At 36.0% G+C, this 60,948-nt stretch overlaps 4 protein-coding genes across 4 annotated transcripts in view; 1 reads left to right on the forward strand and 3 right to left on the reverse strand.

The window, feature by feature from the left end:
- LOC106078813 (uncharacterized) overlaps positions 1–431 on the reverse strand; it is a 1,032-nt gene extending 601 nt beyond the window's left edge. Inside the window, exon 1 of the mRNA XM_056042637.1 lies at positions 1–431. This exon is cut by the window's left edge and continues 601 nt beyond it. Coding sequence (XP_055898612.1) covers positions 1–431 — 431 coding nt within the window.
- A 28,412-nt stretch (positions 432–28,843) lies between these two features.
- On the reverse strand, positions 28,844–36,265 carry LOC106059962 (uncharacterized). Its single transcript, XM_056042000.1, has 6 exons — positions 36,105–36,265; positions 35,910–35,958; positions 35,470–35,577; positions 32,356–32,481; positions 31,091–31,208; positions 28,844–30,338 (listed from the first exon to the last, which is right to left on the reverse strand). The coding sequence occupies exons 1-6, from the start codon at positions 36,153–36,155 to the stop codon at positions 30,101–30,103; spliced, it is 690 nt and encodes a 229-aa protein (XP_055897975.1). The 5' UTR covers positions 36,156–36,265; the 3' UTR covers positions 28,844–30,100.
- Positions 36,266–46,247: 9,982 nt separating this feature from the next.
- On the reverse strand, positions 46,248–47,336 carry LOC106059960 (growth hormone secretagogue receptor type 1-like). Its single transcript, XM_013217678.2, has one exon. The coding sequence runs from the start codon at positions 47,334–47,336 to the stop codon at positions 46,248–46,250; it is 1,089 nt and encodes a 362-aa protein (XP_013073132.2).
- Positions 47,337–59,307: 11,971 nt separating this feature from the next.
- On the forward strand, positions 59,308–60,384 carry LOC106059959 (uncharacterized). Its single transcript, XM_013217677.2, has one exon. The coding sequence runs from the start codon at positions 59,308–59,310 to the stop codon at positions 60,382–60,384; it is 1,077 nt and encodes a 358-aa protein (XP_013073131.2).
- Positions 60,385–60,948: the final 564 nt, after the last annotated feature.

The following is a 60,948-nucleotide window of genomic DNA, read 5'->3' on the forward strand; positions in this document are numbered from 1 at the left end:
CGTCTTGTGAACATTCGCTTAACTCTGAAAGGGAACACGACGCAGACGCACCTTTCCAGCGAGATCAAAGCTGTTATCCAGCTGGAGATGAGATAGCTGGCGTTGACCGCCCAGGCAAAGGACACATACCCCAGCGCCCACAGGTCAACTGAACTCCACGGGTATAACTGGCTGGCCACGTAGATACAGGTGATGCTCAGCTCTAAAGTTGTCGCAGAAAAATCAGCGAACGCTAAGCTGAAAAGTTCCACGGACATGCTGTCTTTTAGTGTCAGTCTTGTGAAGATGATCATGTTGATGATGTTGCTGACGACACCAATGAGTGACACTAGACCTAAAACAACGATGTTAACAGCAGCAACAGCTAACTTTGTCTCTTCGTCCAAGTGAAACCACTGGTCAATATCCAGCAGCTCAACATCTGTTGACATTGTGTTTTTACGTTAGTTTAGACCCAGTACCACTTCAGCATTTTGGTGAATTATAGACAAAGGATATTAACGTAAATTTTAATAAACTTTTTTTTCATTAAATATTTTTGATAAATTCTTTAAATTTTGTAGCTTCCTATACACGCACTGTACGAAGAATGATTTAGGTTTCATTCCACTAAAACAAATTGGTTCTCGAGATGTTCTGTACAGAAAAAGAAAAGAATTATATATATTCATTAAATATAACAATGTGGTTGAAATTTTTACAAATTACAATTAAAGAGGTTATGTTTTGTATTGAAAGAAAAGGTCCCGTACTAAAAATAGAGCATATTGTAAACATGTAAACATTATTGATATCAGTAATAAAAACAATTCTCCTTGAATATCTGTGTTTTGATTGGGAGCTCAGAACAGTGCAAATGTTATCGCATGTCAGAACACCGAACAAGAGAGAACTGAGAACTAAAAATAAGAAAAGACAGAAGTGAATATAAGAAAGGGTTGACAAGTGAATATAAGAAAAGGTTTGACAAATGAATATAAGAAATGGTTGACAAGTGAATATAAGAAAGGGTTGACAAGTGAATATATAAAAAGGTTTGACAAGTGAATATAAGAAAGGGTTGACAAGTGAATATATAAAAAGGTTTGACAAGTGAATATATAAAAAGGTTTGACAAGTGAATATATAAAAAGGTTTGACAAGTGAATATAAGAAAGGGTTGACAAGTGAATATATAAAAAGGTTTGACAAGTGAATATATAAAAAGGTTTGACAAGTGAATATATAAAAAGGTTTGACAAGTGAATATAAGAAAGGGTTGACAAGTGAATATATAAAAAGGTTTGACAAGTGAATATAAGAAAGGGTTGACAAGTGAATATAAGAAAAGGTTGACAAGTGAATATAAGAAAGGGTTGACAAGTGAATATAAAAAGGTTTGACAAGTGAATATAAGAAAGGGTTGACAAGTGAATATATAAAAAGGTTTGACAAGTGAATATAAGAAAGGGTTGACAAGTGAATATAAGAAAAGGTTGACAAGTGAATATAAGAAAAGGTTTAAAAAGTGAATATAAGAAAAGGTTGACAAGTGAATATAAAAAGGGTTGACAAGTGAATATAAGAAAGGGTTGAAAAGTGAATATAAGAAAGGGTTGAAAAGTGAATATAAGAAAGGGTTGACAAGTGAATATAAAAAGGGTTGACAAGTGAATATAAGAAAGGGTTGACAAGTGAATATAAAAAAGGGTTGAAAAGTGAATATAAGAAAGGGTTGAAAAGTGAATATAAGAAAGGGTTGAAAAGTGAATATAAGAAAGGATTGACAAATGAATATAAGAAAAGCTTGACAAGTGAATATAAGAAAAGCTTGACAAGTGAATATAAGAAAAGCTTGACAAGTGAATATAAGAAAAGGTTGACAAGTGAATATAAGAAAAGGTTTAAAAAGTGAATATAAGAAAAGGTTGACAAGTGAATATAAAAAGGGTTGACAAGTGAATATAAGAAAGGGTTGAAAAGTGAATATAAGAAAGGGTTGAAAAGTGAATATAAGAAAGGGTTGACAAGTGAATATAAAAAGGGTTGACAAGTGAATATAAGAAAGGGTTGACAAGTGAATATAAAAAAGGGTTGACAAGTGAATATAAGAAAGGGTTGAAAAGTGAATATAAGAAAGGGTTGAAAAGTGAATATAAGAAAGGGTTGAAAAGTGAATATAAGAAAGGATTGACAAATGAATATAAGAAAAGCTTGACAAGTGAATATAAGAAAAGCTTGACAAGTGAATATAAGAAAAGCTTGACAAGTGAATATAAGAAAAGCTTGAGAAGTGAATATAAGAAAAGCTTGACAAGTGAATATAAGAAAAGCTTGACAAGTGAATATAAGAAAAGCTTGACAAGTGAATATAAGAAAAGCTTGACAAGTGAATATAAAAGTTGACAAGTGAATATAAGAAAAGCTTGACAAGTGAATATAAGAAAAGCTTGAGAAGTGAATATAAAAGTTGAGAAGTGAATATAAGAAAAGCTTGACAAGTGAATATAAGAAAAGCTTGAGAAGTGAATATAAGAAAAGCTTGACAAGTGAATATAAGAAAAGCTTGACAAGTGAATATAAGAAAAGCTTGACAAGTGAATATAAGAAAAGCTTGACAAGTGAATATAAAAGTTGACAAGTGAATATAAGAAAAGCTTGAGAAGTGAATATAAAAGTTGACAAGTGAATATAAGAAAAGCTTGAGAAGTGAATATAAGAAAAGCTTGAGAAGTGAATATAAGAAAAGCTTGAGAAGTGAATATAAGAAAAGCTTGAGAAGTGAATATAAAAGTTGACAAGTGAATATAAGAAAAGCTTGAGAAGTGAATATAAGAAAAGCTTGAGAAGTGAATATAAGAAAAGCTTGAGAAGTGAATATAAGAAAAGCTTGAGAAGTGAATATAAGAAAAGCTTGAGAAGTGAATATAAGAAAAGCTTGAGAAGTGAATATAAAAGTTGACAAGTGAATATAAGAAAAGCTTGAGAAGTGAATATAAAAGTTGACAAGTGAATATAAGAAAAGCTTGACAAGTGAATATAAAAGTTGACAAGTGAATATAAGAAAAGCTTGAGAAGTGAATATAAAAGTTGACAAGTGAATATAAGAAAAGCTTGAGAAGTGAATATAAAAGTTGACAAGTGAATATAAGAAAGGGTTGACAATTAAATATAAAACAAAATCCAACAGTTAAAGCAAGACTCTAAAATGAATATAAAATGTCCAAAGAATTTAAGAAATTTGAAGAAAATTGCGATCTATAGTACAGATGATATAAAGGTCATCTGAGTCTCTGACCCACGATTAATGAGTGTGTTATGTGGCCAACACATCAATCATCCGCCTTTACTTTTCCCCAACTAATGTTAAGTACTCCTTACAGCAGGGTGGACAACGTTTAAATCAAGAAACTTCTTTAACTATCAAAAGTCCTTGACCAATAATAATAATAATCATCTGCTGTAATAGGATAGGTCTATTTTGACCGACAAATGGTAGATTTGAATGCTGTTCATTGATAAATAAGAAAAAAAACACTACCATTATTGACATCGTCGTACCACTGTCTCATAATTTAAGAAAAACTGAAATGGAAAAACAAAGAAAATATGGGAACCTAGGCTTGGAGATTAATTGTTTATGGAAGTTATCCAAAATAGCAATATTTCTCATTGTTATATCAACCGAGGGGATAATAACAACTGACCTCACAGACACCTTCAAGGCTCTTAATATTCCTAGGAACATCCTCATTGCCTGTCAGAGGGCGGTACTGCTGCAGACCTGCCTCATCACCATTTGTAAGCCTCCGTACACTAAGGCTCCGTACTGGGATCAATCCCTTACAGCACGGTCCAGGTATCTGGCGGTGTTCTGTAGGGTCTGCCTGTCTCCGTACAGAGCGAGACCCCCAGCATGCACCAGTTCTATCTGTTTCAAGACTAGTCGTATCTTCTATTGTGTTTCTGAGCACCCTGCAGTCGTAGAGGATGTGCTCCACGGTCTCCTCTTCTGCGTGACAGTGTCGACATCTGGGATCATGATTCTCCTGGATCCTACCGAAGTAGGCTTTTATCGGACAGTGTCCAGTGCTGAATCGTGCCAAGATTGCTTGCTCCTTTCTGTCTAGTTGCCACCACTCGTCTTTTCTGTTTGGGCGTTTGAGAACTTTCCAGACTTTCCGTCTCGTGCTACAAAGGTCCCAGCTGTTGTACCATTTGGACTTGATCCATTTACAAATCCTTGCTTTTGCACTCTCGTTTGTTCCTAGATTCGCCAAACTGTCGGCCTTCTCGTTTCCTCTGATTCCACAGTGTGATGGAACCCATTGCCACATCACCAGAAAATTCCTCAGTGGAAACTGATAAAGGCACTAAAATGAATTTTGTTTCTCTGGACGAACTTTAACGACCCTGGCTGCGCCAGCGAATAAATACTCGTTCGTTTCTAACAATAATAATAAAGATGTCGTCGCGTCTGTAGATTGAGAAGTAGTGCAGTACTTCACGTTGCTATATAGTCCTAACTGTGACCTACATATTTTATCACATCCAATGCAGCCTGATATCGGATTAGGTTCTCTTTTCCTCGTCTACAACTGTCTTCGGTTGTAGACTCATCACTCAAATAATACAACTAAAAACTATTAGTTTAAATTTGTAAAAGGGATTTTAAATGAAATCCTGGATTGCTATGTTGTTGTTTTTTACAAAGCTTATATTAATTCACTATGTCTGTCTGTCTCTAGGTCTGTCTGTCTGGTAGAAAGTGTGTACACGTTATTTCTTCCACATCCATTCTAGGATCAATTATTCATTGGCGCAGACAAGACATGAATAAATAATACAAAAAAAAATTATTTAATTAATTATTTTGTTTGATAACAACTAGAGAAACTAATCCTTCAGTAATCACAGATATGGCTAAATTTGTTGGGTTTCGTCCACTTAAATAATTTTTAACTCTATTTCTCTCTCACGAATTGTACGATCAAGTTTGTACTTTATACAATTTTTATTGTACCTAATAAAACAAGAATAAAAAAATTTGTCAATTAATTATTGATAATTAATATTTTGTTCGATAACAAATAAGGGAAATAACGTGTACATTATTGATAGATATAGTTTAAGGACAGAGTTCTTCCTCTTTAGATAAGCTTATGTTTAACGACTTCTTATATTTTGTTTGTTTTTAATTTGAAAAAAAATTCTTAAAATTTTCTTAATTCATTTTAACTTGTGATGTTCGAAATTCTATTATAAAAATGACATTACACTAAATTAATTAATCAACCAATAAACCAAATAATTAATCAATCAATATATCTATGTATCTAACTGGCTAACACAGACTAAAAACGCAAATCACCCAGGAGTTATAACAAATTCAAAAGTGTAATGGAATCCCCATATTGATGAAATGATTAGTAAATCAAATAAAGCATTAAGGTTTCTTAAAAGAAATTTCCATAAATCAAATAAGAACATAAAACTAAAATGTTATTTAACCTTGGTTAGGCCAATAATAGAATATGCATCCTCTGTTTGAGACCCCTCAACTCAATAAAACATTAAGAAACTGGAACAGACACAAAATAGAGTAGTGAGATTCATAATAAACGAATATTCACATTTGACTAGAGTAACACCTGTAGTAAAATTACTAAATATAGAAAGCCTTCAAGATAGAAGACTTAAAAGTAAAGTAGCAATTATACATAAAACAATGAACCATAATCTTTAAATAGAAAAACAAAATCTGATAAAATACTCAGAAAGACACAAAGATAAAGGCACATTCCTCGTTCCATATGCTAGGACAAATGTGTACAAATGCTTTTTCTTTCCTAGTGCTATCAGAGCATGGAATGGGGGTTGCCTGAGCTAGCCAGGAAAACCAATTACTTGACAGAATTAGATTGACCTAGGAACAAGCGTGTGAGTGTGTATGAACAAGTTAGATAGATACATTTGCTGCGAATGTTAAGCACTTCACTTTTCCTTACATTAAATACACAGGTAAAAAGAAAAAATATTGTTAACATATAACTGCCCTTTGTTTATTTGTACTATAAATGCCGAAGACTGCTGGAACTTCATGGGAAAAAAATGTAGACAGAGGTTCAATAACGAAATCAAATAAATGTTTTAACTAATGCAATTATAAAAGCTCCAGTCATTGTACACATCTCCGATACAGCTACACCTTACAAAGTTATATATCTGAAGCTGGCAGCTAAGTTTTAGATTACAATAGTTAGGTAAAACATTCGCACTTAATTCTACAATGTCTATTTTTTTTTTAAATATTAATTCTTAAAATTATAGCCATTATGTTTTTAAACTTATCACTTATAGTTATTTTTTAGAACTGTAACATTTTAGTGAAAAAGGTAATGGTCACGGAGACAGGATCCCAATTAGTCCTTCCATCCACAAGGCTTTGGCTGTGAGGCTATCATTATATTCTTCAACCTACACTATTAGACTGCTACTAACGATATTGATGATTATGATAAGCTGTGATAGTGTCCCTGCGTCAGTTATTATGTCACTGTTGGGGTGAAATCATAATGCAACGAAAGATCAAAGATGTAGGTAAAGACTTGTATAGTTCATAACTACTGCTCCGCCTGAGAGTATTTTAATTTATAATTATACTGTTGCTGACTATTTATAATAAACAATTCCTTGAATTCCCAAATTGAAAATATAAGTGTGAAGTGTGCAATAACACGCTTTGACATCTCTGAATATAGATCTAGTAACTGTTAATTATAACACGCGAGCTTCTTTTAATGACAGTAAATATACTTCAGCAAACCTCTGATCTTGGACGATTTTTAGTTTAAATGGTGGATAATAATAATAATAATAAGGCTTTTTTCGAGTCCAAAGATTTATGAGGAGTACAGTATTTCCCTGCGCCACCTTTGAAACACACAGCGTAGACATTATCGTTGTCTGGGGTTGGTTGATTTAGGTCCTCATTTTGCCGTCTACGTCTGCAGACAACAGTGGATTATGTTTTGGTCTCAAATGTGTATCCCGCGGCTGTTTCGATTAAAAGGGAGATTAAAACATGGTCATTAGCTATGGTAGGAATGCAAGGTAGGATCCCGTCGTTGCTTCCCTTAAATGCAGCTATTGGGCCTTCATAGTCATTGAAAATTGAACGGAAAACATGTAGGAATATTATTAACCTTTGGATTACAAGAAAATTCACTTACTTTATATTGTAATACCATTTACAGCAATGAGAATAGAGACAACTCAAACTTTTAAATAACCCTGGGAAATGTTCGCTAAAAATATTTCAATGCTTCTGGATGTAAACGAATTATAAGATACCTCACCACAAGATCTAGTTCCGTTAAACTCTGCTTGTTTTTTATAAGGCAAAACTGAATTAACATTCTTGGATGTACACTATATTAAAACATCACAAGCAATATTCAACACAACTAAATCACATTTAACAGGCAATTAGGCATTAGAGTTGAAGGAAATGCTCCTAACTACAATATCTAGTTCCATTATATTCTGCTTGTTTTTTAAGCCAAAACCGATTTAACTTTCTTTGGATGTAGGGCGTTCTCAAACAGCAGATCAAATCCAATAGGCATCAGAGTTTGGAGAAGTAATCCTCAAGTTGTTTTCTAGCAACTGTCTTGGCCGCACAGTTAACCCTTTAGATGTGTGGAGTGGTTTTAGCCTCCAAACTCTAGCATTGTAAATCCATTTTGTATGCACTTATTGTAAAAAAAGCTAAGCACTTTACTGGTTAAAGTAAACTTTTAGAAACGTCAACCCCTTCGCCATATCTTATCTTATAAAATACAGTAGCGAGCTAGAAACACAGCGAGACAGATTTGTCTGACTCTGCACAGTGATAGCACCGGAAGTCCTAGTTTAAACGGAACCGGAAAGCAAAAGCAAAAGTATAAGAGGACGAAATCCCATGATGCAATGAGCAAACATCCTAATCACCAGCTCTGATACTTCACTGCATTATACGACAATTTGATCAACACAAATTATGAGTATAAGGTTCAGCCAAATGTTTGATAAAATCCTGAAAAAGGCTTAAAAAAAAACAACAATATTTCTATTTGAGTTTTTTCAAGATATACTAAACATTGACAATGACGCTAAATAAAACTTCCTGTTTGTCAACTAAAAAAAAAAGAATTGAACTGTAAGTTAACAAGATCTCAATCTATGGAAGGTTTCAAATCTTCGTTTCAAATCTCACTTATTACAGCTAGTTATTTGGTTTTAAATTAGATTTAATTCATGAATGAGAGTCTATTGCTTTCACCAATATTGAATTTTGTGTGTGCTATAAACAGAGGGAACTAAGAATATTTGATTAAGCAGTGCTAAATAGTGCAAACAAATGGACATCATTCACCAATCGTAATCAAACAACATTGAGTCACGCGCTTCTCTATCTCTTGTATACAAATTACGATCTATTTTTATTTAACAATGGTTATCACGTGACAGTTTTTAAAATTGTTTTATCAATATTATCACGTAACCGTTCATTTTGATGAATAAGGACTATTGTCATACATCCCCCTCCAAAAATAAAATAGATCATATCAACATTACCTTTATATGGTAGACCGTATACACCGAAAGGTAAGAAATTTATCAACACTTTTTAATGTTTACCTGTTTTTGCCACAACCAGGGCAAGCATAACCATTGTCCGCCGTTGGTCGATTAAGATTTTCTTTTCGACGTCTGCGTCTGTCCTTAGCATCGGATTTTCTTTTCGTCTCAAATGTGTATCCCGCGGCCTTTGTGAGTGACCTTCAGATGTCTTGTTCTGAAGCCGCATGCAACCAGCCGCATACACCCCTAACTAGGAAGTAGTGCATTAACATTTTGAGGAAGCGGAAAAAGGAGAGTGTCTAGCGTATGAAGAAAGCAGAACACTTAGTAACATATGTCGAAGGGATATAGTAACCAAGGGAACTAAGCAGGCTATTTTGATTATGTTTTTCTTTAACTTAAACGGAGAGACTAAATGATAGGATTTATTTTATTTGTAGCTTTAGAACTATATTTGGCCTATACGGCAGAAAATGTAAAATTCGTCTTTTTCTATGGCCGACTGTTAACAAGGGGCGTCCTAAATATCTTCGGGCTGGCGCCACCGCATTCATCTAAATTGTTATAGAAGTATTTGAATCAATGTCAATCTTCTATTTTGAGGTGACATTTGTAATGTATAAAATAATAAAAAGAAGTTCAACAGAGGATATCTTTTAAATAGTTGAGTTTACATATGCCTGAATAGTAATTTTTGCTGCGGAGCATTACACCCTATTTACAACCGAAGCCATACGTTTCAATTGGGAATAGGAACTCTTTTTGTTTTGCTAATGCCTTTGAATGTGTAGATGATTTTAAATAAACATTGATAAGAAATTTAGCGTACGAAAAAAAAAGGACTAAATAAAAAAAAAATTAATAAAAATATGGTTTAAATTTTTTGTCATCTTAATACCTGTGAAATAATCACCTTGGATTAATATCTAACATTTTAAATAGTTCCCCTTTCAGATTTCTATTTCGCCATGGACCGATGATGTAAAAGTTATCTGTTTCTTTGGCCAAAGGTAAACTTGCAGGGTGTCATGTGGCCAGCACAACGACCGACCGCCTTTATTTTCCCCAACTAATGTCAGGTACCCATTAGAGCTGGATGGACTCGGATGCCCAAAGATTCCGAAGTTAAGAACCCAGTCTTCACCTTGATTCGAACCCGCGACCCCCGGTACGGAAGCAAAGCATCGCTCAGCCACCGCACCTTTTAAATATCAGCTTTTAATTTCGACAACACTTCGCAACCTCTATTCTTTCTAGATGTATGTAAGATAAACTAATAACTTGTATCGCAATATCGGTTTACTTCTAAACGCATACTATTTAAGATCTATGCTAAACACTATGTAATGACACATCGACTCTGGAAAGTTTCGATCGTCCGCAAATAGACGCCATAGTGTTTCTGGCTCTGGTTAAAAATTTAACCACTTGATGTAGTTTTTATAAGGTTTTGTGAATACCTTTATCTTCATATAAAAAAAAACACCGTATGCGTGTAGAGATATTTGCATTAAGTTAGATAAGTAACTAACATGATGTTACCGTGAGACAAGGTATTGAACATCATCTTGCTGGTACTTCTTCACTGGTATTACATTTCGTTACAAATTATAGGATTAAAGACAAAGATTACGAGTACATGTGGTGTTTGATGTAAACTGATGACTGTTAAAATGTAGTAGATGTTAGATAAGTACATACATTTGGTTAGAGTTATTTACATGAAAGAAAATACTTAGTCAACGTATTCGTTTCTATTTTTGCACCAAAGTTTAACAAAAGAATTCTATATTTAATTCAGTTTTTTTTTAATTTTAATAATCATGTCGTCATATTATATCATAGCCATTATATCCGTTTTATAAGGATCTATCATTTGCAACCAACTTCAAGACAACAGAAGCGGTACATAACTAAATATTGACGTTGAAATACCTGGCCATTATGTCGTTCACGTGGGGAATCAATACTCAGCAAGTAAAAAAAAAAAAAAAAGAATTTTCCTTTTTCCACATGCCAGAACAAAGTCTTACAAGTGCTAATAGTGCATGGAAAATCAATGACTTTGAAGACTGTAGGTCTTTAACATGCAAAACTAGATTCACACAAGGATAAGCATACGACGTTATTATCTTATATTTTGACGGAACGTCTGTAATTCATAATATCAGATAAAGCTAATAAAAGTTAAAATGTTATAGGCGACCTTTCAGTCGAATTCCGCCGAGGAGGTAACCTGAATGGCTCTTTGACTCAAAAGAGTTCATACCTTGTGGAGCGCTGCATAATCATCTCAGATAAAGGTCTAGGATCTTCAAAACCCATAATGAGATAAACAGACACAATAAAAACAAGATTACAAAGAGAGTTTGTGTTACACAAACTCAGAGGCGGCCCCCGTCGAAGTCGGATCCCTGTCGGATCTGCATATTCGCAAATAATATTCAAGAGGTGATTTAATTTTGATGTAAAATGTTTTACACGTTTCGGATGTTCCTTCAGAGTTGAAGATAATTACTTCCTAGTCCAAACCTCCCGCAGGACGACGGGGGATGGGAGCGGGCAGGGTTTGAACCCTGGGCCATCCATAAATCTGAACGACAGTCCAGCGCGCAAACCGCACGACCAGGCAGCCATCCGATGGTCAAAAGTAATAATGTTTCAAAGATTCATTTGCCGTAAATTTAAATTTAAATTTAATAAAAAAATAGTAGATTAGTTTTAGTATATTAAAACATTACAATATTGATCAAAACGTTTGGAAATGAAAATCTACACTTTTTTTTTACACTTTAAGTTTAGAAATTGAAATTCTACATCTTAATCTAGTCTATTTTAGTCTAAACTAGATCTAGAAATTCTAGATCTAGACTCTAAAATAATTTTAATTAGAATATAAATCCAGATCTAGATATACTGTAATAAAAATCTAGATCTAGTTTAAAAAATCTAGATTAGATCTAAATCAAGATATCATTCCTTTTTTAAACGCGAGTCACATAACGAGGCTTAATAAACATTACTATACCGAGTTTTTTCATTTCATTTGAAGAATTAATTCCATATAACGTCAGAGGGAAAAAAAAACACTACGTCACACGGCCTAGCTAGACTAAAAATCGCCTTCATCTATAAGAGCCATTTATCGAGTGTTCATAGACATTGGTGCACCGAGTGCGTTCTTTAAGCATTTCATTTAAAGAATTCATTCCATATGACGTCAAAGGAAAAAAAACACTACGTCACACGGCCTAGCTAGAATAAAAATCGCCTTCATCTATAAGAGCCATTTATCGAGTGTTCATAGACATTGGTGCACCGAGTGCGTTCTTTAAGCATTTCATTTAAAGAATTCATTCCATATGACGTCAAAGGAAAAAAAACACTACGTCACACGGCCTAGCTAGAATAAAAATCGCCTTCATCATTACGAGCCTTTTATCGAGTGTTCATAGACATTGGTGCACCGAGTGCGTTCTTTTAGCATTTCATTTAAAGAATTCATTCCATGTGACGTCAAAGGAAAAAAAAACACTACGTCACACGGCTTAGTTAGACTAAAATATGTTTTCATTAATACAAGCAATTTTTTCGAGGGTTAATTGACATTGGTGCACCGAGTGCGTTCTTTTAACATTACATTTAAAGAGTCCATTCATATGACGTCAAAGAAAAAAAATTCCATTTCCTCACAATAGGCTAGTACCGGTACCATAAAAAAAATGTCTTTATTTACACGAGATATTTAACGAGGGTTCATAGACATTGGTGCACTGAGTTCTAATAGATATTATTTAAAAAGGATCAAAGCCACATTGTTTTTGCGTTTTGTCTGTCAGTCGGTCTGTCCGTTATCTTGATATAAAAAAAACAACTAAAAGTTATTAAAAATTGATTAACCTTTATTTTACGTTTCAAAACATCGCAATAATTTTTAGGTATGAACACAATTGAAAAGTTTATATAATAGATTGTTCCGGATGTTTGTATAAATAGTAAAAGAAAAAGAGAATTTCAGATAAATGTAATACCGTTAATTAAATTTTTTGGATGGTCTCGTATAAAAATTAGATGTACTACAGCCACGTGGAGAGATTTTCATACCTTACTTTGGTGTTTGGATTCTGTTTTCCTTAAAAATCGGTACATAATATTAACGATAATTAGATTTTTTAATGTTTTAGGTAGAAAGTTAAATGTACTGTAAGAGAGTAGTGAGTTAAAATAGTTTTCATAAAAATCCGTAAAAACATTATTTCGTAAATGAGAAGATTATTTGTTTATTAATTAGAAGAGGGAGTTCAAACAATTATTTGGCGTTAGTAGATTTTTAAATAAATTCGGAAATTTCTGGCGACGATTTGTAAGAAACAAAATCCGGAACTTTCTTTATCGATTACAAAACTTCTATGTTATGTTTTACAAGAAAATTAAATGTCTAAAAAGTAATTTTCAGTAATCAATTCTAGTAAATTACTTTTTTTAAAAGCCTTATGCGATTTCAAACAATCATTAGGCATAATTCATGTTTTATAAAACAATATCCGGAACATTTTTACACTTAATGAAATATAAGTCAGTATAGAGATTATGATTTAGCATTAATATGCTATTTACATAAAAAACGGAACAACATATTATTGATAATGTGTTTTTGCAACGTTTAAGCATGGAAATTGAATGTAATATAAGTTAGAAGAGCAAACAAACATTTGTTGGCGTTGATTAGTTTTGCACAAAAAAATCCGGAACAATCAATTTTAGATACTTAAAACTATTGAGATGTTATGGGAGGAACATTAAAGGGTAAATCAGATTTTTAATAGCTTTTAGAGTTCTAGTTTTTTAAATCTAATCGTGACGGACAGACCGACCAACAGACAAAACGCACAAAAATAAGCTTCTTTTATTCGGATGGGGGCACTAAACAAAAAATAAATAAAATCTGATTTTTAAAAAAAGTTTAAGGAATTGGTTTAGCACCTGATCATGTTGCGACGTTACGCTACTGCACGAAAATCGCTGCATAAAAAGTCCATTTAAAAAAATGTGCGTGATATTTACATACAAAGTGCATTATTAGCCTTTATAAACAAACAGAAATGTTTTCTTTTAATTTTAGCAGCTAGTTGACCAGAAAAAACGTCTTTAACTATTATTTGTATTTGTTGTAAACATTTCCTGTACATTTTAAAAATATATTTGACTTAGTGATACTGAAAATACACAAAAAATGTCTATCTTTGTTAGCATATTGTAACATTGCCTCCCTTACATTTACGTAATTGTTTTAGAATTGGTGTATTTTTATGAAAAAATCGCTTGCATAATTAATTTTAAAAATTAAACGGTTTGCTTTTAGAAAACCAAAAGTAGCCGTTGCACCTAAACTTTTCAAGCCGGATTTAATGATGAAATAATATTTTTCATATCTCTTCTAGTTTTCGAGATCTGAGTGTGACAGACGGACAGACGGACAGACGGACAGACGGACATTTTGCACAAACCTAATAGCGGCTTTTTCCCCTTACGGGGGCCGCTAAAAATACTTAAAAAAAAAACAAAAAAAAAAGCTTATTAATTGTATTTATAAATTTGGATCAGTCAGGCAATGATGTTAACAATTGACCTAGACAAATTGTTTTTGTTTAGCTTTTAGCTTTCTCAATGCGCTAGGATTCCTTCAGATGTCTGGCCCAGTAGGAATGGTATAGGGAAGAAGGGAGTATCTTTGTGAATGTTTACATGATAAAAATGATTAACAAAAAGACTAAGACTAAGACTAAGACTAAGACTAAGACTATAACTATGACTAAGACTAAGATTAAGACTAAGACTGAGACTAAGACTAAGACTAAAACTAAGACTAAGACTAAGACTAAGACTAAGACTGAGACTAAGACTAAGACTAAGACTAAAACTAAGACAAAGACTAAGACGGACTAAGACTATGACTATGACTAAGACTAAGATTAAGACTAAGACTGAGACTAAGACTAAAACTGAGACAAAGACTAAGACGGACTAAGACTAAGACTGAGACTAAGACAAAGACTAAGACTAAGACTAAAACTAAGACTAAGACTAAGACTAAGACTAAGACTAAGACTATGACTAAGACTAAGACTAAGACTAAGACTATGACTAAGACTAAGATTAAGACTAAGACTGAGACTAAGACAAAGACTAAGACTAAGACTAAAACTAAGACTAAGACTAAGACTAAGACTAAGACTATGACTAAGACTAAGACTAAGACTAAGACTAAAACTAAGACTAAGACAAAGACTAAGACAAAGACTAAGACTAAGACTAAAACTAAGACTAAGACTAAGACTGACTAAGACTGAGACTAAGACTGAGACTAAGACAGAGACTAAGACTAAGACTGACTAAGACTAAGACTAAGACTGAGACTAAGACTATGACTAAGACTAAGATTGAGACTAAGACGGAGACTAAGACTAAAACTAAGACTAAGACAAAGACTAAGACAAAGACTAAGACTAAGACTAAGACTAAGACTGACTAAGACTGAGACTGAGACTAAGACTGAGACTAAGACAGAGACTAAGACTAAGACTAAGACTGACTAAGACTAAGACTAAGACTGAGACTGAGACTAAGACTAAGACTAAAACTAAGACTAAGACTAAGACTAAGACAGAGACTAAGACTAAGACTAAAACTAAAACTAAGACTAAAACGAAGACTAAGACTATGACTAAGACTAAGATTATGACTAAGACTGAGACTAAGACTAAGACTAAGACTAAGACTAAAACTAAGACTAAGACTAAGACTAAGACTAAGACTAAGCCTGCTTTATTGATCCTTATGGAAATTGGGTTGTGATTACAAGGACTCTTTTCTTATATACAGACAACACAACAAAAACATACACACAAATAGAACCGAAACAGCATTAAGAGTTCATTCAGCGACTACACAAAGGCATCTTGGTCCTTTTCATGTTTCCTGATCGAAGGGTGGTATATAGTCTGACCGAGTGAGGTACGAACGAGTTTTTGTACCGCTCTGTTCTTGTCTCGTGACGACTAGACGTAGTTATGATGTAGCTGGTGACTGTTGTCTTCCAAGATTTTTGCGATTTTATTTAGATATTTCTGTTCAAAAGTTCCTTTAAATATGGTAATGTTGTGCGTTTGATTTTTGATGTCCTTTTTATAATAGGCGGCGCAACTATTAGATGAAGCGTTGCCTTGCCAACAAGTTATTTCGTATGTTTGCTGTAGATGAAGCGTTGCCTTGCCAACAAGTTATTTCGTATGTTTGCTGTAGATGAAGCGTTGCCTTGCCAACACGTTATTTCGTATGTTTGCTGTAGATGAAGCGTTGCCTTGCCAACCAGTTATTCCGCATGTTTGCTGATTTTGTATAGTCACGCCGTAAAAATTATCTATGATCTTCTTACTTAGTTATAAAATAAGCCTTCAGGGCTCAAGAGTCCTCAATGGGACTGATTCAACTTATACCACCACTTTTGTTAACAACGATTTCTTTCCCAAATTCAAGATACCAAACTAATTAATTACCATACGTTAATTAAATAATTGTTTATGTTTTAAATTGATTGTTGTATCGTCAGGTAAAAAAAAAATTATAAATCATTAAGCAAAATTTCAGCTTAATCCGAGATTGGGTGTGGGAGAAATAACGTGTACACCCTTTTCACCAGACAGACACAAAGACAGACAAACACAATATATATCTAAAATAAGATAAGATAAGATATGATAATTTTATTGATCCAATCAAATGGAAATTCAGTTTGACTACAATTGACAACCTCAGCGTAACTACTGTACAATAACAATATGGATGAAAAATTCGAACAACATTCACACACGAAACACATACACACTCACAACCAGCGCTTTATGAATTTGACTTCTATGTTCATGCTATCCACTGAAACACTGGTTTTTAACATGCACACTAATAAAACAGTCTATAAAACTAGAAACACTTTTATTCCCTGAAACACAATAACAAAATATGAAAGGAATAATAGAAAACAAATGCTGATTAAGTCACAATGTAATCAGGTCGTCTGCCGAGCGGTGCCCCGGAAGTGATCTTGTAAAGTATGTATTTCACGAACAAGTATAGTATTTAAGGATGTCGTTTTCTATTTACAATTAATTACACTTATAAATCAATGGGTCACGTGTTATCCATCTGGGCATGAGGAAGAAAAATAAAACATTAGATATGTAGATAAATTTATAAAAATAAATTTGGAATATTTTAGTGTTCTAAATCTTTGTAAACATAAGTAGAAATCGATAAATATATACATTTTTTTCTTCTGACCTAATGTGTCACACATGGACCACAGTCTGATTAGTACTTTGCACTTCTTGTAATTCAAGAAAAATCTCACAACCCAAGTACTAGGGAATAAGTCTCAGGGAGGTCGACGTGTTTATGCTTTTAATAATCTCGTTCATCAAGATCTCTTGTCATGTGATAAATTCAGTCTTCATGTTAGTGACAACATAACGCAGTACAGTGCTAACCTTCCTCTGCCCAAAGAGTACTATCAACTTAATCTATTAGTCTGGGAAGATAGCACGGTTCTATCATAAGCTATGTACATAGTATATTTTTATACCTTCAATGGAATTATAAAATCATCGTGGCTACCTGGGGATTTATATAGGGATGGAAAAAGTAAACTAAAAAGTTTAACGAAAACAAATTTAAGACCAAAGTTTAAGAAGAAACAAATATTTGTTTAATCAAATGTAATTATATTTTTTTTTTACAAACTCTCGTAAATAGTGTAAGTCGTCATTTTCGAACGTAGGTAATAAATTTACAGTAACTTTAAAGCGATTTATTTGTAACCATATACCGAAATTTATTTTTTTAAAAATTGCCGAGGCCAGAAGTAGACGGCGAAAAGGAAATCTCTAATCGTCCACAGGCAAAAGATGGTTACGTCTTCGCTGGTAGTGGCAGAATATTTGCTAACCCTGAGCCTTGTGATATGACTAAAACGTCAACAGGTTGGCATTGGGGCTTTTTCGCCAATCGCCAGTGTGATCATGTTCTGAATCTCCTCATTTACGATGCGGTCCTTGTATACTTCTATAACATCTTAATTACATGGTTAGGATCCTCCTCTCTAGTTCTGCTGTTGGGAGTCCAAGACTCGCAAGCATATAAGAATGACCAAGGAGCGCACCAGTCTGTGATTTTATTGGCGAGAACTATTCCGATGTCTGTCCAAGAAGTTTTAAGCTTTGCAAGTGCTGCGATGGACTGTGCAATTCTGGACAGTAATTCAGGTTTGGTTCCCTTTTGTCTGAAACGATAACTCCGGGGTATTTAAAACTACTGAGCCAACAAAGTCAAAAATGAAGGACAGTGCACACTTTATATCTGTTGTGACACGGTTACTGTGTGTGGTCAACCGTGGCACACGGTCAAGTGTTGGGTATCGGAGAGTTAGTGGACTTGCGGGAAGTGTCGAGTGTGTTAAAAATATGCAGAAGGAAGTCATCTAGTGGAGTTGGTTATCTGTAGATAATGTTAGCCTTGTAAATATGTTCTGTTTGAATGATGCACAATAAAAGGCAGTTTATACTTAAAAGGACTTGTTTCTTCACAATATCCTTGCCTTCCGAACGGAGGACATGACCTCAAAAAGGAGGACATGCCCTATTTTGTTTGCAGCGTTTGGTAACCCTATGATTATAGTATGTTTAGGGGCCCCGAAAGGGGGAAAAACGCTATTAGTTTTGTGTGGCCTGTATGTCCGTCCGTATGTCCGTCCGTCCCGTTTATATCTCAGAAACTAGAAAAGAAATTGAAAATCGGACATCATGATATTTAAGATCATTCAAAGTTCTGATGCAGAGGCTACTTTTTTCTTTTCCGAAAGTGAACCCTTTACAGCAGTAGGAAGTCATTTTTGGCAATCTTTTGAACGTTGCAATTGCTGAGCATTTCATTGATAGAAAAAAGAAATTCTAATGACTTACATGATCTCTCGTCAAGTATTTCATGTCACATACTTCATAGAGCATTTCTAGCTTTAAGAAATAACAAAACAGATTCTTATTCGTTAATAAGAGTAGAGATTAAAACTCATTTTATTTTGTCATATAGCGGCAATATTTTTATAACAACAAAGTTTGACGCTATTCTTTAAATTAATTTTACAATCTATCTATCTATCTATCAATCTATCAATCTATCTATCTATCTATCTATCTATCTATCTATCTATCTATCTATCTATCTATCTATCTATCTATCTATCTATCTATCTATCTATCTATCTATCTATCTATCTATCTATGTACACAATTGGAGCATCACTTATTTTTTCTTAGCTGAAAATAAATCCAGAAACATTTTCCTGTAGACAGAATTTAAGAAATAGTAGCCCAATGAATTGCTGAAGCATGAGATAGTATTCAAAACCACTGCGCATGTCAGCAGAACTGAGCTTAAGTTCTTTACTATCGCGATATTTAAACTAGGAAACACTAAGTGGTAGTATACTATCACAGTTATTCTGGGAACATTACACACCGAATGAAGAACATCGACGAACAGGACCATCTTAATCAGCCTTTTCTCCTGTCTAGTCAAATTGGAGTATTTAGTACTTGGTTTTGAGTCATCGTCGACATCTTTTCGGGATCGAACTGCAGATGATTTTTTTAGGACGACAGACATATAGATTGAGCATACAAAGATGATGAACTGTGGCGTCATGAACAGAAACAAACCAGCAGTGATGTCCATGATTGTGTCCAGTTGTCGTGTAGCCTCTGTAGATTTCATAGTGTAAAGCCATATTGGTGAACCGGAAATGATTGTTCCGTTTTCACTATTGGGGTAAAGTGGAACCCATTCCATTTTTTTAATCAAGTAAACCGGAAGTACTGCTGCGACGTGAACAGCATACACGCCAATAATCACCACCACACAGCGCCCCCTGGTGAATATTCGCTTCACGCTGAAGGGATAGACAACACAGAAGCATCTCTCGAGCGATATAATAGCCGTTATCCAGCAGGAGATTAAGTAGAATGCGTATATGGCCCATGTCAAAATAACATAGTTTAAGATCCAGAGGTCCACTGAGCTCCGTGGACATATCACACTGGCCAGGTAGGTGCAGGAGAAGGTCAGTTCCAAGGTCGCGATTGCGAAATCCGTGAAAGAAAGCGCGAAAAGCCCCACCGTCATGCTGTCTTTGAGAACCTGCTTGACGAAGATGATCATGTTGATGATGTTGGAGACGATTCCCGTCACTGAAAAAACACCTAACACAAAGATGTCGACCACAATAATAAAAATAGTCATTTTAGATTCAGAGATGTACATTGGGTCATCGATGACACTCAGCGAAAATGTGACTTGCGAGGTAGACATGCCTGTAAGGTGATCATGTATTGTAGCAACAAATGGAACTGAAGTGTTAACCACTTGAAAAGCCGTTCGAATTTTTTTTTCCTATAAGCAATTTTTTTTTTCTTGAGAGTTAAAGTTTATGTATCTATGAGATAAAATAGGTAAAATAATGTTGTTAGTTTAAAGAAATGGAAACTCAGTTTGACTAAACTTTTCCACCTAGCACTACTACAACAATAAAAATATCGATGTAAACACTCACACAAACACGCACGCACACACACAACCAGCATTTTTTTACTTAGACCTCTATGTGCTTCTCGGTCATTGAAAGTGATTCTATCAAAGGCAAAAGACAGGGAAGGAATGAAGAAACGCGGTAAACAGATCTTGTGTGGTGCCCCAACTGTCCAAGAGACATAGGGATAGGTGAAGGTGAAGTTAATTCTCACTGACGACAACTCACTTTGAAAACACTCTGACTGAATCTAGAATCAAGGAGTTTGAAAATCTTTCTTCTAGAAGGAATGTTTTAATTTGAATTTAACGATCAGGAACTACACACATTTTTTTTTATAGATTGTGTATTTCAAAGCTAATGTATTCCTTAAATCACAGAGAAGTTATGTTGGCTCGGACATGTCATCCGCATGCCAGATGTAATATATTCTAGAGACATCCCTTATGCTGAGCTTGCGGAGGAAGTCAGACCTAAGGGCCGCCCAAGACTAACCCAAAGTGATGTCTACAAGCAAGAAATGAGAACTGCAGGCTTTAATGTAGAAGGGAATAGCCCCAAGATCGGACAGCAAGGAGACAATGAGTGCTGGTACGTAATATAAAGCTCGTCGAGAGCAAAAGAAACGAAGCGGCAATTAGTCAGGAGAAAGAAAACGAAAGCTGCCATATCCGCTATCCCAATAGCAGTTGCATCCCTTGTACGAACTGTGTCTAACTTTGCCACTGCTGCTTGGACCTCATTCACCAATCGTAAACAAACAACATTTAGTCACGTGGTCATATTGATAAAAGAACGAAAAAAAACTGTCACGTGACAACCATCATGAATTAAACATTAGGTCGTAAATTATATAGAGGATATAGAGCACCACGTGGCTAAATGTTGTTTGTTTACGATTGGTGAATGAGGTCCATAGCTCCGTCTCATGAATTAACTAAAACTAGTGACTCATCAGAGCGCATTCCTTGTCTCCCGAGACAGAAGGAGCCACATATATATGCGTTCCACAAGTCGATTCAAGCCGGACTTAATTCGTCCACTATTTTCGTTCAGTTAGTTTTGTGTTTATTACTCCTGAATGCAAATTAAAATGATAGACAAATAAATGATGAAATGATTTCCTAATGTTTTGCTTGCTTGAACATTCATATTTTATATCTGTGACACATTATTGTTTGATTGAAAGTCTGATATAAATGTACATTTCGCGTGTTATCTTTTAATGGTTTATATGTGAAGCACAATTGTAAGATACATTTCCACAAGCACAGTTAAAATATATTATTAATATTTAAAAAAAAATATAATACAAGAATATTTAGAATTGGTCTTCACCTTTCTTATACTCCCTAAACTGAACACAATAAGCTTGTTTTTTTTTTTATATATGGTGAACAATCTGCTGTGTACAAATGAAAAAGTACATTGTAGAAATTGGTTAACCTTAGTAAAGTTAAAATTATACAATCTTTTACTGTTTTCTGTGCTGTAATATAACTGTGAAGCATTCGTCACATCTACTCGTCTTTGAGCTCTACATTTTTCTCTGATTTCATAGTCCAAATTTAATATGGTAATCATCTACATTATAACATTTAACAAAGTTGTACGATCTATCTATTAAAATCATAGATAGTTTTATAAAGAATTTTTGTCTTGACAATAACAATATTATAAAAAGATTAGCCAAGTTCTAAAAAAAAAAACAATTTCTTAAACATACACCGATGACATATTGATCTCAGCAACGTCTAGCCCATAGATATAATTATAGACACAAAATGTTATCAGGGATCAAGTATTACAGTTTATTAAAATAGAATTATAAGTGAGACTTTTCCTTGTATCTGAAATCTTGATCAAGATTACAAAGTCGTCCAAGAGTGTATTACTCAAAAGTTGCTATTAAAATGAGGATTAAATCGTTTGTTTCCTCCCGTGACAACAGATACTTACTGTTTGATACTAAATAGATAATCGGTAGAAACAAAAAAATGTTAGCTACAATTTATGGATCAATAATGAAACCTATAAAGTTTTAAGTAAACATCTAATAGCTCTAATATTATGATATGAGATCAAAGCAAAGGAAAAATCCATATACTTTCCTTGGAGTTCACCCTGTCTTTAGTTGGGGAAAGTAAAGGCGGTTGGGCGTTGTGCTTGCCACACGACACATGCTCGTTAACCGTGGGCCAAAGAAACAGATGACCTTAACATCGTCTGCCCTATAGATTGCAAGGTCTCAAAGGGGAACTTTACTTTTTACTACTTTTATACTTTCCTTATCAGCTTAGCTGACATAGAAGAGAGCACCTGGTTGCATGCGGCCTCAGAACGAGACAGCTGAAGGTCACTCACAAAGGCCGCGGGATACACATTTGAGACCAAAAGGAAATTCGCTGCCGAGGACAGAGGCAGACGGCGAAAAGAAAATCTAAATCGACCAACTGCGGACAATGGTTATGCTTGCCCTGAGTGTGGCAAAATATGTAGGTCACAGCTGGGGAAATACTGCATTACTCACTAATCTTATTATTAGCCTTATTATCAGCTTTGTTATTTTATGATAAATTAACAAGAAAATAGTACAATAGTGCGGGGTCATTTTTTTTTTGTCAGTGACCAAAGTTCCGCTTTAAGTGAGGCGACCTGATGCCATGCCATTGTCTCCGGGACGTACGTTCGATATCCCCACAGCGGGCATTGGGCACATCTTACATACTGGTATGTCCTTTCCTTTGATTGTCAAGCCTCCACGAGTTTGGCTGGAACTTATGCACTTTATATATGACCACTCGATTGGTCAATACACTTTCGGTGCCACTCTCTTTTTGTGTGTGTGGGTGGGGGGGGGGGGGGGCTAACAGTCTAGAAAGACTTTCGAGGTTTTGCTAGGGGCCTTCGTCGAGAGGTCGAGAGGACTTGAGAAATCAGGACTAGTCAACCAGACGTGATGGTACCGCGATGGTCCTCAATATAAATAGAAGGCATTGCAAAGGGAGACAATAGTATTTAAAGAGAGAAAGGATGTTGGATTCTACGAAAATGTCAGAGGCGGACTGGCTATATGGGCATTCGGGCAAATGACCAGTGGACCGGTGCCTAAATGGGCCAGTGGGACTGTGCAATGGGCCACTTTAAATGTCCCATACCCGACTCTTATCCACATATTCCAAACTAATGCGTTCTCTATATCACCATACCGTGCTTCTTTAAGTTATAATCCTCTATACACATTAAGAGAAATAACAAACAACACGGGACTTATATTTGTTTTACAGTCCTATTGATATCTAATAAAGGTTAACACACTCAAGTGAATCCAAAACAGTAATAGTTCTTGAGGTTATGGGGTAGTTCCATTTGCAGCAGTCTGTAGATCTAATGTCCCCAATGCAGTCATAAACGCTCAAATTCCTCTTAAGGCAAACAAATTGTGGGCCGGAGTGTATGGTAATGCCCTAGCCGATTACACCGAGTCCGCCTCTGGTGAGCGTGCGTGTAATCGATTACCTAAGTACATACCAAACTTACTGAAATCTCAAAATAGAACGAGGCATGTCAAACTACGTTTATGTCGTTAGGAAAGAAAATATAACAGCATAATGTATTCACATAATTGTAACCACAACAGAGATAAAGATTAGATATATATATACTTGAATTATCGACATTTTTTAATTAAGGAAAGATGTTTCTAATTAATTACCTATATGTTGTTTGTTACAAAGTCCGCAGATCAAGATCTGATTGTTTTCATAATTCATAAATTCTCTATCATCTATTTATGTTTTGACTGGATTGTTACAAATGCAAGTGAGCTTATAGCCCAACTCAATGTCTCAGACCGCGGCTTGTCAGATCATTTTCTTGTACACTTTGAAATGCGCCTATCAAAAGCAAAAAAGCCAAAGAAAAACGTGACTTCCCGTAAACTTAAAGCCATAGATATTGCCTCCTTCAAAATGGACGTGACCTCTTTGCTGTTGCAACAGAGCAACACAGACGTTCTCAGCAATTACAATTCTTGCTTGAAAAAGTTGCTGGACAGCCATGCACCTCTTGTCACTCGTACAGTCTCAGTTAGGCCATCTGCACCCTGGTTGACGGAAGACATAAAGACTGCCAAACTTATTCGCCGACGTGCCGAACGTACATTTCAAAAGACAGGTCTGACGATACATCGACAAATATACATACGAGAAAAAAACAAGGTTAACCGTATGATTAGAGACGCAAAAGCTAGTCATATTCGACAAATAATCGAAAATTCTGATTCTTCAAAGGAGCTATTCAGGATCACCGTTGAAATGTTAGGGGGAGCAAATAACGAACGTTTGCCGTCATCTATCCCAGTATCTGAACTTCCTGATTCCTTCAATAGATTCTTCATTGGGAAGATTGAGCAGATTAGAAATGACATGCCCTCCCTCTCATCACAGCTTGACCACTCTCCAATTTTTCAAAATACTCCTTTTTGCGAGTTTCAGCGTGTATCTGAAGATTATGTCAAAAGTACTATTTTAAAGATGCCAAATAAGTCATGTGACCTTGATCCCATTCCAACCTCCTTGCTCCTTGAATGTTTAGATGAGCTTGTACCTACAATTACCAACATTGTGAACTCTTCACTGACTTCAGGCATTGTACCACAGCAATTTAAGCATGCACTTGTCAGGCCCTTATTAAAGAAATCCAGTCTTGACCCGGAATGTCTAAAAAACTATCGCCCGGTATCAAATCTTTCCTTCCTGTCAAAGCTTCTGGAGCGCATCGTGTTAGCGCAAATTCTTTCTCATCTTGAACAGTATTGTCTCTTGGAAGAATTTCAATCTGCATATAGGAAGTGCCGTAGCACAGAGACAGCAGTGGTCAGGGTACTAAACGACTTACTTCACAATTCCGACAAAGGCCACATATCAATTCTTTCCATGCTGGACTTGTCCGCAGCCTTTGATACGCTAGACCATGAAATTATGATGGCCAGATTCTCTGCAACTTTTGGTTTAGCAGGAGTCGTCCTAAAGTGGCTTGGATCCTACCTGACGGAACGCACCCAAAGTGTCGTTGTTAGCGGGACGGAATCAACAAGCTTACTTTTGAAGTACGGAGTACCCCAAGGATCAGTTCTAGGCCCAGTACTGTTCACTATGTACACATATCCACTCAGCGGTGTCATACGGCCAACCGGCATCTTATACCATTTCTTTGCCGATGACTCACAGTTATACGATTCATCAGTACCCTCAGAGGTGTCGCATCTGGCAGAGAAAATCAGTAAGTACCGTTGCAATGGTGAGCGATTGGATGGTTGAAAATAAACTCAAGATGAACGAAGACAAGACAGAAATAATTAAGATTGGCACTAGGAACAATGTCTCAAAAGTTGAAAGCACAGATTCTCTCTTTATCACGAACTGCCATGTTCCTTTTGTCCATGTAGTGCGGAATCTTGGAGTTTTCTTCGACTCAACACTATCTTTCGACCCACAAATAAATCAGCTCTGCAAAGGTCTTTATCTGCAGCTGCGCAGATTAGGCCAGATCCGACCATATTTAACAACGGAGTCAACAAAAACGCTAGCTGTGGCATTCATACTCTCCCGCCTTGACTACTGCAACGCCGTGCTAGCAGGTATACCTGATGACAAAATAGCCAAGCTGCAACGTATAGAGAACAACGCAGCTCGAATAGTCCTTAAAAAAACTAGACAAGATTCTGCTACTACGCTCTTGCGCACGCTCCATTGGCTTCCCGTGAAAGCGAGAATCGATTACAAGGTCGCCACACTTTGTCATCAGTGTATATATAACAATGAGATGCCCTTGTACCTTAGCGAACTGATTACTCCATATGTCCCCCAGAGAGCCCTGCGCTCAATGGACTCAACGCTTTTAGTAGTGCCACGTTTCTCCCTCAAAAGCTACGGTCTGCGTGCTTTTTCAGTTCACGGACCAAAGGTTTGGAACTCACTCCCCATTGATCTCAGACAGACAACATGCTATACCACTTTTAAGAAGAACATTAAGACCTACTTGTTTAAAACTTTTTTAGATTAACTGTTATTTTAGCTCTTGTGTTTTTGTTTGTAATGTTCTTACAGCGCCTTGAGCCTACATTTTGTTTGTTAACAGCGCTTTATAAATAAAATTATTATTATTATTATTATTAATCACTATTTTAATTACTAATTAAGTATGGATTAATCATATTTCAAAATTTTATTTTAATTCTTTATACTTTAATATTTGTGAAATGTGAGAACTTATAAAGAAAAAAGCCCAGAAAAGAGGCATATAAAGCCCCCAAAAAGAGGCAAAGAAAAGAGGCCTAAGTCCCAAGGATTCCTATGATGACAAAGCTAAAATTGAATAGCGCAAATTCTGAGGTTTCCTTTTAAAGAAAAATGTTTCTTAGAACCGTTGGGCTTCCATGGAAACTAGAAACAGTTCCTTTCAAAATAATTCCAATACCAAGGACTTCGTTCGTGTACGTACCTGTGTCTACAACAGAAGACAATAGACAACCTGATGATCGTCAAGTTGGAACAATGTCTGGACGAGGTTTACCTTAATTGCTACAAAAGCATGGAACTTAATGATTGTTTCTAATGTGTTTTTTGGCAATGTAATCCTCTACTGCAGTGATGCCCAACCTAATTCGACCTGCGGGCCATTTTTATTTCCAACACACGTGTCGCGGGCCACATGACATAAAAGGTTCAAAAATGAAATGAAATCAACCTGAAACCATTTGATTAGGACAATAATTAATGAGACATTGGAAGTTTAATTTTTTTTTTTTTACGCTTCGGATAGTGGTTTCATTTCTCTATTTAAAATGTGAGAAACATTGTAGTTAGCTTTTTTTTTTTTGTGTAAATATTCTCATCAATCCTCCAATCTCTAGGCGTAGTTTAACAATCTTTTATTTGCGGCTAAAATAAAAAAAAATGCCGTCATATTTGTTTTCTAAGGCCTTTATACATGTTTTTTTCTTTTTTACAAACTAAATATGTTGGCTCATGTTCCACTAAAGTAGATTCTACATTCAGAGCCCCATTACAGAAACGCACATGTGTTAAAGGTTAATAGTGAGGGCCTTAAGTAGAAAAAAAAATGCATTTTCAACCCCTACTTTGTTCTGACGTTTCGGCGGGCCGGATAGAACCACGTCGCGGGCCGGATGTGGCCCGCGTACCGTAATTTGGGCATCACTGCTCTACTTAATACAAAAAATTATTCACGACAAAGAACAGTGCAGCAATGCAGAATGTATGAGACATTCAATTATGATGAATGCGCCCACACAAGACTTTTGTTTTTTCGTTATGTTTGGTCTCTAGTCTGTTCTACTGATGTAACTATAGAGAATAATGCTTTAAAAGTAAATTTCTAAAACCTGTTGTACGGTCTGGGCGAGGATCCGTTAGTATGTTTTTTTTATTTATTTATTTTTTGTTTTGTTACCAAAATCGGCTGGTTTTTTAATTATTTCAGACACAAAAAAATCTTTCTATTTAATCAATCCAAAAATTATTAGCATAAATTATAAGCCCATGAATTTGTTGAGACACATATACTTTCTTTTCCATTTGATGGTTTTTTATAAATATGCTTAATATACAGCTACGGTTTATACAGAAGTCCTCCAGCATGGTGTGGTGCAATTTCAAAGAAAAATAACCCTAGAATTTCAATTCACTTATTCTGCGATGGATTATCTGCCTATAGTTTGAATACCTTCATCAGTTCTAAGCTAATTATGTTAGTTTCGAGATCTAAATGTTCTTAACAAAATTTTCTAAAAAATGGTAGGCCTATCGTGTCTTCGATTCTATCTTGTTTTGGAGATCTAGCACTTGTAAATAATAAAGGTATACGTTTCAAAGTGGTCATATTGCAACATTGTCTTCTATATGTCTAAATAGCCTAGTCTACATTACACGTCACAGGCTTTTATCAAATTAGATCAATTATTAAATCACGATAGCTGAGTGACTAATACAACAATACTTATCTTTCAAACTCGAAGATGACCTCTGTAGTTATCTTATTTATAAAAGCTATTTTAGCAATATTAGCCTTTATTTCTTCTAGAGCTAGGATAAAGTAACATTATAAGAAACTTATGAATAAGTACATGTACTTACAAATGTGATATACCTCATCGCAATATGGAAGGCACCTTGGTCTAGTGATAAATCGCTTCTTTTCATAACCGAGGAGCGCCGGGTTCGAATCCTTGTAAAAACTGGGATTTTTTTTTTTTTTTTTTTTTGGGGGGGGGGGATTTTTAGGGCGCCTCTGAGTTCAACCAACCCGAATGGGTACCTCCCATTTGTTGGCAGTTGGTTGATGTGCTTGCCATATGACACCCTCGTTAGCCGTACACAGAATACAGAATACATGTATTCTAATATGTCATTCACAAACACAAGAGGAATTGTTTACTTCCTTGGTGTGCGCAATCCATTTCCAATACTGAAAGTCTATGCTACTAGGCGAAGTAACTGACAGACAGATTGGGTTGATATCTCCTCAGCTATAGTAAGAAATTAACCAGAGAATTCCCGAATTGAAAAAAATTAAAATAAATGAGTGTGTTTAAGTGCTTTATTTCATTATGTTGCTAAACATTATAAATCTATATACATGTCTTCATCCTGCATACACTTTATAACTAACATTTATTAAGTCATTCAATGTAAAAGGTAAAAAAACAAAAATCACAATTCTTAACACAATTATTCCGTTTAGACCTAAAGTACTTATATTATTAACACCATAAAGATATCAGTTTTACTAAATGGACTCTTAAAATAACGACATAAATTTATCATTAAAATACACAGCTAAGTTAACCCTTAAAGATTTACAATTAAACTAGTCGACCCACGGCGTAGCATACGCCGTTATTTTGCAGGGCCGGCTTAGGCACCTATGTGAACGCAGTGTGCCCCGCACTTTCAAAGGACCTGCGCTAATTCTAGGTGTAAATTATTAAATCAAACCATTTTATAACTTATAACAAAATATACGAAGAATTGTTGGAAATATCCAGAAATTATTAAAATCTTTTCAAAACTAAAAAAAAAAATTGCAGAAATAAGAGAGTGATCTTTCCTTTACTTCTTCTTCTCGTCCAAACTCTTGAGGGAAGAAGAGAATTATATATATAAAATAATATGAACTATATTTATCCTCAAAATTCTGAGCTACTATGACACAGATGCTCGCTTTTTGCAAAAAAGTCTGGATTTACACCATATGTATATGTAATAATGTGTAAGCCTTCAATCATGGGCGCCCGCAGGTTTTTTTTTTACAGAGGGGTGCAAGCTGAAACCTAAGGCTCAAATTCATAGCTTCAACTTTATTACAGAGAATATTAAAGTAAAGATATGTTGCCCCCTTACCTATGTGATATTAAGTTCACTGTAAAAACGTGTTTTATGTAATAAAAAAATCTAACATGTGAACAAACTATCTACTGTACACGTTGGTTAAGTTTATCCGTGTGGCCCGTGCATCCCAACGGTTGATCAAACAAAAAAAAATGCACAAGCTGCGAAAACTGTGAAAAACTTTACTATTGAATTACTTCTCTCCGGGTTACATTAGTTCGAGGAACACATATTCAGCCCTCGCGAAATATTAGGTTCCCGCGGAACACAGTTTGGGAAACACTTATCTACGGGGTAACAAATTTTGGGCGACCCTGTATTTTCTCAGTTTTTATAAGACATGCAAGAGATTATTGAATACTTGGTTAAATTCAAAATAACTGACTTGTACAAATAAAACACAAAATTTGATTACGTCATAATTAATCATTTTGCAGTTCCGCGCTTTTCAAATAGCTGGCATGAATTTGATGCCAACTTTACAAAGACCTGATCCAGTACGGCCTGGATACATCGTGATCACCCCGTTAGTAGCCAGGTATAGGTCATGGTTGACTGGCCCTTCACTCTCTACTTGGCCATTCAGAGCAAACCAGCCTGGGTTGCTGTAGTAGTTGACCTTTGTGGCGTCACCATCACCTATCCAAACCACGTGCTCGTCTCCAACCAATAGAGTCAACCTTGTCCTGAAAAAAAAAAGTCCCCATTTTTTCTTATTTAACCGGAGCACTAGTTTTTTTTTTACTTTAATAATCTACATAACTAGAAAGTATTAATAAAGTTAAAGCTATGACCAGGGTCATAGGCCGAGACTTGCCCCCCCCCCCCCTGCAAAAAATCCATAGTCTTATTTTACATTCCAACCTTCCTTTTAAAGGAAAAAAAATGGATTTTGTACAATAAAATTTGCTAGATGTGTGAATTACGTAAATAATTTCTGTCAAGGAGTGTATGTACTTTTTTTTCTTCTGTTGTAACCTTGAGAAAAGATGGGCGGATGTTTTGGTTGTGTAAGCTGAGTACATTCTCTTGAAACCGAGGGTTTGTCTGTCGTAGTTTAAGTCAACAAATAGTGGTGCGAACGTTGAAGAAAAGAGATCCCGACAGACGTTTGAGGAATAAAACGTGTATTTTTAGTGAGTTAGTTCTTTTAATATCATTACAAAGCTTATATCAACATACTCTGCCTGTCTGTCTGTCAGTAAAATTTTCGTACATTTTTTTTTCTAGGATCAAGCTTTAATTACATATATATTTATTTATTTTAATTAACAAAACATTAATCAACAAAAAAAAAAAAAAAAAAAAATAGAAAATCAATTGGTGGAACTTAATTTTTTTTTATTAAGGAAAAGGGAGCTAAACCCAGCAACATTGAGATACATTGCAGTGATTTAGGGGTTCTTCCACTTTGATAAGACGTATTTGTCCTACTTACTTTGCAGGATTTGTTGTCGTAAACGCTTTGCCACTGGGCCCAAAGTCGCTCAACCAGCCCGTTAAATTTCCATACAGCTGGAGCTCTGCGTCTCTTCCTTGGGACATGGCGTCACCAGCTAAATATGAGAACATACTAACACAATTAAAATCACGTGATACATCTTTGAATAATAAACACAAACACGAATATAGCTCGTCCACAGCTGTTATCACCAATAGGCTCCGGCGTATAGCAGAAGTTAGTGAGCCGATACTTTATGGAAATACGCCTTCCTTTCTGGAACATGAACCTGATGCCCCGCTCTCTTGTGATTTTTTAGTTCGGGAACTGGCCTGTGAGAGGAGACCGACTCTTTGGTTTAATAGCTGAAAGACGTCCAACAAAGGGCAGAGAGTTAAAGAGGGATGTGAAGAGACCAGACCGAAAAGATGCATGATGTCATATCAAGCGAGACCAATTGTTATAGAAGGCTTGAACACTGATCCGCAACGTCACAACCTGTGGGCAGGTTAGACCAATAGCATGTTGCCACGTCACAGGTCCGTACGACGTGGCGACGAGCTATCGGTCTAAACTACCCACAGTTTGTGACGTTGCAGTTCTGAGTTAAGGCCTTCTATAAGTAAATGGTCTCGGATCAAGCCGCCTTAGTCATGTTCAAAGTTGCGTGTTTATTGGTGATTCAGAGAAAGCTGTGTCACACGATGCCGACTCTGTAGAGAGGATGATGAGAGAATAGACGCGTCTTGCATGATAAGGGTCAAGGATACTCAAAATAGAGGCTGCTGGTACATGTTTAGGTTACTACTTCTACGGGAACAGGTACAGCAAACTGCTTCCTCCCTTTTATGTACTGGCACTCTACTGGATTCGTCACCGCATGCCAGTCGTTACAAATAGTATGTACATTAAGGTATGAGCAAGAACATTGTAATGTTTTGTTTTTTGTTTAAATGACAAAGTTCTTGTGGACCAAATTTTGTATTCCATTTTAGATATTTGGATGTTCTGAAGCCAAACTATTTATTTTATTTATGCTAACAGTAAACAATAATAAAAAGATCTATTTCAAAATAATTTTTAAAATATGCATATCAAGTTCTTTAAAATACTTTAATTTGTTCTTCTCATGTCTCGCGATTTAGCTTTAACGATTTTTTTCCCAACTCTTTTCATAAATATTAGAATCAAAACTTATACTAAATATATAGTCATAACAATAAAAACTAGAACAAATCAGATATTAAATAAAAAGAAATTACCGTATCCATTGTTGGTCTCTGAGTCTCCCAGGTTGAAAACCCAGCCTTGAGGGTTGTCAAAAAACAAATCAAACAACAATCGCTTCCTATCTGGATCATCTTTCGACACGGTCAGCTTTAGTACACCTGAACACCAATGAATATTACAATGCTTTAGTTTTTGATAATATTTATATTTTGCTAGTAAATGGAGAAACAATTTGATATAGCAGCGTTTCATACATGGCGGAATAACTATAAATAGATAGCTTTTTGGTAAATCCGATATACGAAATAAAGGAAGTGTATGATTAATTTGTCGCTAAAAAAAGCGGACAATTTGTCAAAAAGCTATATATTTTTTACAAATAAATACTTTTACAAATTTTTCAAAAGACATATGTTATAGTGCACTCATAGATGATGAGAATGTCGTCTGTGCACTTCAGAGTTGCGTCTTAACCTAGGCATCCAAGCTCGTGGAACGTTTTGTAGGGCCAATTGTGAGGTCTGGTTCCGAGCTCTTCCCAAGCGCGTTTTCAAATACATCAATACAGTTTATGTCAAGTCGACAATGTTGAAGCTCTATTCATCTAAAGCTTCAAACGCAGTCATCCTTGACATTTAAGTCTGGACTTTTGGAGCGTCTTATTTATGATCATATGTGACACTCACATTTTGCACTTTTTTAGTGACCACAATGTATTAAAGTTTAACTCTTTGACTTAAAATTTATATAAAAATGATAGTAATAATAATAATTATAATTATTGTCCGTAAGGAAATTTGTCTTACAATTTGTGCATGACACCAAACAAAACATTATAACTATAAACAACTAAATGTACATTCACACCAGACTCACTCATAATTAACATGTAAAAAGTTTATATCAGATTGTTCTTATTTAATGATTTGATTGCCAGAGAACAAACGAGTTTTAGTGTCTTTTTGTATTTGCTATCGGTGTCTTGTATCTCTTGTGTGGTAATTAAGGAGATTTGATGCAAAGATGAACTGTTACTCGTTGAAATAGTGTTAAAATTAGTTAATTGGTAACAGTGACATTCAATTATTTAGCTCCCGTGACACTTGTTTTATAGGAAAAATCTCCAATAAAAAAAAAATAACAGTTATGTTTGGACTTTGCGGTAAAAAAAATCAACTAGTTTGGCTTTGTTTTGTAGCTTGTTCTGTCAGAGTGTAGACATATGTAAATAGTGAAATACATTTGACATGTCGGGGAAAGCCACTTAATTTTTTTCACCTTTTTAGAAACAAATGTAATACAGATCTATTTAATAGCAAGATTTTATTGTTTTTTTTTGTTTTTTTTATATTTAGGACTTTCAATAAAGATAAACAGTGCTTCTCTATCTTTAAAATAGAGTTTAATTATATGAATACTCAAATTATTCCAATAACAGATTAGTGTTGGACACATTCAGTCTTAGAACGATTCATCTCGTACAACGAATATGAGATGAATGCCTGGGCATTAGTTATAGTCGGAACGATGTCGCCCACACACCAGTTCCCCCCCCCCCACCTCCTCTTCACGCAGCTGATATGAAAGCAAATGTCCTATACCATGGAGCCAGTAGCGTCGCTGATTCTGCCAGGTTGTGTGCCCGCAAACAGCCTAAGGGTCACAAGCTTCAGATTTTTTTCCTTTAGAGTATTGAGATATATTGCTGTAACTGTGGCGTTCCACCCCTTAGATAAGTCTTTTAAAAGTGTTTTTTTTTTTTTTTCAATATATTGCTGTTTTCTTAAAAATTCTTTTTCTCTAATACAGCTAAAATTATATCAGCTGATCTTAGTTTCAAAATTCAGCTCGCCAAAGGTTAACCTTTTATGCTCGGCGACCTTTTTTTACAATCCCTCAATCTGCCGCGACCCCCTCCCCCACCCCCACCACACACGCATACAGCAATAGAAGAATAGTTAATAACAATCCATATTTTCGATGGTCTTAGGCGACCCCTGGCAAATCGTCAAAAGACCGCCAAGGGGGGTCGCGACCCACAGGTTGAGAACCCCTGGGCTAGGCCATTATTTGCTTAAACATCTACCATCCACATCCCTTCCCCCCAACACCCAAACAAACAGTGCACACCTCTCTTAGCCAGCTAAGGAGTAGAGGAGTGCGTTAAACACCTGCGTAGAGGTCCGGGAGGGTTTTAAGGATTTCATGAGGAAAAAGAAAAACTCAAAATTTTTTACATTTTTCATTTGCCTATACTATAATAAATATATATTATATATATAAAGACCTTCCTTCAGGGAACAGTACCAGGAACAAGAAGAAGAGGCAGACAGAGAAAGAGATGGGAGTACATTAAAGAATGGACGGGCCTGCCATTGAAAGGGGTTCTAACTAAGGCAAAAGACAGTGAGGAATGGAGAAAGGCGGTCGACGAGTCTTGCTTTGTACCCCAACGGTCCAACAGACTTTTTATAATATTTTCATTTTAATTTTTATTATTATTCAAACAAAGAACAATAATATTAATGTGGCTTGTCATCGAGTCCAAAGATTAATGAGGAATGCAGTATTTCCCTGGGCTACGTAGTCCCAGCTGCGACCTACATATTTTAGCACATCTAGCACAGGCATAACCATTGCCCGCCGAAGGTCGATGAACGACTAAAATGAAACTACATATTTTTTTTGTTCCTTAAAAAGTGAACTGGCCTACCTTGCGCTTTCATCCCCCTTTTCTAAAGTTTGATAACGTCGCATCCCCCCCTTTCCACAAACTTATAGGACGTTGTGACTCTTCTCGGGGTGAACCGCTTCAGTTTGAGAAACGTTGACCTAGGCGTGATGGATATAATCAAATTGCCAAGTACTCACGTTCTTGCAATACTCATCTTATCTTATCTTATCTTATCTTATCTTATCTTATCTTATCTTATATATTACAGACGTTTCTTTAAAAAAAAAGATGATTACGTCTTACGCGTCATGCATTCAGTCATTCATATTAACCGATGACCTAAATTCTGCCAAGTCACTGGTTTTCCTGGCTGGTTCAGGCAACCCATTCCATGCTCCAATAGCGCTAGGGAAGAAAGTGCATTTGTACAAAATTTGTCCTAGCATATGGAACGAGGATTTCACTTGCTTACCTCTGGTACTACATCCGGTTCCCACAAAGTCATTATAGATCGAAATATCAGGTGCAGTTCTGATCACATTGTTTGTGAAATCAAACCAGGCGTCGTAATTGTCTCCATCTTATAAAGAAAAGTTTACTTTTATATGCAGTGACATATTAAACAAATCAAAAACTTTTCAAAATTATAAATGCAATTAAAATGTAATGCAATGTAAATACATTTAAGTTAATTTTAGAATTCAAGTGCCAAGCATGTGTATGTGTTTCGTGTGTGAATGTTGTTCGAATTTTTTCATCCATATAGTTTTTGTAAAGTATCTACGCTGATGTTGTCAATTGTAGACAAACTGAATTTCCATTTGATTGAATAAATAAAATTATCTTATCTCATTTTATATTATCTTATAGATAGATAAAATACTATAATTAGAAACGGGTTCATATAATTACCATCAAATCTTTGCAATTTGGGATATCCGTTAGCCTCCGATGAAGGAACCTACAAATTAATTACGACATTATTCTTAGCAGTGGAATCGTCAATAAATAACCAAAAATTATAATATAATAATGACGTATTTTAATTTTAAAAATAAAAAAAAAATACGGATTACTTTGTAAGAAAAAAAGTTAGATTTGTTTTACCATTGTAACGAATAAAGACACCAGAAACATGTCGATTATAAGTGCAGCCATCTCTCTGGGGTAAGACAGTAACCAGACTCCGTTTTACTTTAAAGATTTCTTCACGACACGCATTTTTATAGAGCGATCCAGATCAAAACATGTTTTGGATGAGAAAAATGGCGAAAAAAAAGTTTTAAAAAAAATATTTTCTGTATAGACTTCTAACGATACTCGCTTCTATCCCCCCCCCCCCACCCCACTGTTCCCCTATTTCCTATTTTACTTCCTGCCTGCAGACCCAAATATTGTATAAGCACAAACAATTTTTTTCCTTCCAATGTCTAATGCCTTAGTTCTAAAAGCCAGATTTGTTTTTTTTATTCCTATCAGAAATATATAGAAAACGCGGTGGCTAAGCGGTAAAGTGCTTGGCTTCTGAACTGGGTCACGGGTTCGAATCCTGATGAGACTGGGATTTTTAATTTCCGGATCTCTGGGCGGCTCTGAGTCCACCCAGCTCTAATGGGTACCAGACATAATTTGGGAAAAGTATTGGCGGTTGGTTGTTGTGCTGGCCACATGACACCCTCATTAACCGTAGGCCACATAAACAGATGAACTTTACATCATCTGCTCTATAGCTCACAAGGTCTTAAAGGAGAACTTTACTTTAATTTATGAGACATATATATTTCTGATAAATTAATATGTGTATATATGTTGCATATTATTGCAAATATTATTAATAATAATAATAATAGCATTTATATAGCGCTACTTTCATGCTTATAGCATGCTCAGAACGCTTTTGGTCCAATCTCATTTGTGAACCAGTGGGCGGAGGGTTACCTGGGAAAAGGTTTTCCGTGCTGCCTTTAGGCGCTCAGTAAACTGCAGTAAACACAACTACTCGAGTCGTTACCGACGGAGCACACAAAAATTTAAACGGTCTTTTCATCTCAAGGGTACGCTAAAAAAGAAACAGGATCTGGAATGGAAGGTAAACTTCAAAATAAAAAAAAATTCTTTACAGCTACATTTTCTTTTCATTTGAATTCAGGACATTTGTTGTACTTCCCGGATGTTCTTGGAGAATAAAATTTGTTTATCTTTAGTATGAGCCATTCAGTTCAAGGATGTCTGGCCTTTTTCTTTTTTCCAATGTCACAAAAAGGAAGTTAAATATGTGGCTTTAATATGTTTGTTGTGTAGGCCTAGATTTATGTAGGCCTGAAAGGGCCCAGGATCACTGGCGTAGCAAGGTGGGGCCCTGGCTAGAGAATAAAATGGTTGACCCACTACTACAAGTCAGAATAGGACAACGCAATAACAATCTAGTCATCGTGTATGCATCATTACTTTTTTTAAAGCAGGCGTTCATTTGCAGATAACATTTTTTAGAACTATGTGCTATTACATTCAATGCTTAGAGGAACTATTACTTCTTTAAAGTAACTGGATTGCGTTTCATGCTAAAAAAACAAATGTTTAATACGCGTTAAGTAATTTCTTATGTTACATTTTTAAAAAATACATAATAAAATAACCAATAACTGTTGAACTTTGCTAAATATCATTTCGTGCCCATCTATTGATCATCAGTTGAGATTAAATTTCTAGATCGCAGATATTGAACACTCCAGAAACAGAAACATTTAAACAAGCAAAATTTAAAAAAAAACAAAAAAAAAACACAAAGATTATCTAAAGGAAAGAACTCTTTAAAACTATACCTACAAATAATGTGCAAGTTATTTCCCTTATTAGATATTAACCAAAGTAATTAATTACCAATAAATAATAGACTAATTGAGTATTTTCGTTTATTGATTCATGTTATAATGAAAAATTATTTAAAGTATCAACAGATTCAACTATATTAATAAATACTGTAGTATTAGTTTCCATTGTTACTACTAAACAAAATAATGAATTACAAAAACTTAATGGTCAAATCAGTTGTTTTTTAAATTGATTCATGTCTTGTCTATGTCATTGAATAATAATGCGAAGTTTAAGCCTGACCCGAGTTTGGGTGTGGGAGAAATAACGTGTACACATTTTGTACCAGACAGACAGAGTGAGATGATATAAGCTATGTAAAAACGAGACAGCCCCCAGTGATTTTAAATGCCCAAATTGTGACAGAAAATGTATAACAATGAATTAACTATTTGGACATATGAGAGATTACAATCTCCCGAGACATAGACATCACAGACAGAACATCAATATACCAAGGTTGCGTTATTCAGACTATCAGAATGGTAAATTTCAAAAAATGCATCTATTGATAAATTATTGCTCTGCTAAAGAAAGTCTCAATAGTGAAGATAAAAATAGCGGGCATGGATTTACCATTCTTCAAATCCTAAATGATAAAAATATCTGTCTATAATTAAAACAAAAATAAAAATTTTTTTTTTTTATGAAACAAAGCTTACATTAAGCGTACTTGTATCAATTAGTTTGGACCAATCATGTAATTAAATTTGTAATAGATCTAGACTAACATTAAAAAATCATGTTTAAAAATAAACAAGGTTACAAAGAAAATTTGTGTGGAAACACAAACTCAAAATTTGCCCCCCCCCCCCCCCCCCGGAGTGATCCACCCAGGCAGGTAAAAAGGCTGGTTTGAATATTTTCAAAAAGAACATTAGAATGAAATTCTATCAAAGACCAATGACAGAGAAGAATGGAGAAAGACGATTGGCAGATCTTCTGTGGTGCCCCAGCGATCCAGCAGACCAAAGGATAGGTGAACGTGAATGTGAAGTTAAATGTGAACCTGGCCTGGTGTATTATAATTAATATATCTAATTGATCTAATTGTTTTGTAAAGGGTCGATCTCTTATTCCTCAAGAAACAAAACCCATTCCCCTACGTCTTCCTTAAGTCATGTCTTCCTTAAGTCATGTCTTCCTTAAGTCATGTCTTCCTTAAGTCTTAAGTCCTATCTTCCTTAAGTCTTAAGTCCTATCTTCCTTAAGTCATGTCTTCCTTAAGTCACATCTTCTTGAAGTCACGTCTTCCTTAAGTCACGTCTTCCTTAAATCATGTCTTCCTTAAGTCATATCTTCCTTAAGTCATGTCTTCCTAAAGTCTTAATTCATGTCTTCCTTAGGTCATGTCTTCCTTAAGTAATGTCTTCCTGAAGTCATGTCTTCCTTAAGTCATGTCTTCCTTACGTCATGTCTTCCTTACGTCATGTCTTCCTTAAGTCATGTCTTTCTTAAGTCACATCTTCTTTAAGGCACATCTTTGTTAAGTCACCTATTCCTTAAGTCAAGTCTTATTTAATTCTTAAGTCATGTATTCTTGAAGTCATGTCTTCCTTAAGTCACGTCTTCCTTAAGTCAAGTCTTCTTAAGTCACGTCTTCCTTAAGACATGTCTTCCTTAAGTCTTAAATCATGTCTTCCTTAACTCATTTCTTCCTTAAGTCATGTCTTCCTTAAGTCATGTCTTCTTGAAGTCATGTCTTCCTTAAGTCATGTCTTCCTTATGTCATGTCTTCCTTACGTCATGTCTTCCTTAAGTCATGTCTTTCTTAAGTCACATCTTCTTTAAGGCACATCTTTGTTAAGTCACCTATTCCTTAAGTCAAGTCTTCCTTAATTCTTAAGTCATGTATTCTTGAAGTCATGTCTTCCTTAAGTCAAGTCTTCCTTAAGTCATGTCTTCCTTAAGTCATGTCTTCCTTAAGTCTTAAATCATGTCTTCCTTAACTTATTTCTTCCTTAAGTCACGTTTTTCTTAAGTCACGTCTTCCTTAAATCATGTCTACCTTAAGTCATATCTTTCGTAAGTCATGTCTTCCTAAAGTCTTAAGTCATGTCTTCCTAAAGTCTTAAGTCATGTCTTCCTTAAGTCATGTCTTCCTTATTTCATGTCTTCATGAAGTCATGTCTTCCTTAAGTCACATCTTCTTGAAGTCACGTCTTCCTTAAATCATGTCTTCCTTAAGTCATATCTTCCTTAAGTCATGTCTTCCTACAGTCTTAAGTCATGTCTTCCTTAAGTCATGTCTTCCTTAAGTCATGTCTTCCTGAAGTCATGTCTTCCTTAAGTCATGTCTTCCTTACGTCATGTCTTCCTTACGTCATGTCTTCCTTACGTCATGTCTTCCTTAAGTCATGTCTTTCTTAAGTCACATCTTCTTTAAGGCACATCTTTGTTAAGTCACCTATTCCTTAAGTCAAGTCTTCCTTAATTCTTAAGTCATGTATTCTTGAAGTCATGTCTTCCTTAAGTCACGTCTTCCTTAAGTCAAGTCTTCTTAAGTCACGTCTTCCTTAAGTCATGTCTTCCTTAAGTCTTAAATCATGTCTTCCTTAACTCATGTCTTCCTTAAGTCATGTCTTCTTGAAGTCATGTCTTCCTTAAGTCATGTCTTCCTTAAGTCACGACTTCCTTAAGTCAAGTCTTCCTTAAGTCATGTCTTCCTTAAGTCATGTCTTCCTTAAGTCTTAAATCATGTCTTCCTTAACTTATTTCTTCCTTAAGTCACGTTTTTCTTAAGTCACGTCTTCCTTAAATCATGTCTACCTTAAGTCATATCTTTCGTAAGTCATGTCTTCCTAAAGTCTTAAGTCATGTCTTCCTAAAGTCTTAAGTCATGTCTTCCTTAAGTCATGTCTTCCTTATTTCATGTCTTCATGAAGTCATGTCTTCCTTAAGTCACATCTTCTTGAAGTCACGTCTTCCTTAAATCATGTCTTCCTAAGTCATATCTTCCTTAAGTCATGTCTTCCTTAAGTCATGTCTTCCTTAAGTCATGTCTTCCTGAAGTCATGTCTTCCTTAAGTCATGTCTTCCTTACGTCATGTCTTCCTTACGTCATGTCTTCCTTAAGTCATGTCTTTCTTAAGTCACATCTTCTTTAAGGCACATCTTTGTTAAGTCACCTATTCCTTAAGTCAAGTCTTCCTTAATTCTTAAGTCATGTATTCTTGAAGTCATGTCTTCCTTAAGTCACGTATTCCTTACGTCATGTCCTTCTCAAGTCAAATCTTCTTTAAGGCACATCTTTGTTAAGTCACCTATTCCTTAAGTCATGTCTTCCTTAAGTCATGTCTTCTTAAAGTCACGTCTTCCTTAAGTCACGTCTTCCTTAAGTCACGTCTTCCTTACGTCATGTCTTCTTTAAGTCATGTCTTCCTTAAGTCATGTCTTCCTTAAGTCATGTCTTCCTTAAGTCATGTCTTCCTTACGTCATGTCTTCCTTAAGCCATGTCTTCCTTAAGTCACATCTTCTTGAAGTCACTTAAGGAAGAAAGTCACGTCTTCGTTAAGTCACGTTTTCCTTAAATCATGTCTTCCTTACGTCATGTCTTCCTTAAGTCACATCTTCTTTAAAGCACATCTTTGTTAAGTCACCTATTCCTTAAGTCATGTCTTCCTTAAGTCTTAAGTCATGTCTTCTTGAAGTCATGTCTTCCTTAAATCATGTCTTCCTTAAGTCATATCTTCCTTAAGTCATGTCTTCCTACAGTCTTAAGTCATGTCTTCCTTAAGTCATGTCTTCCTTAAGTCATGTCTTCCTGAAGTCATGTCTTCCTTAAGTCATGTCTTCCTTACGTCATGTCTTCCTTACGTCATGTCTTCCTTACGTCATGTCTTCCTTAAGTCATGTCTTTCTTAAGTCACATCTTCTTTAAGGCACATCTTTGTTAAGTCACCTATTCCTTAAGTCAAGTCTTCCTTAATTCTTAAGTCATGTATTCTTGAAGTCATGTCTTCCTTAAGTCACGTCTTCCTTAAGTCAAGTCTTCTTAAGTCACGTCTTCCTTAAGTCATGTCTTCCTTAAGTCTTAAATCATGTCTTCCTTAACTCATGTCTTCCTTAAGTCATGTCTTCTTGAAGTCATGTCTTCCTTAAGTCATGTCTTCCTTAAGTCACGACTTCCTTAAGTCAAGTCTTCCTTAAGTCATGTCTTCCTTAAGTCATGTCTTTCTTAAGTCACATCTTCTTTAAGGCACATCTTTGTTAAGTCACCTATTCCTTAAGTCAAGTCTTCCTTAATTCTTAAGTCATGTATTCTTGAAGTCATGTCTTCCTTAAGTCACGTCTTCCTTAAGTCAAGTCTTCTTAAGTCACGTCTTCCTTAAGTCATGTCTTCCTTAAGTCTTAAATCATGTCTTCCTTAACTCATGTCTTCCTTAAGTCATGTCTTCTTGAAGTCATGTCTTCCTTAAGTCATGTCTTCCTTAAGTCACGACTTCCTTAAGTCAAGTCTTCCTTAAGTCATGTCTTCCTTAAGTCATGTCTTCCTTAAGTCTTAAATCATGTCTTCCTTAACTTATTTCTTCCTTAAGTCACGTTTTTCTTAAGTCACGTCTTCCTTAAATCATGTCTACCTTAAGTCATATCTTTCGTAAGTCATGTCTTCCTAAAGTCTTAAGTCATGTCTTCCTAAAGTCTTAAGTCATGTCTTCCTTAAGTCATGTCTTCCTTATTTCATGTCTTCATGAAGTCATGTCTTCCTTAAGTCACATCTTCTTGAAGTCACGTCTTCCTTAAATCATGTCTTCCTAAGTCATATCTTCCTTAAGTCATGTCTTCCTTAAGTCATGTCTTCCTTAAGTCATGTCTTCCTGAAGTCATGTCTTCCTTAAGTCATGTCTTCCTTACGTCATGTCTTCCTTACGTCATGTCTTCCTTAAGTCATGTCTTTCTTAAGTCACATCTTCTTTAAGGCACATCTTTGTTAAGTCACCTATTCCTTAAGTCAAGTCTTCCTTAATTCTTAAGTCATGTATTCTTGAAGTCATGTCTTCCTTAAGTCACGTATTCCTTACGTCATGTCCTTCTCAAGTCAAATCTTCTTTAAGGCACATCTTTGTTAAGTCACCTATTCCTTAAGTCATGTCTTCCTTAAGTCATGTCTTCTTAAAGTCACGTCTTCCTTAAGTCACGTCTTCCTTAAGTCACGTCTTCCTTACGTCATGTCTTCTTTAAGTCATGTCTTCCTTAAGTCATGTCTTCCTTAAGTCATGTCTTCCTTAAGTCATGTCTTCCTTACGTCATGTCTTCCTTAAGCCATGTCTTCCTTAAGTCACATCTTCTTGAAGTCACTTAAGGAAGAAAGTCACGTCTTCGTTAAGTCACGTTTTCCTTAAATCATGTCTTCCTTACGTCATGTCTTCCTTAAGTCACATCTTCTTTAAAGCACATCTTTGTTAAGTCACCTATTCCTTAAGTCATGTCTTCCTTAAGTCTTAAGTCATGTCTTCTTGAAGTCATGTCTTCCTTAAGTCACGTCTTCCTTAAGTATTAAATCATGTCTTCCTTAACTCATTTCTTCCTTAAGTCATGTCTTCCTTAATTCATGTCTTCTTGAAGTCACGTCTTCCTTAAGTCACGTCTTCCTTAAGTCACGTCTTCCTTAAGTCACGTCTTCCTTACGTCATGTCTTTTTTAAGTCATGTCTTCCTTAAGTCATGTCTTCCTTAAGTCATTTCTTCCTTACTTCCTGTATTCCTTATGTCATGTCTTCCTTAAGTCATGTCTTCCTTAAGTCACATCTTCTTGAAGTCACGTCTTCGTTAAGTCACGTATTTCTTAAGTCATGTCTTCCTTAAGTCAAGTCTTCCTTAAGTCACATCTTCTTTAAGTCACTTAAGGAAGAAAGTCACGTCTTCGTTAAGTGACGTATTCCTTAAGTCATGTCTTCCTTAAGTCTTAAGTCATGTCTTCCTTAAGTCTTAAGTCATGTCTTCCTTAAGTCATGTCTTCCTTAAGTCATGTCTTCCTTAAGTCATGTATTCTTGAAGTCATGTCTTCGTTAAGTGACGTCTTCCTTAAGTCATTTCTTCCTTAAGTCATGTCTTCTTGAAGTCATGTCTTCCTTAAGTCACGTCTTCCTTAAGTCACATCTTCCTTACGTCATGTCTTCTTTAAGTCATGTCTTCCTTACGTCATGTCTTCCTTAAGTCATGTCTTCCTTAAGTCATGTCTTCCTTACGTCATGTCTTCCTTACGTCATGTCTTCCTTAAGTCATGTCTTCCTTAAGTCACATCTTCTTGAAGTCACGTCTTCGTTAAGTCACGTATTCCTTAAGTCATGTCTTCCTTAAGTCAAGTCTTCCTTATGTCATATCTTCCTTAAGTCACATCTTTTTGAAGTCACGTCTTCCTTAAGTCATGTCTTCTTTAAGTCACGTCTTCCTTAAGTCATGTCTTCCTTAAGTCACGTCTTCCTTAATTCACGTCTTCCTTAAGTCACGTCTTCCTTGTGTCACGTCTTCCTTAAGTCACGTCTTCATTAAGTCATGTTTCCTTGTGACACGTCTTCCTTAAGTCATGTCTTCCTTAAGTCACATCTTCTTGAAGTCACGTCTTCCTAATGTCAGAACAGTCAATCGTATTCTCAAGTCACCATTCCTTGATTGCTGACTGTAGAGCGTAATAGGTCCCTAACATTCCTTGATTGCTGACTGTAGAGCGTAATAGGTCCCTAACATTCCTTGATTGCTGACTGTAGAGTGTAATAGGTCCCTAACATTCCTTGATCGCTGACTGTAGAGTGTAATAGGTCCCTACCATTCCTTGATCTCTGACTGTAGAGTGTAATAGGTCTCTACCATTCCTTGATCTCTGACTGTAGAGTGTAATAGGTCCCTACCATTCCTTGATCTCTGACTGTAGAGTGTAATAGGTCCCTACCATTCCTTGATCTCTGACTGTAGAGTGTAATAGGTCCCTACCATTACTTGATCGCTGACTGTAGAGTGTAATAGGTCCCTACCATTCCTTGATCTCTGACTGTAGAGTGTAATAGGTTCCTACCATTCCTTGATCTCTGACTGTAGAGTGTAATAGGTCCCTACCATTCCTTAATCGCTGACTGTAGAGTGTAATAGGTCCCTACCATTACTTGATCGCTGACTGTAGAGTGTAATAGGTCCCTACCATTCCTTGATCTCTGACTGTCGAGTGTAATAGGTTCCTAGCATTCCTTGATCTCTGACTGTAGAGTGTTATAGGTTCCTAGCATTCCTTGATTTCTGACTGTAGAGTGTAATAGGTTCCTAGCATTCCTTGATCTCTGACTGTAGAGTGTTATAGGTTCCTACCATTCCTTGATATCTGACTGTAGAGTGTAATAGGTCCCTACCATTCCTTGATCTCTGACTGTAGAGTGTCATAGGTTCCTAGCATTCCTTGATCTCTGACTGTAGAGTGTTATAGGTTCCTACCATTCCTTGATCTCTGACTGTAGAGTGTTATAGGTTCCTACCATTCCTTGATCTCTGACTGTAGAGTGTTATAGGTCCCTAACATTCCTTGATCTCTGACTGTAGAGTGTAATAGGTCCCTACCATTCCTTGATCGCTGACTGTAGAGTGTAATAGGTCCCTACCATTCCTTGATCGCTGACAATAGAGCGAAATCATACAATGTAGATTACCAATAAAAACATTAACGATTTTTTTTTTCAGTAAATAGAACTTTATCAAGTCGACTTTTAGTCGTTTTTAAGATGTCGGAAATAGGTTTTCTAAGTATTCTACATTGGATGTTGCAGTTCACAAAAATCGAATCGATAAGAGTACAACACTTTGTTGATGTTGGTATTATGGAGAAAGAGATAGAGAGAAAGAGATAGAGAGAGAGAGATAGAGAGAGAGATAGAGAGAGAGAGAGAGAGAGACAGAGAGAGAGAGAGACAGAGTGAGAGAGCGAGAGAGAAAGAAAGAAGAGAGAGTGTGTGTGTGTGTGTGTGTGTGTGCGTGTGCGCGCGTGATTTTTAACGCGTTTCTATAGTGACGATGGGAAGAGGCTAGTGAATTGTTGTGCTGTAATATTGGTGGTGTTGTCGTTCTTTGGTCTGAGCTAGGACAGAAGACTTTAGAACGTGAGACTGAAAGGTTGTGTTATTGTCGAGAGTTTAATTTTGCTCAAAATATTAGTACAAGTCTATAACATTTATTTCAACAAGTTGATTTTTGTCTATATTATAAATAAAATTATAGTTAGTTTTGTTCACAAGGAAGTTATTCAAATTATTTGAAGTTTCATTAATTAAGATATATTATGCCTACAACTGTTTAGTTGTCTACCAGCAGTTTGGTCCTACAAGTCAACGACCGGTGTCAACAGTTAAACTTTTTCTTATCAGTTATAAGTATTCGTTAAAGCATACTGGTGAAGAACTAATGGATTGAACTGTTTTTACTCTGGACGAGACTGGAGACGTGGCCTTCAAATATCTTTCTAAACGTTTTGCGATAATTGGAGTTCAGGAAGTAGTAGCCGAGAGAGTTACAGGAGCAGGAGATGTTGTTGATGACCACTGAGGATGTCCATACCACAGTGCTGAAGTTTTTGTGTAGCTCTATACTTATACCAGGGAATGCGTGGTAAAATATGGTTACGGCTAGTCTCGGCAGGTTGCAGGCAGACTGAAGCAAAGTCAAAAAGAGCACCATCTTGACCAGACGCTTCTCTTGCAGAGTCATTTTGGAATCGTTGCCCGGCTTCTCGTCGGACAGGAGCCTAGCAGTGCGAACCGTGGAAGAGAGCTTCAGAGACACGGTCATCCATACGGAGCAGACGTAGAGGACCAGCTGAGACGTCATGAAGAGGAACATGCCGCCAGCAATGTCCATAGCGGCTTCCACTTCATCCGTGGCGTCGGAGAAGACAACGGTGTACACCCATGTTTCCGGAACAACGCTGAGAGAGGCGTTCCCTTTGGGTGATTCCACGAGAACCCATTCCATTTTCTCAATGACGAACACGGGGATAAACGTAGAGATGTGAATCGCGTATATCATAAAAATAACTAGAACGCAGCGACCTTTTGTGAAGATCTGTTTCACTTGGAAAGGGAACACCACACAAAAGCATCTTTCTATTGCGATCATAGCGGTGATCCAGCAAGAGGTCAGATACAAAGCATAGACCGCCCAAGCAAACGAGATATACGCCAACGCCCATAAATCTACAGGACTCTCTGGATACAAAACACTGGCCACATAGATACATGAAATGCTCAACTCCAAGGTCGTGACGGAAAAGTCCGTGAAAGCCAGGGCGAAAAGACCAACAGTCATACTGTCCTTAAGAACTTGCTTCACAAATATGACCATGTTGATTACATTGCTGATCACTCCTGTCAACGCTATGAGACCTAAGACGACTATATTGACAACAAGGATAAATACTTCCAGCGCGTTGTCGGAAATGTATAAGGAACCCTTGTCGTAGTCATCGTAGACAAGCATGGCGGATTCAGACATTGTGAATGACAACCAAAGTTTCTTTACAATCTAACCATTACCAGGCTCGTTCTAAAACATGTTTCATCTTGTTAAATGAAATATAAAAACAGACATTGCTTATGACTGATAATAGTAACTTTGACTATGTGGTGACAAGTTCGTTTTTGTCTCTGACAAAGAACTGTACTACTTCTTTGATTCGATACGGAAAATTAAACACTGGCATTTGAAAGATTTCCATAGTTTGAAAAGAATACTAATTAACATCGCATTTTTTAAAAACGTGTGAGAGTATTCGTGATCGATGTATTAATGAGATAGTGAAAAGATAATTTGGTTATAATTACGTGTTTAGAATAGTCATTATTCTTCACTTCACTACGTACCCTCAAGCTATATGTTAATTGCTACCTGTGCGTCCCTCTTATACATTCTTCCTCTGTTCCTCATTTAATGCTCAGTCTTCCCTCTCCCTTTGTGTCTGTTCCTCTATCGTCTTGACCCAGTACATAAATCTATAAATAACTTTCAGGTCTTTCTTCGGTGAATATGAAAATACTTTCACACCCAAGGATCTAATTAGGTTGTAATTATTTTACCACTAAAATTACATGTAGTTGCTGCACTTGACAACTTTTAATCACAAGGTGTATGCTTTTGTCTTCACCTCTTTTATTTCAAGTTTCTCGAGTATGTAAATGTTAACTTAGTAGGAGTGGCACTGCTACCAACACTGCTTCAAATATAAAGTGTAATTGAAAAATTTAAGTTGCAGTTTCATTATTGTTACAGTCGTCCGGCAAAAGGAAGACCCGTATTCCTTTTAGGATCCTATCCTTTGCCCCGCAGGCCTATGTCCAAAATGTGAAAATGTGCGCAATTCAATCTGTTTTTTTTTTTACAATTGCATATTTATCATTCATCTAATATATTCCCTCATAACTTCTGGTTTAAACACATGATGTTACTCATAGAATAAGCAAAAAATGAAATTGTTAAGTTACAAAATCCCCTTTTTAACATTTAAATACCTTGCTTCTTATTTTAAAAAAAGATAATCTGAGCTACTAAGTTCTGGGTCTGCTTCTTTTGCGTTTTTGTTTTTGCCTGCTAAAGTTAAAAGATGAGGCGCGATGGCTTAGCAGTAAAGCGCTTGGCTTCCGAACCAGGGATTTCGAATCCTGGGATCCTTAATTTCAGGATCCCTTGACGCCTCTGAGTCTGCCCAGCTCCAATGGGTACATGACATTAGTTTGGGAAAAGCAAAAGCTGTTGGTCGTTGCGACGGCCGCACGACACCCTCGTTAATCGCGGGTCCCAGAAACAGACGACGTTAACACCAACTGCCCTATAGATCGCAAGGTCTGAAAGGGGAACTTTACCACATTACTAAAGATTTGTTTTGGAGAGATTGGAAGTCAAATCATTTTCTGAGCTGCTAGCTCGTTTAGGATTTCACAAATGTTGTTTGTAACGCAAATTAATTCCATGAGTTGGGCGGTTTTAACTATGTCGTTTTACTTCACGGCATCAGAAAATATTTGGAAATAAATTGGTTCGATTATAACTTTTGACTGAAGAACTTAACTGCAATTTTTCACTCACCTTTAAATTGTACTGGGAGAAAGGCCGACGACTTTGAGCAAATATTTCCTCCATAACTTGTATCTTCCAGTTGACACATTCGTCGTCTAGTAATAAACTTGAACCTAATGTCAGCCAACAAAAAAACCCACGTAGTGACAGCTTCATTTGTTGGCTTTAAATGTGACCAACGTTTTAGCTTGACTTTCATCGACTCATTTTCTTGTATCTTGTGAACTAGTGTCGTGAACTCTTTCTATCCGTAATTATTTCCCATGATCTGACGGAATTATTCATTTTGTTCATTTGTAGTTCACTTCTATGACTTTGTTAGCAGAAAATGTTTTATTTGTTATAGAAGACAAGATAAGATAACTTTTATTGATCCAATCAAATGAAAATTCTACAATTGACAACCTCAGTGTAACTACTGTACAATAACAGTATAGATGCACAATATAGATGCACATACGAACGACATTCACACACTAAAAGCACATACACACTCATAACCAGCGCTTTATAAATAGACTTCTATGTACTTCTCGATGACGACAGAATGTTAATTTTTAATGTTGGTCAACCAGGGTCTATTATTACTGAATGTTTTAATTTTCTTCTTTGGTACAATCTTGTTTTGACAGAACTGGATGTGTACGAATTAACAGTTGTGGTAAGTTCCTCTGTCTGGGCAGTTGTTTACAAACATGTACCATTCTGTTTGCTCCAGACAACTTTGTAGCCTGTGAAACAGCGTCATCAGACCGTGACTGGATGGACTGTACTTCGGGTTTTGTTGTTTTTAAAACCGGTTTGTACGTGGGTGTAAGATGGATCATTGTGTGGTCCGACTCTCCGAGGGGAAATGACCATCGAGATGTGTAGGCCATTTTTATGTTGCTATAACACATGTCCAAGAATTGAAGGGGGGTGCATGCTCTTTTATGTTACACAAATTAATGTTTATAAAAAGAGAAAAAAAATTATTGGGGTCAAATGAACGAAGGTATCGTCAAATAGATAGTGAGAGAGTTAATCTTCCAATCACTCCAACGTCATTTAATTCAACTGACTGTCCGCAACTGTCTGACTTTGACTAATTCTCTTTAACTAACTTTCTCTCTTTCACTATCTTGCCAACTCTCTGAACTTCAACTATCGAACAGTTCACTTTGAAAAATAAAAGAATAAACAAGAAAAAAAAAAACAATAAAAAACTTTTAAAATTAAACTAAGAGAAAGAACCCCCAAAAAATCACTACTCTATATCTCATTACTGAGGGATAAGCTCCCCCTTTTCTCTGTGAAACAAAATTAAGTACTTATCACTAATTGTTAACTAATTCTTTTTTTTTTTTAATTGTATCGTAATCCAGTGATGGGAAGTGGGGAAAAAATATACAAAATGTAATAAAGAAAATAACTCCACATTTACAGCTGAACCAAAACGGCTATGCTATTTTATAAAAAAAAGGATAAAATAGAAAATATAATTATGTTTACACGGTAGAAAATAAACGTCAACGACTTAATTATAAAGTTGACACTGTAAATAGTTTAAAGTTCAACATAACGTTCGAAAGATCGAGTTACAATGCCTGAGTATAGCGCAACCACACATTCTGGGATTCTTGGGAATAAATATTTCCATACACGTGTTGTTTTCATTCTAAAAACATTGAAATACCAGCATTTTGCATTGAAATATTTTCAGTAATATAGTAAAGTACTTTCAGCTTCACCCTTACCTAATCCTCAGTCAGTTGAACCGTTGGAGCACCACACAGAATTTCTCGACGATCTTTCTCCATTCTTATTTGGATAGAACCTCTTTTAATGGCAGGCCATTTCATTCTTTTACTTAGTCTTCTCGATTTCTCTGTCTGCTCTTCTTCTTTTTCCTGGTACTGTTCCCTGTAGGAAGGTCTTTTTTCGAGCCCTTATACTATGGCAAATTAAGTTTGCGTTTTTTGACAGTAGTTAGAGGTCATCGTTGGGTCCAAACGCTGTAATAATCGTGATGCGATCCTTCGATGCCTTCTTTGTATGTGATACCTAGGATCTTTCTTTAGCATCTAATTGCCATTGCTAGGATCCCCCTTTCTAGTTCTACAGTCGGCGTCCAAGACTCGCAAGCATATAAGTTAAGTAGATTAGATGCTTGATTATTCGGACTTTTGATAAGTGTGCTAAAAATAGCGAAAACGGTATTTAATCTTCAATGCTTACCGAATTCCGAATCATTGTTGGGAATTTTTTAGTTTATAATCTTCGTATTAACGACTTTTCCATCTTATAAGTGTCAGGGGCATGTATGGTGAGATAGATTGTGTTATTTCTTTGTACTATTTAAGTATGAAAGAGTTATATCCCTTTGTTTATCCCCCCCCCCCCCAGGCATGAATGTGAACAGTATACACTTGATGTTTTTGGATGTGAGTTTCCCTTGGTTACTAGAGTGAAATAGGTAGTCAGTTGTATTCTGTTCCTGGACTGGTGTTGTGTGTACTAAATATACATTGAAGTTTGATGTCATTATTTATGCTCTATTGGATTATTAAGTATTAAAGTATCATTGTCATATTCTTGGAATTCTGGAGTTGGAGTTAACTATGTCTAGTAGTAATTGTTCCTAATTATATAACCATTATCAAGCCAAGGAACCCCCTATCGAGCCACAGGAACCAAGTACAAACAAACATATAGTGAACCCTGACAATAAGAGATTCTATTTCGAAAATCGTCCCTGAAATTATTTGATGTAGATTTTGAAGTTTAGATAAATGATTTGAAAAGGGGGTGCGCATTGGTTGATGTCCTTCGATAATTTTCAGCATAATTGGTAATATAGAAATACAAGTAAGTGTGCGTGTTTTTTTTTTATTAAATTTACATATTTTATCATAAATTACATTGTTTATTAAAATAAATTTTCAACAGCAAACAATACTTAATAAAATGATTACTTTAATCAATTTAATGTATAAATTTTTCAGAAATGGTAGAGGCTTGTGGAGACTAGATGACTGTAAATTCCTCACACCTTTTCTAAACATGTTTGCAACACATTGAAATCAAATTTCACACTCTTATTACAATAGTTACATAAAACAAAAGCAAGTATTAACTATAAATTGTGTTTTACGCGGCTACCGTAAGGGGAAAAGCCGCTATTAAGTTTGTGCAAAATGTCCGTCTGTTACACTCAGATATCGAAAACTAGAAGAGAAATGAAAAATATTATTTCACCATGCGATGCGGCTTGAAAAGTTTAGATGCAACGGCTACTTTTGGTTTTCTATAAGCAAACCATTTAGTTTATAAAATTAATTTTGCAAGACATTTTTTTCATAAAAATACACCATTTCTATGACAATTACGTACATGCAAGGAGGCCATGTTACAATATGTTAACAAAGAAAGACAATCTTATGTGTATTTTTAGTATCACTAAGTCAAATATATTTTAAAAATGTACAAGAAATGTTTACAACAAATATAAATATTAATTAAAGGTGTTTTTACTGGTCAACTAGCTGCTAAAATTAAAAGAAAACATTTCAGTTAGTTTATCAAGGCTAAAAATGCACTTTGTATGTAAATGTGACGCACATTTTTTAAAATGGACTTTTTATGCAGCAACTTTCGTGCAGTAGCGCAGGGGTCGGCGACATTTTACTCGCGAGCCACATGCGGCTCTTTGGGGGTGAAGCTGCGGCTCTTAAGTTCTATACGCAAATATTATTTATTTTATCAAACATTTTAAAAAATATTTCTGAATCGTTTAACGAAAATTAGGCGCCGATTCTATCTCTGAGCCACTTGTACTCGCCTGTCACCACAACCCTCCCCCATTAATTTGTTTGTTCAATTGTTTGTTAGTGAAGTACAAGTTAGTAGTGTAAGTAAATGTTTAACTTCTTTAGGTACTACCGAAATAAAAAAATAATTACCAAATAATGCCATATGTATATTATATAATTTGTTGTGAAAACACTGATGACATAGAATATAAGTATATTTGTTGGTTTTTTTTCATTAAATATTGTGTGAGTACTATTTATTGTTGGTAAGAAAAAAAATGTAAATGTTGTGGCTCTTTAAAAACTTTAAAATTTTGTAAATTCTAATTTTTTGCTCTTCCGACTTAAAAGGTTGCCGACCCCTGCATTAGCGTAAAGCTGCGGCTGGCTACGTAACCAGTCCAATTCCTTACAATTTTTTAGATGCCATGGCATAATGTGTAATATATCTCTTTATCAATAATAGGCTATTAGTTTGTAACCAGCTTGTTATTAAGTTAAGAGCAATGCCTGGTCGTGCGGTTAGCGTGCTGAACTGGTTATCTCGAAGGTCTCGGGTTGTTTGTTTGTTTGTTTTACATGCTTCGGATGTTCCTTCAGAGTTGAAGTTTACTTCCTAGTCCAAACCTCCCGCAGGACGACGGGGGATAGGAGCGAGCAGGGTTTGAAACAAGGACCATCGATAAATCCGAACAACAGTCCAGCGCGCAAACTGCACGACCAGGCAGGGTTCATACCCTGCTCGCTCCGATTCTTCGTCATTCAGTGAGATGGTAATTATTTTTAACTTAGAACATCGAAAACATGTAAAACAGAAAAAAAACATATTTTTTTAAACGGCAAATGAATCTTTGAAACATTATTATTTTCTACCATCAAAATCTAACCACGTCTCGAATATTCCTTGCGAATAGGCAGAACCGACAGGGATCCGACTCCGACGGAGGCCTTATCTGAATTAGTGTGACAACACAAACTCTCTTTGTAATCTTATTTTATTTTAGAATATTCAAAAAATTTGAAATAGTAAAGTTGTTGTGTGGCCTTTAGTTTAACAAGAAGGGGATAAATTCAGTGGCGTTGCTAATGTTGGGGAGGAGAGGGGAGACTTAAAAAAAAACACTTGAAGGGGGCTGTAAATGAAGTTTTGACATTAAATCTTAAATATTACGCAAAATGCAGAGGCCTCAAAAGAGTCAAGCCCCCCCCCCCGGCCCCCAAATGATGGAAAATTTCTAGCTACGCCCTGAATACATTTTATTGTAATTATCGCTTTAGTTTTATATCTTTAGTAATACAGACGTGTTACAAATTAACTCTAACACTGTAATAATTTATATTCATTAAAAGTGAAACTTGAGTCACTGTTGTTCACTTTAAAATGTCCATACAGAAATAGTCTAATGAGTAGCCAGGTCTGCAACAATACAGCTTTCTGACAAGTAACAAGAATAGTCCTAGGTAATTTTAGGTCCTCAAAGAGCAGTGGCGTAGCAAGGGATTTGGGCACTCTGGGAGAGGGTCTGGCTTGTCCTTTGAAGGGACCCCTGCATTTTGACAATCAAAATCATGACATAAGATAATTTACTTAACAAATATATAAGTGTAATATGTGGTATACATGCAACATGGTCAAGAATTTACAAAACAACGTGAGTAGCCAGATAACATGGCATTGGCTTAATATTGAATGTAAAAAAAAACTTTTTGGACACCGTTTTGGGGGACCCCTCAAGTGGGGTCCCGGGGAATTTTTGAATTCAGAACCCCTTCGCCCAGCCTATCTTAGCCACTATTGAAGAAGTCTGCAAGTCTCGGTACAAACCCTTCAGGTGATAAAAAAATACATTGCTATTTTACTTAATTTTTATGATTTCTAAATCACTTAGTACAGTAAGTAAAGTTTCCCTTTTAGACCTTGCGAGCTTATTGGCATATGATGTTAAGGTTATCGCTTAACGAGGGTGTCATGTAGCCAGCACAAAGACCAGCCGCCCTAAATTTTACCATTTTACCACACATATGATACAATTTGTTAAACATGAATTTCTAAATTTCTTTTGCTGAACTGAAATATCATCGTCGATACACTGCAATCTACATCTCAATACCTCTAGTATGAAAATCATCATTAACTTGTTGATGGTTGATGCATTGGTGTGGTTGGTTGATCATTTTCTAGTTGAATGTAGATATTATACGCGAGTTCTTTATAAATAGTAACAGCCGTAAAACAGAACAATAAATAGATAATATATTGAAATAATTCAGATATGAACTTGTGTAAAATTTATTTCATAATAAGGGCTCGGTCTGAGTCCATGGAAGCCCGACCTAATTAGAACTGTGGGGCCACTTTAATTTGTGGACCCGGGGGGGGGGAGAGGGAGGGAGTATCTAGGAGTTGGTTTTCCGTGCTGCCTTAATACTCTCAGAAAACAGCTCTGTCCGAGTCGGGTGTCGAACCTCGAGCCCCCTTCTAGGTAGCCAATCCAAGCTAAGTTCAAGCGCACTTGGCCTCTCGACCACGTTGCCGTCATATTTGTTGTATAACCGTTTTGTATGTTGATGTTTTAAAAACAATGGTTTAAACCTATTGTTAGATAAGTCTAGCTGTCAAAATCATGATTCAAGATACAGAAGTAATAATTTACAAAGAAAGCTAGATAAACATCTCGAACTCATAAGTCTGCCTTTTGTCTTTATTGTAAGCTAGAATATATATTTATTCAGCCAAAATTATTTTTTGTTAGGTTATAGTGGTACAAATTAAATATTTTTATACACACACACAAATTTATAAAAAGTAAAAAGTTTATTTTAAAAAAGGGGCCATGAGACTTTGAACCATGTACCTTTGGCTCTAAAAGCTAAACTTTTGCTCAGTCTAAGAGGGACCAAAGTAGATGTGATTTGTGACATCTTTCTTACCAGTGGCTCGTATCCCAAGACGTGGGGTTAGAACGTTAGAGGAAATTCCTTTCTTCCTGCCCTGCACCACATAATCCGACCCGGTGTCTGCCATTAAAACGGTTGCTTGAGTAACGGCGAGTGGATTGTGGTCTCTTTTACCTCTCTTAGCACCTCAACAGAAATTATGTTTTGCTTCCCTATTTGCTAGGGCGTCACGCTGAGGCTGAGAAGTATTGCCCAGTCTTGGCTTAACGAAACGGACGCTTCTGGAATCCAAAGGGAGAGAATAATTATTGATATCCTTAATTAAAGGCTATGCCATTCACGCCGTGAATACAATGTGAAGTGAAATAATAGTGTAGAAGGTGATTAGGAAACAAAGGGCAGGGGATAGCCAAGACCGTAACAGAAACATCCTTATCAATAAAATTTTTATCTTAAGGGAATATAATTATTTTATAGATAAAATGGAAATGAAACGCAACACTTTTTTTTTACAAAGCTTATAGTGACTCCGTCTGTCTGCTATAAAGTTTGTACACGCTATATCCTCCGCAACAAATCTCGGATCAAGCTGAAATTCTGCACAATTATTTCTTTTACCTGACAACACAAGAATCAATACAAGCAAATTAACCAATCAGTTAATAAAACATTGGTAATTAATGATTTTGTTTGGCATCTTGAACAAGGGAAAGAAATCGTACTTGACAGATGTGGTGGTGTAAGTTGAATTAGTCCCCTTGAATTTAATTTCTCCTCTATTATGTATTTGAAAAACGATCATGTCAACATTCACGACCACTTCTGCCCTCCCCTTTCCATAACAGGTCCAGACACGTGATTGGATCATAGCGCGATGAGAAAGTTAAAAGCTAACTAGAAACAATAGGTAACAAAATATTTCTCATCGCACAGATTTATTATGTCTAGGTCAATCATACATACATGAACTGATCCGAACCAATTCATACATTTATACTTCATCTAAGCTTTGTTTTTAAAAACGTATATTTTGTTTTCCTGTTTTTTTTTAACTTCTATTTTTAAAATGAATTTATAACTCGCATTTGAAAAACAAAAAAAATCTTTTATATTAGTATCATTGATTCAGTTTTCTTGGGGTCATGACCTCCCATTAACTACCAGGTAGACATATTCTTATAATTAAGAAAAGAAAAAAAACTTTGTTAGCATAACCACTTAATTGATATGGTTCATATTTAGTCCCTTAGATATTTGGGGCTCCTCACGCGATCCTAGGGCTGTTTGCATTCATCTGTCTTTTGACAAGATTAGTCTCTTGTATAGGCAGGACTGCCCATTCTTGGATGTTGTCTTTCCACCTTTATGTTTGTCTGTCTTGCTTGATGATACTGCAAAAATGTCTTAGCAAACCGGATGTGGTCGTATAGTCTGACCTGGCGTTTTTTGTATAGTAACATGTGTAGGCCTTTATTGCCCGGAAAAAAGTTAGTAAGCTCATTTATTTAGGTAAATAAAAACCGGCCAGAATCAGTCCACAGCAGCACTGGCACAACTCAAAACAATATGAAAAGAAAAGGGCAGTAACCAGGGTGTTGGAGGGGGGAGAATTTGATGGCAACTGGAACAAGATGTCACAAGATTTTGGCTGCTCTCTCAGCTCATTTCAATCCAGTAGCTCTAAACATTTCTTTTAAATAATGCTCATACTATCAGTGGCGTAGCTATAGCTTGGGGCAGGGTAGCTCCGATTTCGACCCCCCCCCACCGGGACCCACTTGACCTGAGCCCCTAAATGAGTGTCCAGAATTAGTTTTTACATTTAACATTACGCTATTATATCATGCCATGATGTCAAATACCAAAATACAGGGCCCCTACAAAGGTCAAACCTCCCGGGCCCACAAATTTTTATCTACGCCACTGGACAAAGACATAGCCTTTGATACTCAAATCAGACTGATGTGCTTCCTGGTCATGGCCACATTTCTTATATATATCTTGGAAGCTGACTGCAGAACTAAAGAGGATCATCCTAGCTACAGAAAGATCATAGGTGTCACATACAAAAACCGCATCACAAACGAAGTTTTTAAAACAGGATCGAAAAACGATTGGATCCCAAGTGACCTGCTTACTACCGTCAAAACCACAAACTTAAACTCTACGGCTACATCACAATATTTTCGAGGTTTAGAAAGACCTTCTTTCAGGGAACAGTACCAGGAAAAAGAAGTGACAGGCAGATAAAGCGATGTAAAGACATCATAAATGAATGGACGGGCCTGTCATTGAAGGAAATCTATTCAAGGCAAAAGACAAAGAGAAATGAAGAAAGACGGTCAACAGATCTTGTGTGTAGCCCAAACAGTCTAACAGACTAAAGGATAAGTTGAAATATGGCAATGAAGAATCACACTTTGCAACAAACTTAATTTTTCTGAGACGTCTTCACGGTTAAAGTGAAAAAGAAAGTATCCTTCTGTTTCCTTATAAACATAATTAATGAAGCATATTGATACCGCATGCAAAGAAATTATATGTCCATTTTAATAATAATTTTTGTTTTGTTTTAACTATGGTATTCAATGTCAAAGATTCAGAATAATATTGCATTATTTTTTTCTCCTTGACTTCAAAAAAGGTCTCTTTTTATTAGTAAAAAGATTTCATTTCAAAATCCTTATAAACTTAATTTTAATGAAACAGGAGAGGTTGTTTACCAAATGAATACTGATTAAAAAGTCATCGATCAGCTTGATGTGTTTCTGAAAAATTTTCAGATAAGGAAAGATTATGACAGAAGTACATGTCATCATTAAAACAAATCACGAGATCAAAGAGAAAGGTCTCATTAGGAATCCACCACGGAGATATAACAATGTCTCCCTAGCTGTGTATTGGCTTAAGAACACGCCACTAATCCCAATAACGATGTTAATTCAAAGCCAGAAGAACAAGCCTGAAATAGACGTCATTCCAAGTTTTTGTATGTGTCAGTGCAATTTTAAGAAACTCATGTTAACGAAGAATGAATAAGAACAAAGCGACGTCGTTTCAATTGTAATTATATTCCAGCAATTAGAATGTCGCAACATGTTGTTTTTCCTATTACCTAAACTGGGTTTGCGTAGTCCTATAAAACACTGCACTCATCTTCAATCTTCGGAATCGAAGACATTTCCATTCTCATTAATCTCCCAGTGAAGGAGGTTTTGGAATGTACACTAGATGAGTGAAAATAAAGTGCCAAATGTCATGAGAAGCTGGTTCTAATTGGTATACATAACAACATGGAACACGAACACTCACACTTAATAATGACATCCCCATAAATCAATACAGTTATAATTACAGTAAACATCTTTTTTTTTTGTACTACATATTTTTTACTTCATGAGTAGAAACTCAGAAGAAAAAAATACAAAGTGGAATACACAAAGAAACACGATAACAACTAGAGTGATATGTACGGCAGTTGTAAAGCTCTTGATTCCTAACCATTGTTTTGTTTCTTTTAGCTGCCACATACAAGTTTTTAAGTTTTGATTCAAACATTTATAAGTTACGACTGTATTAGTTAGAACACAATTAAATGCTAGAAATTGGTTAACATATATTCCACTCTTTTTGAAGGCTGTTTAAAAATATTGCACTAAATTGTTTTAGTATTTATTTAATTTTTTTTTTTTAAACTTCCAAACATGGCAGCTGGAGATTTGTTAAATGACGTTTATAATAACACAGGCAAGAGTGCTCAGTGTTTGTATATATGTGACAATGTGTATACGATATTTCATTTTATTGTTACAATTGGTGCCTTCGGTATATTAGCTGTTGTTGGTTTGGTCAGTAACTTGGTCAGTATGGTCATCTACGCAACAGTAGGCCTTAAAGACAGCATGTCTGTCAGCCTCTTCGCTTTGTCCTTCACAGACTTTGCGGCCTCGGTCATCCAGAGTATGATGGCTGCGACTTATCTGGCCAGCGAGATCTATCCATCCTGCCCCGTGGATCTCCAGGTCATCGCCTTCGTCTTCATGGGCTGGTCCCTCAACGCGGGGCACCTTATCTCATGCTGGCTGACCGCTTTTATCTCTGTGGAGAGGTGCCTCTGCGTGGTGGCTCCTTTCAGAGTGAAACAGATCTTTACAGTACAACGCACCGTCATAATGCTGCTTGTAATCTACTTGATACACGTAGCTACACTCCTGCCTGTCTTTATCTCCGAGACGATGCAGTGGGTTAGCCTCGACGATTCCAAGAATCTTAATTCTAACATATCTAATGAGCGGGAAATGCAATACACGGTCATATTTACGGATTTTTCCGATGCAGTGGAAACTGCTGTTGATATTACCACCAGTATGTTTCTCTTTACAGTCTCGCAGCTAGTACTGGTAATCTGTTCCACATTGCTGACTTGCGCATTGAAAGCTTCTTCTTCCGTGCGTTTACGGTCCTCCGATTCCGTTGACAGTTTACTCCAGACAAGGAAAAGGAGGTCAAAGCTGTCCATCCAAGAAAAGAAGCTGATTCGAATGGTGCTATCACTAGCGGTCCTACAAATGGCCTGTAACGTCCCGAGGCTGTCTCTGATCGTATTCTACAACGCGTATCCAGGGATCGGTGCAGACGACAGAGATTTCGCAGAAGTGATCTGGGCACCTGCTTCCGTGTTTATAAATATCGGCTGTACCGCCAATACTTTCTGTTACTATTTTCTAAACTCTAGCTACAGGAAGGTGTTTAAACACATGACAGGTTTAAAGTCAAAATAATATTACTTTTTTTTCTCTAATCAGGCTCTCTGTAAGCACTGCTCAACTTAACAACCAACTCAATAACTTGACAACAAGAGTTCCGAAATAATGTGATACTTTAATGACTAATAAATCAACGGGCAACTAGTACACAATTGGCTAGAAGATACACTGAATACTAATGCTGTACTCAACTTTAAGTAGTCTCTTTGTCTTGATAAAGGCACATTCCTCGTCCCATATGCTAGGACAAATTTGTACAAATACTCCTTCTTCCCTAGTGCTATTAGAGCATGGAATGGGTTGCCTGAGCTAGCCAGGAAAACCAGTGACTTGGCAGAATTTAAGTCATTGGTTAATATGCATGACTACATGCATGACGCGTAGGACGTAATCATCTTCTTTTTTGGAGTTACGTCGGTGATATATAAGATAAGAAGATGATCTGGACTGCTTCACTCGAGGACTCACTATACCCGATCGACTTTACTGTGGGTCACCTAACTCTGACGCACTCTGCATCTCTATATCGGGTCCCCCAGAAGGCCTTCTCAAAACTTGATAGAAACGATCACATGACCA

Source organism: Biomphalaria glabrata, chromosome 9 (genome assembly GCF_947242115.1).
Source record: "Biomphalaria glabrata chromosome 9, xgBioGlab47.1, whole genome shotgun sequence".
Classification (NCBI taxonomy): domain Eukaryota; kingdom Metazoa; phylum Mollusca; class Gastropoda; family Planorbidae; genus Biomphalaria; species Biomphalaria glabrata.

Bases quoted from the DNA above. Each gene is read 5' to 3' on its own strand.
- LOC106059962 (XM_056042000.1), bottom strand. From the start codon at position 36,155: ATGGCTGCACTTATAATCGACATGTTTCTGGTGTCTTTATTCGTTACA. The intron at 35,959-36,104 runs GTAAAACAAATC...ATTAATTTGTAG, and splicing joins TGTCTTTATTCGTTACAATG to GTTCCTTCATCGGAGGCTAA. The intron at 32,482-35,469 runs GTAAGCAAGTGA...ATTGGTGTTCAG, and splicing joins AACCGGATGTAGTACCAGAG to GTGTACTAAAGCTGACCGTG.
- LOC106059960 (XM_013217678.2), bottom strand. From the start codon at position 47,336: ATGTCTGAATCCGCCATGCTTGTCTACGATGACTACGACAAGGGTTCC.
- LOC106059959 (XM_013217677.2), top strand. From the start codon at position 59,308: ATGGCAGCTGGAGATTTGTTAAATGACGTTTATAATAACACAGGCAAG.